Here is a 72089-nt window from a genome sequence, read left to right as displayed (position 1 = left end):
GTGTTGCTCGAGGGGGGATTTGCTGCTGTAAGGTTTCATTCAGAGGGTGTTGGGCTGACGAGCAGAATTGATTGAGGTGGTTTCGGTTTAAAAGAGCAGCAAAGTGAGACATAAAAGCTGACGAACAATAGCCGAGGAAAGGAGCTGGCGTTTTATGAAAAAGACAAATTGGTAGAAATATATCTCCAGTATTTATGCTGAGGCATTTAAGGCAACAGTCTATTGGTCAGTTCTGATCCGATGTCACATTTATCATCGCGCTAACAGTATGCCTTTTTGACAAGTTATGAGCTTCAGTCCCATCTAAATATCTATTTATATGTTGCCTGTCTGGAGGAATAACTGTGTATTTGCAGTCTCCTCTGAAGCCGTGCAGTGCCATTCTTTTTTTCTGGACCAAGCTTTTAGTGGGGAGAGCAGAAGACAGGGAGTACAACCGTGCGAATTCAGTTTGGGATCGATTGCATTAAAAACGCAAAGCAGCAGAGCGGCTTCAAAGAGAAAAAGCAGACCGCCTATATTTAGACGATGGGTGAAAAAGAGTTGCAAGAAGAAGTTAACAGGATTCTGTGGATACAGAGAAAACATACAAGTTATTCTAAGTGGGTCCAAGTGGTTGGATTACTTTGACTTCACATTAGTCATCCAAGTTTCACAAATATTTTCTTTAAGTTTCTTTAAGCTACGTACAGACATGTGTTCACTTTACTCTGCTGCACTTTTACACGACTACTTCTGGAAACTTTTGTGACGGATGCTGGCACGGACTGAAAGCCCAGTTCATGGTCACCTAGCTGATGTTGCTATGGTGACATTGCCTCTGATGGGAGGAGGAAGAATTCAGCAAGTCATTTGTCAACGCTTTCCAAAATGAGCCACAGTGTTTCAAAAATGGCTCATTAGCATTTTCTGATCTGCTACCCCAATTATACTGGAGGGATCTGTTGAAAAATTAGGCAGCTAAAACTTTTTCAGCAGACAGTGTTGAAAATGTAAAATCTTGACATTACGAAACCAGAAACAAGGCTTCAGATCTTCTTTTGCATGAAATGGTGATATTATCAGCAGTAATCCTGTAGCATAATCTTTGTAATGCCTTTGCACTGCTGCAGAAACAGTCCTTTCATTTTCCCACACCTGAAAGTCTAAAACGGTGGCCACTACTTTGAAATGAAAATGAGTTGCACTTTGCACAAGCTTAAAGAGTTTTTGAACTTCAGCTTTTGATTGTTGTTTAGCCCACTGAGCATGCATTAGTGTTTCTAATGTGCGTTTTTAGGTATGCTCACACATTTGGCTCAGCCCAAAGATTCTAATCTATTTCTGGCAAACATCTTTCGTCTCTTCCTGCCCAGGGAACCTATGGATGCGAGTAGCATCAGACAGCGGCACTCTTTGAAGTATTTTGTTTTCATTTTTCTTCCAAAGATCAAGCTTGGCAGGTGAGAATTGCACAGGTTCTACCTTAGCTCCTAAACATCATTGTCGAAAGTGGAGTTACAAAGGAAGTAAAAAGAAACTCTACACTTCTTTGGACAACTTGTATTTGAATGAATTTTTGAAATGATAGCTAGTTTACGTCGCATTGTGGAATTTGACCAGAGTACTCAGTAGTGGTTTACACATTTCCTTGGTGAGCTGGTTCATTTACACTCCTTAGACATAAATCTGCTGGGAGAGGGGAAGGATATCCGGCATAACACCCCCCCCCAAATCAAACATATGGTGCGACCTGCTGGAGTGACTCCTGGTGACAAGCGACGAGTAATAGTAAAATGCTAATGCTAGCAGCAGGAAGTAGCCTCACCGTTCATAAGGGGTTACTGTCATGGTCCTGGCCCAGCGTTTTTAGTTCCTTGTGATGTTTGTAATATTGTACTTGTGTGAGTTATTTTATGGTTTCTAGTCTCAATCCCTTTCTCTGTGTCCCCTCTGTTCTGTGTAAGTCTGTGTCTGCATGTTTGATTTCCCCTCTGTGTCTTTCGGTTTTTAGAGTCCTCTGCCTTATGGTTTATGTCTCTGTGTTTCTTAGTTGCTGTCTCCACTGTGTCAAGTTCGCGTCTCTGTGTGATCCTTCCTGTTTTACTTTGAAGTTCCGTGTCTTATGTGAATGTGTCCTGCTTTGCTTGTCTCGTCAGTCCTGATTTCTCCCAGCTGTGCCCTCCTTCTGTGTCTCATTCCCTCGTTATCCCTCTGTGTATTTAAGCCCTGTATTTCTCTTTGTCAGTGTCGTAGTCTCCCTCATGCTGTGTGTGATTCTCCCCGTGGTTCCTGGTATACTTTATGTTTAGCTTTCCCAGTTTAGTTTAGTACTGTTTTTGTGTTTCACCTTTTGCCAGCATTAAAGCTGTGTTTTTGAGTTTACGTTTTGTCTCCGTGAGTTTGCGTTTGGGTCCTCTCCTGCCTGCCACACAGCCGAAACATGACAGTTACTTGTTGCAGGACTGCAAATGACTACTGGGAAAACTGGCAGCACAGCTGAGAGGTATTATTATATTCAGCTTCCTTTATAGAGAGTTCTCTTATGAAGTCAGACACACATTGCTTATCAGTTGTCCGTAATATTGGGAATGATAAAAACACTCATCATTAGTGAAATTTGTATATTGCCAGACTGGATGGGGGGTGGTTGCTAATAGATAGCCATCGTCAGCTGTAGTCTACATGGATGATAGTAGTTGCTACTACTTTGCTATTACTTGCTAACTGCTAGTTAAGTAATAGTAAAACTGAACGAAGAATATTCGTCTTTAAAGTAAAAGTTGTGCGTCAGCAGTGAAACCAACATGTTCCAAAAGGAAAAACTTTTACTTTGAAAGTGAACAGTCTCCATTTGTAGTTTGAGTTTTTACAATTTCACTACTGCTCCGAGCGTAGTTGATGAGTGTTTGTAGATGAGGTGTTAGGTTCCATGCAAACTATGGGTGGCCAGTCGTGAGTCCAAGGGATTTTTTTTGGAACCAGTTGAAATAAACATTTAACCCCTTACAATATGGTGGTTGCTAGATGGCCATTGACTGGTCTCTAGGCCTATGTGACTGTCTTGTTATACTCACTGCCATAATCACTTGACCTTAAACTGTCACCATGAATATCCCATGTCCAAGATGGTGGACAAGTTTACATCCTGTGGTTAGTGCTTAATGACACACTGATTAGCACTTGTATGCGCAGTCATTAAGATTCTCAGGGGGCTTCTACTTACAGTTTAACCCTTTAAGACCTACCATAGAACCAAGTTCGCCAGAGCTTATATTATATTTTTACATGCTGTGGAGCCATTTTTGGGAGCATTTCAAGTTGCTATACATCAATACAACCATTATAGCCCAAACTTTAATAATATGTCTGCATTAGGTGCATAGTAATTACATAAATTGCAAAAAAGTGCAATAAACTACAAAAAAATTGAAAATCGTTTTTGTTTTTTTAACATATATTTCTAGTTAGAGAAATTTAAGAGGCTTATCCCTCAAAACTGTAAATACAAAAAAGTTACACAAACTAGTTTCCCACCACAGGAAATTTATTTTGAGTGTCTTCATAGTTTTATTTTTGAAATACACCAATTTTTATATACTGCAGGAAAAACGAAAATAAATATTATAGTGCAAATTTGCAAAATAACAGCATATGCATCAAAATAAACTATTTCCAGCAGTGCAATATGAGTCTTAAGCATCCCAGAAACGACACAGAAAGTCATAAAGTCAAACATAACTTTTTAAAACACATAACAAGTAAAACACAAGCTCATAAGGCCCCGATCGTAAAAAACTACATTTCCGCGAAAATGACGTCACTTCCGGTTTCGGGCAGGTCATGCGGTCATGTGATAGTTCGCGCTGATGGACGTAGGAAGTGTTACAAACAGCTGATGGATCGGCGAAGCGTGTTTCTGGAATATCATGTTTTTGTTGCTGCAAGTGATTTTTATGCAGTTTTTGCAAAGCTATATGTGGAAGGAAACTGTGACCTAGGACAAGCTGATGGCATAAGATGTAAGTACAACTCCTCCAGTTTCATATGCAAAAAAAATTATTGTGCTAGCTTACTTGGTTGCAGAGCTACCGGGATTTAAAAATAGTTACGCAAAACAGAGCGTGCCCGCTCCGATCGGCTGTAAAGGGTTAAAAGGCGGGAAAAAGGTCATCACTCTTAATTCTGTGCTTATGTTGCAACTACCTCAGCCTACTGGAAGAAATCCAACTTGGCTGTCGCTGACATTTTTGCACTAAATAATCTTTATGCTCACTTTGTTCCTGCTGTAATAAGATGCACAGTATGATGGCTAGAGTATGTGCCCCGAAATCAGTCTACATTGAGTTGATGCAGATTGGTAAGACGTTTCAGTCACTTGCATTACTGAAGATGATTTTTCCTCCTTAATAAGTAAATAAAAGCAGCAAGACGTGAAGTAAAATTACAGTTTAAAAATAGGCATAATGGTGAAACTGAATCAAAAAATAGAAAGTAAGTAAATGTTCTTATCCACATTGAAAATGCTGCTCTCAGTGGACCCTGACTAATACTTTACTGTTGGTTGGGAACAAAAATTGCTTTCAAATGACATGACAATCCTGGAAGTCATTTACCTGCACAAATAGAAGGTGGAGGGATACATTTGCAAATGAACTGCATACATTTTGTATATGACACATCCAGCCTGTCATGAAAATGGTGAAGTAGTTTCCACTGTCCAAAAAAGAAAGCAGCTTTTCTGTCAGCTTATAAATTACAAAAATCGTCAAGAAGTTATATCTGCAGTGATGTGACATGTCATTGCTTATATGAAAATATGAAAACTGATGTAATGGGTGGCCAAACAATGACGCCTCTTCAAATTCCACTAAGATACTTTAAGGAGCTACAGCAGAAACAACAAATCCTCTTTTTGGCTAAAGTAACTGTGTTGGCTCGCCATCAAGTGTTGTAGCAAGTAAGAGCTTAGCAATGAAATACACAGACACACAGACACACACGCATACACACACACACCACAGGCACCTAATACAGCTAAAAATGCTGCACCTTGGTCTCCAGTCTCTTCTAACACTAGCTGCAATCTTCTCTAAGACTTTCAGCAAGATGGCCTCAGACCGCGTATTACTAGTAGCGATCCACGTTGGGCGCTATGTTCCATGGCTCAACTGTTGTCTCATTTCTGATTATTTCTTACAAATTGTATTTCCATCGGTCAAGAACAAAGCAGCAACCGTGCCTTTAAAGATATATTTCAGATTCATATCAGTGTGTGTCTTACCAAGCTGGTGGGCTCCAGTGATGATGTGTGGCAAGTTGTAAAAGTCTAAACTTTCTTAGGATGTCGTGTATAGCTGAGCAGACTTTTACAAAGGCTTTTCAGACTTCGACATTCTCCCAGAACTTTGACATAAAGGAGCCTGGGCTGAGTCGTGTCGTCTCTGAGAACTGCATCTCAAAGCAGTTTTGTGGAGGCCACTACCCCGCATATACCAAACCAAATCAAGCCTGTCAAATTGGAGCTGCTGGATTCCCAGTCAGCGCAAAGGCTCAGTGTGTCGGCTTCACCTCCCTGCCTTTACGCAGCGCAGCCAGCTTCCCATGTGCTCTAAGCGGTGTCATTACAACAGGGTCAATATAGCGAAAACCCTGTATGCTGCTATGTGGAGCCACCTGGGGCATACTGATCAGTAACCGTGCTGAAAAGCACAGCTGTAAATTAAAGTGGGTTTATACGGTAGACAGAGGGGGCTGGGTGTTTACTAGGTTGAAATAGCCTACAATGGATACTTTTGTCTTGCAGATATTATTGAGTCGCTGTTAGGAAAGGCAAGCCCTTGTGAATGTTCATTTCACGACTCGTGTGTACAGCCTGTCAATGATAATGATCGTTCCTCCCCGGACAGCGTGTGAAACTGTAATTGTCGGCTAAACTTATGTCAAGGTCACAAAGAATCACTGTCAGGAGAAACACTGACGGCACTGATTGAAATTATTGATTCAAGACAGATGAAAAAAGGAGCGAATGCAGTGCACAGGCGGCTCTGTACTCTGTTTAATCTGTTCCACATTGTTCAAGGGACACACCAGCGATGCAGACGCTTTACCGATCTTGTGCAAAATACAGGAACATCTCTCACTAACGTGCAATCCATACAAACGCCAAAGCAGTATTAATAACAACATTTAAATCAGAATGATCACCTTTCTGATGTTATAAAAAGCTAAAAATGTGTAGGCTTTGTAAAAGTAGAATATATGTCCCAGCTGGTGTGATATTAAAGGTGTGATATTAATGATATCAGCGGGGGTTCTTGTTGATTTAAATACAGAGCCCTAATTAATTTAATCACTAGCAGCATTTAACTACAACTTGTTGTCAAAATATGTGTTATGAATATTGCATAAAATCACACTGGGGTTCTTAATGAAGTTCTTGCTATTTACCTTAGTTAAAAATGTAGTAGCAAAATAATAATAATGGATTGGATTTATATAGCACTTTTTCAAGGCACCCAAAGCGCTTTACAATGCCACTATTCATTCACTCTCACATTCACACACTGGTGGAGGCAGCTACGGTTGTAGCCACAGCTGCCCTGGGGCAGACTGACAGAAGCGAGGCTGCCATATCGTGCCATCGGCCCCTCTGGCCAACACCAGTAGGCGGTAGGGTAAAGTGTCTTGCCCAAGGACACAACGACCAGGACAGAGAGCCCAGGGATCGAGCCGGCGACCTTCCGGTTACAGATACGCTTCCCAACCCCCTGAGCCACGGTCGCCCCCGTAATAATCTAATAGCAAAGAAAAGTAGGCTAATTAAACAGAAAAAAGGATTTTCTTTTGACCTAAAACTGTACTACATTTTAAGGTTTTTTAAATATTTATGGGGCAGCACGGTGGTTAGCACTGTTGCCGCACAGCAAGAAGGTCCTGAGTTCAATTCCAACATCAGGCCAGGGTCTTTCTGTGTGGAGTTTGCGTGGGTTCTCTCCGGGTACTCCGGCTTCCTCCCACCATCCAAAGACATGCAGCTTGTGGGGATAGGTTAATTGGATAATCCAAATTGCCACTAGGTGTGAATGTGCGAATGAATGTGAGTGTGAATGGTTGTCTGTCCCTATGTGTTAGCCCTGCGACAGACTGGCGACCTGTCCAGGGTGTCCCCCGCCTTTCGCCCTATGACAGCTGGGATAGGCTCCAGCGCCCCCGAAAAGGATAAGCGAACGGATGGATGGATAAATATTTATCTCTTGAACTTTGATATGCAAAATCAACTTCATTAAATATGTAGATATTAATTTATATTAACAGCCATTAAATTTGATCTTTGATATTTGCAGTTTTACAGCCTTTCTCAATTTTATGCCTTCAAGTTCACTCATCTCTTTTTCTGCTCAACAAGCTACACCACGCTTGTCCCTCCAGGGCCAAACTCAGCACTTTCTGGTGCTTTTTTAGTCCAAATTGCACTGCATATAAATAATGAAAGCTTCTGTTTGCAGGCTGTTACTTTTGGGTCAAGTGTATGACATTTTTTCTTACTAGATTTGTGGGGTTGGCTACAACTAAAACTCAACTGGTTGCTGACCATTAGTTGAGGGATTGGTCTCTAGTGTACTCAGGAGCGAAGTGTGGAGACTTCAAAAGAAAATACAAAAACAAAAGATACAGGATGAAAAAGACCTGGAAGAACAGAAAACACAGAGGATCCTTGCACCTGCCCAAACCCCAAAAGACTGTACAGCATAAATCTTTAATGATTAAAAAAAAAAACAAGAATTGGGTCCACACTGAATGTATTTGAGATTTTCTCAAATCCAAACAGGGTCAAATTTATACATAAAGGCTCAAAAATACACCCTGTTAGATATTTTAGTATTATGGGAGCATGTACTGGGTACTTTTTTTGATGATATTAGACAAGAATCAACAAGGCTCTTTATGTTAACCATTTTCTCTTGCATTGTCAACTGAAAGTAGATACTAAGGTTGGAAGGAAAACATCAACAAATCACTCTTTTACTTATCACTCCCTTGCAGAAGATGTTTATGTGAAGACCATCTGGGTGGTGTCAGAACTCATGGATGTAGGAGACCTCTGTATAAGATTTATAGGCCTTGTGAATGCATCTTTATTGCCCTTGCTGAACAAAGGATTCCAACTGTCGAAGGACACCACCCCACCCAGTGGGCAGGGTCTGAACTGAAACTTGTTGTCTGCCTATAAAAACTGCTGCACAAAGAATAAACTTTGAGTTAGTTTGGGATGACAATTTAGAACAGTCTCCGCGTCTTTTTGTTCTTCCAAACTGCTCCCGGTACTCCGGCCGGTGCCGTAATTAACCGTTGATCATACTTGAGAATATTTTAATTGTTATAGGTTAAAGGATGAACTCTGATGATGAAAGCCCACGCCTCAGAGAAACCCGGAATGGAGTTTCTTACACACCCCCACTAATTTTTGGTTGTATTTGTATATGCAGACCTTGTCCCTGATTAGGATTTTAGGTGTTTTCCAATTAGAAAACATGGACTACAACTCTACTGAAGACTCAATTTTATAGCCCCACAGTTAGAAAGAAGCAATGTTACTATTACTACTACTACTAATAATAATGATAAAAAAGCAATTGCAATAAATAAATAGAAAGATTTATGGACAACCATTCATACTGATCTTGAATAAAAATTTTAAGATCAGTTAACTTCTGGTTAACTGAAATTAAGTTAATTTCTGGTGACAATGTGTACCAAATCTGTGGGCCTTGCAAAAGAAGACTGAGCAAATGTTAGTTTGTTTTTTTATATTTTGGTAACCTACAATCACTACTGTTAAACATCCCTCAGCAAGTTGCACCTCAACCAGATGTTAGCCATCAACAAGCTTCTGTCTTCTTGACAGAATTGGTAGAGATCTTTAAAACCTGTTGGTGTCCTAGCACAGGCCCAGCTTCTAAGTGTATTCCACAAATTTTCAATAGTCTGTTTTCATGTGTGTTTGGGATCACTGTCTTGTCGGAACTAGTGATGGGTCGGTCGGGAACGAAATGGTTCTTAGAGCCGGATCTTTGACGTGAACGACGCGAGCCGGCTCCTTATCGCGAGCTGTTTTTTTTTTTTTTTTTTCTTTCTTTCACCCTCTCTCTCGCACTTTTTTTCTGCTTCACTCAGCATGCGAGCCTTGTGCTTTACGCTGGGAAGAGGGGGGAGGGGTGGTAGTTACACTCAGTAGCACAGGAACAGAGCAGTTTTCGTTTTGTCGCCAGCTCCGGCGCTCGACCCTGGAAAGACGGGTGACGTTTGTGGAAAAAGTGCTGGGACGCTCGGCTGTCACACGGCATGACCCTCTCCTTTCCGAGTCTGGAGCCCCGGCTTCGTCTGAGCCCGAAGACGAGGATTTTCCGGTCGATGTCCCCGCAATTAGCTGGGCTGACCACATGGAATATGTTGACGGGTTAGCCGATGACGAGCCGGAACCATGCAGGAGCGCTGACGGCCTGGACATCCTTGGTTTGTCGGAGGATGAGCAGGAGAGCTCATTGTCGGCCCAATGAACAGTTCAGAGTTCTTTAGACTGTCCCGTTGTTCTGAGTATTGGTCAATCTAGTGATTGCTTTCAAACAAATCCTTTTCAAGTCTGGCAAATAGAAACTGCTAGTTGCAGTAAATCATGATGACCATTGAGAAAAATTAACTGACCAAGACCATGTCAAGTTAAATGACATTGTATCACCTACTTAATGTGCTTCATTTTTTTCTTTCAAAAGTCATTAAAGGAGTATGCAGTACAATTGTACACGTCTTGACTTTTGTACCTCAGCTGTTGTGGCATGGCTGAGTTGAAGACGCAAACATGTGATCATATTGACTTTTACCACCATTTCAATTATACAACCATACAGAGGTCAGAGATCTACAGATTATAGAAGAAATTCAGTAACAGTTTGGTTACGGAGACAGAAAACTTAAAAAAAGAGAAACCTCAGCAAGTTTTAGTTTCAACTTTTAAGTCGTTCTCCTCCCATACCAACACTGATTCTCTTAGTGGCAGCACCTATCATTCAGGACAGCCTGAATGATAGGCATCAGAATAAAGAGTGGCAGGGTTGCGATGACGTGCACAGCACAACCAAAGCAGTGAGAAGCTCAGCTCAGTCCTCAGCTCAGTCAGATGGAGGAAAGCTCCTCATCCTCTGCATCAAAAGGAACTGGCTACGGTTGTTTGGGGATCTGACTAGGATGCCTGAACAATTTAAGACGAGAGAGTTAATAAAGTAATAGTTAAAGTGTTGCTCCTCTTATATTGTATATAGTCATAATTTGCCACATTTACTGAAATGATTTATATGTAAGAGCATGATGACAGAATTAGGTGGAGCTAAAACTGGGTCCATTGAGTCCTTTCACTTCATGGTAGCTGTGTGCATTTGAAATCTTGTGCACAGAAATTTGACCTCATGGGACATCATCAACTACATATAAATAACATGAAATCATCAGAATGTTTGCATCGTTTAAGCCAATGAAGAGCAGAGACCTTTATGGACTTTAATCAATTGGAACACAAATGAACAAATGGCTAGATTCTGTAATATATCAAATACCTTTGAATGATTAAACACTTGCTTGGCTGAGCTAAATAGGTTTTAAAAAGGGAGAGATGATACATGCATCTTTATACAAGCCAATGAAAAAAAATTCTCATTCATTCTACTTTTTTTAACCGCTAGCTGGCTATGGGAGGGCAATGTTTTCTTCACAGCTAATACGCTCCTGTAGGTGCCACTGAATGTTGGACTCTATCCATGTTCTTCTGTGCTTTACGGCATCATGTATGGGCTGAACTTTGTTGTTTGCTCAGATTGAATCTAAATTGCTCAACTTGAATAAAAGCTTCTAAAACTGAATTTGAACTTGCCTAATTTGAAATCCAATGTATTGATTTGAAAATTATCATCACTAAATTGAAACAGAATTTTATATTTTGAAAATGAATTAATTTAATTTCAAATTGTATTCCAGCCTTCTTTAAATTCAGCTCTTGAATGCTTTCAGTTTTACTGCTTACCATTCAATTTCAGTTCTACAATTCAATTTCAGTAAATTCAGTTTTATGGGTCATACATCCGGGTCTTTCGTGAAAGCCGCAGAGTCATTGAGTGCCAGGTAAATAGAGCTACGTTGTACCTGCGGACCCACTGCTACTGAGCGGACCGACAGCATCTTAAGCTGCAATGGGGCACAGATCAAGTATTCAGAAGTCATTCGTCATGCCAAATGACCAGTGGATAAACTCTCAGGTTGCTAATAAATGTATTACCTGTATAAGGAAAAAGCATCATGTAAAAAATCAATAGCTTAGCAGTAACTGTTATGCTTATTGTAGCTATTAGCTAAAAACGCTAATTTTGCTTAGTTTTCTCTGGGTTGAGATTTGACAAACAAATATGATCGACTGGTTCCAGTAGAATTCCACAGTTGTTATCGTGTACCCTCTCAGAGCCCTGTATGCTTGCAGAGACCCCTAAGGTAGGGAAATGTGCAAAAGAATATCCAAACCGTTTTATTTTAGGTTTATTTATGTCTTGCACAGCATCATCTTTAGCTAACTTTCAGATTTCAGATTCAATTTGAGCAATTCAAATTCGAATTGAACTCATTCAAATTCAGTTTCTTGCACAAAGTTCTGCCAATAAACTTATGCCAATAAACCATAAACAATGAAGGAATCTCAGTTCCAAACGAACAACAGAATAAACTCAAAGTGCTGGATCACAGACCCAGCCCCTGACATATTGGTAACTCATTGAAGTGCTATTGGGTATTCATAACCAGCCACTTTGCGCATACAGTGAGTGAAAGCAGTGGGTGAACTGCATCAGGCTAAATTAAATAGATAGAACTGAGTGGACTCGTACTGATCAGAGAGTTACAACAACTAAAAGAAACATAGATTAATCTGAAAGGAACTAATATAGGTTAACTGTTAGCTGATACAAATCAGGATCTAAAACCAAACCTGTGAAGGGAGGGAATCATATTATTATCTTTTGTTTGTTTTTCTGTTTGACTTCTTCTTTTATTTAATTCCTTCTGGGATTTGGATCCAACAACTTAAGTATGTATATTATGCACGCACAGAACACACATGCAGCCATTACCCATTTCTTGTTTCTTCTACTTGAGATGAATTATCGTTGAATGAAAGCATTGATCAGACACATGTAAAATGTGGCCAGTTGTGTTTTATTGAGCTTTATTTTGAGCACCATGCATTTTTCCTCCATGTCTTCAAGCTTGAAGTCCATTTCTTGCTGTTTTATGCCCTGTTGCTTCTTCTCTTGAAGCAACTGTTGATTTTTGTGCAGTATTTTATTGTGCTTTACCTGCAGCGCTCTGTATTTTTCCTCCATGCCTTGGAGTTTCCACGGCATGTCTCTCTGCTCTATGTCCTGCTGTTCTTTTTCTTGAAGGATTTTACTTTTTTTTCCAGAGCTTCAGTTTTCCTTGGACCTCCCGATTCTTTTTGTCTTGGAGAGCCCATTGTTTCTCCTTTCCTTCTTTTTCTTGAAGCTGGTAGGACAGTTTTTTAAATTCCGCACTCTTTCTCTTATTTTCTTGCGTCAGGAACAAAATCTTCTCTCTGTTCATGAGATTTTCATTCTGTAATTCTTCCAAGCGCTTCTCCTCTAGTGCTATTTGTTCACCCCAAGGAAGAGAGCTGAGGTAAGGGTCTAGGGGTTCATCCCAGGGAAGAGAGCTGGGGTCAGCTTCTCGTTTTTCTTGATCGTTTCTCTGAGACACGTTGGAGTCTGTATACAGTGACTACGAAAAGTATCCAAATGTTTTAAAATGTTTTTCTAGCAAACACTTGAATGCTGCGACATAAGTGCTGCTAACACAGATGCTGCGAATAACAGACTAAAAGTTGTTTGCTTCTCACTTCCCTTTATGCAAAAACTTCAAACGGATCAAAGCCTTGTTGGTAATAGTGTGACATCAACATTCCACAAGCCAATGAGGTAGTTAGATGATTTTGCTTTGACAAATTATCAGTAGTTTCAATCCCTGTTTTGTAAAAAAATGTGTTATTATTGTGTGCGTGTGTGTGTGTGCGTGTGTGTGTGTGTGTGTGTGTGTGTGTGTGTGTGTGCGTGTGTGCGTGTGTGTGTGCGTGTGTGTGTGTGCGTGTGTGTGTGCGTGTGTGTGTGTGTGTGTGCGTGTGTGTGTGCGTGTGTGTGTGTGCGTGTGTGTGTGCGTGTGTGTGTGTGTGTGTGATTAATAGAACACTGTTACCCAGGGAAGTAACAAAGTACATATACTTCATTTCTGTGCTAAAGTAGAATTTTCAGGTATCTGTACTTTACTTAAGTAGTCATTTTTCTGACAACTTTGTACTTTTACTCCTTACATTTTCAAAATTGGCTTGTTACTTTTTTAAGGCATTTGACGGAAGTTATTATTTCATCACTGTGGGCCATTAAACATCAAACCAATTTGAGCCTAAACAGCAACACAGGAAAGGATGTCCTGTTCACCTATTAATCACCACAAAAATAGATGAAAGAGCCAAAACAGTATGGCATAGTCAGGGGTTAAAGTGGTCCAGTGTTTTTCTTTCTTTGTTTTGCACAACATTGGAATGACTGCAGGTCGTGGATGCAGTACTTCAGCATCTAGCTAGCCCTACACAAGATGAGCAAGCATAAAGTGAGTAATATTTTTTAAGTGGTAAGTAATTTTAAATGCAACATTGTGTGGTCAGTTCTTAAGAGTAGTATTAGTTTTGTATTCTTGTTTTTGTTTAGTTGAAAGGATTTTTGGTTGAAGTCTTCTAGTTTTTCTCATAGTGGTTTTGATGGTTTGTTTTCTGTGTATTCTCTGTGTGTCTCCCCAGTCATGTCTCTGTTTCTCCCTTTGCGTTCGTCATGTCTATATGTCTCAGTCTCAATGTTAGTTTCCTGTTTTATTTTGATAGTCTCTTGTCCTGCTTGTGTTATGTTTGGCTTTTCTTCCCCTATCATTTGTCTGACACAGGCTGTGTCTCAATTCAGGGGCTGCATCCTTCGTAGGACTCGGCCTTCGCGGTCTACGTGGGTCGGGTCCTCCGAAGACCTAGAAGGCTGGAAGTGCGAGGCTGTGAACTGGGACGGTCTAGCCTTCACATTTGCATCACCTTCTGTCTCAGTGGAGTTTAATAAAGTCAGCCGGCAGCTCTTTGCTATCTAAAATATAACAGGACATTGGAGTAAATTCTCTACGATTTCACACTTCTGTTTAATCAGTTTTCTGTTTGATGTTCATTCAGCTGTGTGAAAACTATAACTTTAATCTCAGCCAAACCATAAAACACTCAGGAACACCTAAAACATATTGCTGTGTTACATCACACACTGCATGGACACTGTCACCACGGAAAAGCGGGTCCGGGTCTACCCCAATCGTAAACTCAAGATGACAAGTAAGGTTCAGGCACTGTTAAAGGCATGTAACTCTGCAGGAGTATCTACAGCAGAGCAAGTGCAGACCTTAAAAAAGGCATCAGAGCAGCAAAACTGGACTATTCAAATAAGCTTTCAGATCACCTCTCTGATAACAACTCCAGAAAGGTATGGGAGGGCCTGAAACACATTACCAATTACAAAGGCAACGGGACAAATACAGATAATATGGACATCTCATTAGCAGAAGAACTTAACCACTTCTTTGCCCGCTTCGAGAGAATTGCAAACACCCCCACCATCCACACCGCCCTGCCCAAAATCCCTGGTAGCCCTTCGGGCAGGCACTCTTCAGTTTTTGTTAGCCCAAAATAAATTTAAGTAGCCCAAATAAAAAAGAGAACAATTTTTTGATTGATGTTTCGTTTCCTTTACAATATTATACATTAAAGTATAATATTGTAAAGGAAACAAAACATCAATCAAAAAATTGTTAAAACACAAATTACAATCATCAACTCAAATACTTGGTTCTATCCATCCATCCATCCATCCATTCGCTTCCGCTTATCCTTTTCAGGGTCGCGGGGGGCGCTGGAGCCTAGCCCAGCTGTCATAGGGCGAGAGGCGGGGTACACCCTGGACAGGTCGCCAGTCTGTCGCAGGGCCAACACACAGGGACAGACAACCATTCACACTCACATTCACACCTAATGGCAATTTGGATTTTCCAATTAACCTATCCCCACAAGCTGCATGTCTTTGGACGGTGGGAGGAAGCCGGAGTACCCGGAGGGAACCCACGCAAACACGGGGAGAACATGCAAACTCCACACAGAAAGACCCCGGCCTGATGTTGGAATTGAACTCAGGACCTTCTTGCTGTGCGGCAACAGTGCTAACCACCGTGCCACCGTGCTGCCACTTGGTTCTAATTGAAGAGAAATTTCTATGAAGTTGTAAGAACTGTGTAGGACATGAATCAGTCTGTGTCAGATCCTCAATCTGAAATTTCCACTGAAGTCACAGGTAAGAGGTAAGTAGAACCAAGATCTAGGCCATTTGCTTTTTGAAGTTTGCAAAGACTGCTAAATTTTGCCAATGGTAGTTCACTCTTTGCAACATAGTACGCTGTTCTAAACAGATTTTTCAGGACTTCTTGTTGTGCTTGGTTTATTTTTAGTATGCTTTTTGCAGTTGATGTTTGTTCTGGGAAAGATACTGCAGATTGAGCAATAATGCATTTCTTGCATTTCTCATATGTTCTGATGGGGTCTTTCTTAAAATTACTGGTCCCAGTAACAAAGGCACTTGTCGACTCAGAAATCAAGGGAAACTCACGACACACCCGGCAGAACATTATGTTATTTAGCTCGTCATATTCCAGCCACAGAAATTCTTTTGTCCATGAAACCAAAAAAGCTGCACTTTTTTGCCTTATAGTTTGATTTGTCATAACTTTTCCGTTTTGTGGTAGGCTTTTCTTTGCCTGTCCCTTCTTGATTGATTGATTGATTGATTGATTGATTGATTGATTGATAATACTTTATTCATCCCGAGGGAAATTGGGTTAAGGCTGCCAGCCGTGCCAGCGCCATCTTACCCTTCGGACCATACATACATTACACAAACATCACGGGGGAGACAGGTCAGTGAGGTATAACAATGGGAAATGCACAACATTAGGAAAGACGAGGAGAAAAAAGAACTCTCCCCAGACTGAGCTCCAACAGGGAGATCAGTTTGAGAACAGAAAAACCCCCCCACCTCAGCACATAGCTCATGAATCATCACATTGCACAATGTAGAAGACCACAGCTTCCAGTTTTTACAATAGGTCTAATGTCCGTCACTGGTCACCAGGTCTCTCAATTCCCGTTGTTCTTCTCCAAGATCTTATCCATATTGCGTTCAAAAAAACATAGTCTGACAGGGCTCTAGAGTGCGACCAAATTTTTCAGTGGTGCGACTAAAAAAAAATATTTGGTTGCACCTGTGCGACCAACTGTTCGGGTAGCAAAAAAAAAAAAAAAAAAATCTGCAACCTTCCCTGTGGTCAACAACAGACACACATTATGCCCCTATCGTGGACTAAACCAATCAGAGATAGTAAGGGGCAGGACCTCTCTGATTGGCCGTGGTCCACTTGAAAGTGCAGGTGGAAGTGGGAGGTGAGTAGCTTGAATAAAGCGATATCAATTCATTAAATCCTGAATCGACTTTTAAATATAACTGTGTTTTGCCAGAAACGCCAGATTCTCAGATTAAAGCTCACAAAACCATTTCAACAACAACCAAACAGCAAATGAGAGCAGGTACACGGATTCCACACAAAGACGTAAACACAGAACGGACCGACGCATCAGAATCAACTTTGTCTTTCTCGGCTTTCTCACCCGACGGCCCGTAGACGGACACGCTGTCGGAGCTCAGCGATCCTGATGCGTCCGGTCCGCGCTGTGATTACGTCTTTTTGCGCTGATTCTGAGCTGCAGGTTTTGTCTCTCCAACCAAAATTCACCGAGCCAGCAGCAAAAGAAGCAGCAAACTGTGCTTCACATTTGATCAATGTCACCATGAATTTTGCTGTTTTGCTTCCACGACTATTAAAAACACACTTCATGCACAGCTAGCTCTCTCTCTCTCTCTGTACTTCAAGAACAGTTTCCCGTCTCCAATCTCTGTTTTCTGTGTTATTCATTCGCTTATTACCCACCAGTCTACCGTTGTTTACAGCGCTGTGGCTGCTGTCTTTTTCTTTTCTTTTTCTTTTTTTCACTTTCACTTTTTCACTTTTTTTCACTTTTTTCACTTAAATGACCTCGGACAAGAAAGCCTATTTTTTCTGTTGTTCAATACTGAAGAAATTTAAACTTTATATGCAGAACATTGTAGAATATTTTTAAGGTTATCTGCTATAAAAAGCCAGACCAGGAAAATCTCCTTCATGTTTTTCTGTGTTTTATTCTCAGTTACTTTCACACAAAGGCATCTGCTGTGATGTTCACAATTCTGATGAAGTCAGTACTGATAAATGATCAGAATTATAATATTTCTGACTGTCTGAGGCTAAGTTGAATCGAATTGGGACTTTGAAAAACGGAATCGAATGGATTATAGAAATCAGTGATGATACCCAGCCCTAGTGAGCAGCCTAGGCACGACAGAAGTGGATGTAGCTGTAATAGGAAAAGAACTATTGCTAACTTTTCTGTTAAGTTAAGGCCTGATCCTTCTGAAATTCATAGCCAGTGCTCTGACACGGTGTCATCAATCTTTGAATGCTGAAAAAGCACAGTGTATCCAGAAAAACACATTATATTATATAAATTATTATAAAATTTGTGTTCGCCTAACTTTTGTGCCGGTACGCCTAACTTTTTAAAGTTAGTCTAGAGCCCTGTCTGAGTACTCACAGCCATGCCCATCGTTTATCATGTCAGCCAGCCTTGTGGGATTTTGAACAGCTGTAGCCGCTTCTTGTTCTTCGATAAGCCAGGCCTGAGCCAGCTCCAATCAGCCAGAACTCTGTTACCGTAGTTCCGAATTGGTAGATGTCGTTCAATGTCCTCCATCAAGAGTGTCACCAGACACACGACGCAACCAACCATCGAGTATCCGGCAGGAAACGTCTCCGCAGGACAATCGGGCTCTCCCAAGTCCAGGAGGGTGTCAACTCCATTAAGGGACCAGTTGATCAAATCCATAATTCTTCTTTAGGTTTTTAGAGAACAAGTCTGGGAGACTCTCTTAGGGTTAGAGAATAAGCGAGACTATACAAAAGACATGAGAAGCCAAGCAAGAAAGGGAGAGGGAGAAGGAGAAAGTGTGACCGCCTCTGTCAAGAGCCAAGAGCAGATATGACTTCTTCACCCTGACCTGCCTTATTTGGCTCTTCAGAACTAAAATACCTGCGTAAATCCATCTTTTTTTACACACGCACACACATAAGGGTCAGCGATTCCCTGCGCAATCAACCTCTATCACATGTTTAAGCTTGCTGTGGGAGATTTCTCTTGTCATGTTTGAATAGTAAGCTAATGAGTGATAAGACGAAGTCAGAGGAATTAGTGCGCAATTAATCTGTTGCTCACCAATCAGTGCTGCCGCTCTCTATACACAGTTCGCATATATTTTTCCTTCCTATGATAGCCAGACGGGCAGCGCTGAGTTAGATTTTGGTAGCCTGACTGGAAAAATTGCTAGTACTGGGATGTCGGGCTAGCGATTTTGCGAGCCCTGGCCTATAGGGCAAACAGGTCCACCGAGGATGCAATTTCCACCGCCCTCCACTCTGCTTTCCATCACCAGCTAAGTGATCCGCGTTAACTTGCTAACAGAGATTTGCTGCGTTAATGCGGTTATGGCGTTAACGTCATTTTAACGAGATTAACGCTGACAGCACTAGTAATGTGTCTTAGACAGATTTGAACTCAGTAATCTGCCTGAGACATTTCATTCTAAACACCTCATTATTACTCAGGTCTCCTTTTAGCATGGTCCAGGTCTCAGAGTCGTAGAGGCAGTGAGCAGTCAACCCAGCTAGAACCCTGGTACGAGTTAAGAACAGGGTTCTAGGTGCCCAGGAACCACCCAGAACCCGGCACCCACGAAAGGAGCGGGCCAACAACCGCACCAGAACATGCAGACACGCACCCTGGAACAAAGAAGCACCTGTGTCCCAGGGACAGCAGAAGAGTCCAGCGGGAGAGTGGAACCGTGTCCTACAGAGGTCAAGGCTCAGCAAACCCAAGACCCAGGCCGAGCCACACACACACAAACACACATGCACACACTCAAATGTAGCCTTTGCATCAGAAATTTTGTTCTCTCGTTAATTATTTAATTTAATTATTGTTTTAGTTTTCTCAGGTTGTTACTCATGTGTTCTTGTGATGAGGAAGCATCGGCAGATTCTAATGATTTAATTTTTTGTTCTAGTTCTAATACAACTGTTTTCCCCTTCTTTTTTTATATGAACAGTAAGGTAAAATTCTGCCTGCATTGCTACTTTTTCTGCTTCCAATAGATTACATGGCGATATTCCTGGCAGGTCATTATTATCTAAATACATTGCCCACTTCTTTTTGTACTAATTAATGAAATCTTGTTATTTCAATAATGTCGTATTAAATCTCCAGCTCCTAATTGGTAGTGTCACTCTTTTCTGTGTCAGAGAGATCAATACCGGTGCATGATCGCTGACAGTGATAGGATAAATTTGAGTGTCTGTGTTATCCCGCATAATGGAGCCGCTAACAAAAAAGCAGTATAAGTGAGACTGTGAGTGGTGTACTGGTGAAAAGAAGGTGTAATCCCTGAGAGTGGGGTGATGTAAACGGCAAGTATTGCAAAGACCAAAATCACTCATGTATTGTTTAAGAATATCTGTAGGCTGCCAGTTCCTTTGACTCACTGCTGTATTGAGCCTGTCAGGTTCAGGATTAAAGACTAGGTTGAAGTCTCCTCCTATTATAAGCGTGGTATCAGAGTAATCCGAAAGGGAAGAAAAGGAGGAATGAAAAAAGGAGGAGTCATCAACATTTGAACCGTATATACTAGCAATACACAGATCCATATTTTGAATACATAAATTAAGTATTATAAATCTGCCTTCTGGATCTGAAAATAGTGTTGTCAACAGTGAAGTTTATAAAATATATAATATTTGGACAGACACAACTTTTTTTCTAATTTTGGTTTTGTACATCACCACATTGAATTTTAAATGAAACAACTCAGATGCAGTTGAAGTGCAGACTTTCACCTTTAATTCAAATGAAAAAAAAAAAGAATAAAAATGTGAGAAAATAAAGCTTTTCTTTTTACACAATCTCTTCATTTCAGGGGCTACAAAGCAAGTGGATGAATGTAATAACTGAAAATAAAATGTTTATTTCTAATACATAGTTGAAATCCCTCGCTGGCAATGACAGCCTGAAGTCTTGAACTTTACTGCAGCGGCTTTCAGATACTGTTTGTTTCTGGGCCTTTCTGTCCAAAGTTTAGTCTTCAATAAGTATAACCCATCTTAACCCACCTGAAGCATGCTCAAATGGGTTAAGATCAGGTGACCGACTTGGCCATTCAACAATATTCCACTTCTTTGCTTTAATAAACTTCCGGGTGTCTTTGGCTGTGTGTTTTGGGTCATTGTCTGTCTGTAATATGAAACTCCACCCAATCAATTTGACTGCATTTGAGCAGGCAGTATGTATGGGAAAAAAACACTTCTCCAGGTCAAAATACATATTCTAAATACATATATAAATAAAAAAAGAAATTAATAAAATAAAAATAAAAAATGATAAAATATATAAAATAACAAGGAACTTCTTTGTTTTGAGGCATTTCTTTCAAAACACATAGTTGGTTGTGAAAGCAAAACTCCATCCAAACTAAGGGATGCCTCTGAAGGATTTAGAGGACAATGTTTAGTATGATAATGAAGATACTGAACAACTGGTAATGAAGCAGATAAGTGAGACATAAGCAAAAGTGCTCAACATTTACATACTAATTTATGTATGTATATACAAGAATATGCATGTGTTGCTTAAAACCCAAACCTGCTAAATATTCATCACACATCTTGAGCTTATTTCCATTTTTCCTGCATTATTAAACAAACAAACACAAGCCAAGTGCCAGTTTCAGGTCCTGGCTGCCGATGAGTAAACAGCATAGTATAAGAGTATCAAACCCACGAAGGGTTTGAGAGTGCACAGGGGGACGAGGACACATTGGAAAGAAATGGGATCATCTTTCATTCAGACCTATTTTCCTTGTGATCCTAAACCTTGTTTTTAGTATCACACTGTCAGCTCTGCTCCAGTTTTCGCTTTCCGTGTATTCTATCCATCTTGATCCACACCACTGTGGTAGGTCGAATTGCAACTTTGGGTGCAGCCTTGCCACCTGGAAACACACATATCAAAGTGGGTTATTGCTACTTTAACGTATCGGGTAAAATGCTCTTTTATTGTTTAGTTGTTTTTTTTTTTTAAAAACCCATTTCTTTAAATTAAGGACATACCTGTCAGCTACTGATTATTTTAGCGCTATGCCCTGAAACAGGGGAAGACAAAAATGCATGCAGATGCTGGGCCAATAACAAACCAGGACAACTTTGACATTCCAAGCACATCTGCAGTCCATCAGACCAAACATCAGATTCTGAAGAGCAGGTGTGCTTGAGTAATCTGTTTTCTCAGTGCAAAGAATAGATAAAACTGGAGCCCTGCAGAGCATGAGCTGTTGACTTTTGCTTGTTTCATTTTGTTTTTTTAGCTCGTGTTTCCAGTTGAAACAAAATCTGCCATTCAGCTTCTCTAAAGCTTGTTAACTGAGATTATATACACTTACATATAGCAAGTACAAAACCGAAAGTATAGAAACCACAAGTTGTGGATTTGCAGTATCCCCTCTGGCAAACTGTAGATTATTCCTGTGCGATACTACAAATACAAATACTACAAATACTGATACCGATACTTTTAAACTATAAAGGCTCATATAGGGGAGAGCAGTATATCATGATTTATGAGATGAATCACTACACTAAATCACTGAGTTTTAGTTGACCCAAAGTCTTTAAAGGACTTTGGGTCAACTTCTCTTGTTTTAAGGTGCTGTGCACGCAACAGTCAACACAAAAAGATTCAGATATTTCATATAATGCATGTGTGAGGTATATTTTCCATTTCCAAAAAGAAAACAAAATGAAAAAACCCCCAATTTCTTTAACTCAGTGCGCTACTTAACAAACTTGGATATTAGCACCGGTATCGATCTGATATCAATACCAGCATTGCTACTGAATCAATACTATCTATATTTGGATGGATTCACCCTCTTCTACATATACATTTACAAAGATTAAGCAGATGAGTGTGTTAATCAGTGTGCTTTGGAGGTGCTGGTTGGCAAGAATACGAGTTACAGCACCAATTAAAAAATTAAATACAAAGAAAACTGAAAAGGGGTTCCATCTTTGCAAAAGAAAATAGTGGTAACGGAAAATTACAGATAAAGAGCAGGTTTAGGTTTGAGACTGGGCGTGATAGCAGCTTTGGAGTGCATATAAAGACTTGTTTTACAAAGCAAACGTAAGATTGATGTTACCATTGATAATGCATACGACACACAATGGAATGATCAGTTTTTGCCTTTGTATTCGTCTAAGGGTACAATTCACAGTGTGCTACTGCTATAGATAGGGAATAAGGTTTCAACAGGAGGCAGGCATAACAATTTAAAAAGAAGGAGAGGATGAAATGTTAACCGAATCTAACAGTGTAGTGGATCTAGTTTTTAAGGGAATGGAGCTCTTTAAGTGCAACAGATAAAACACAGAGGGGTGTTGTAAGGTAAGAAGAAAACAACAGGGTCATGCAGACCTTGGTCTTGGTTGAGGTGAACCTCAAAGAAACTAAATAACAGCCCCAGAAAGTGGAAATTGATTGTAGAGAGGAAAAAAAATCCATCACCGAGAGAAAGTGGCAAAGAGCAAATGGTGCCAAAGCAGACCAGGATCAGAGTTTAGAAAGTATCGAAGTCCAGAAGTTGGTGTGAAAACACAGTTGAAGAGTGGAGGCTGATAACCTGTGTTTATATGGAGCCAAGTGTTATTAGCTTGCATCAACACAATTCCTAGTCACTCAGCCTGCGTGCAGCCGTTGCTCCGCTGAGTATCAAGCCAGTTTTCCTCCCATATGCCGCCAGATTGCTCGGTCCTTTAAAGAGGTAGTAAAACTCTCGGGCCCGCATTAAATCTATGTGTTGTTCCTCGTGTTTTTCCTCGTGTTAAGGCCGCTTCTCCCTGCGCGTCAGACTTGCCAGCCTGCTCTACTCTACAGCCATCTGCTTGCCAACCAAACCGACCTTCTGTCACGCTCACCGCCACCCTGTTTTGCAGCTCCACTGACCATGTTCAGCTTCAAACTCCTGCCTGCTTGCTCATTATGCACTGCCTTTCCACTCAGCCCTTCTGCCAGCTCAGCCATTGGATCCCCACCAAAACAATCTAGATGAATACGTAGCACTACAGGCCAGAGGTAGAATATTTATATCTACTTTTTGCACTGAACTGTCCCTTTAAAGACAGCGAAAGCAGTAACTGATGGTGGCCAGTAAAAGTGAAGTGTCATGAATATGTAGCCCACTCCTGATGAGTTTACTCAGTCGAGGATTCTTGCTCAGGGATTATGGGCTCAACCAGCGCTGCTTCAAAATATGCAAATCTATGGCATGCCTTACATGGGAGCCGTGTGACCTGCATGTGTGCAGATTATGGTAACTCTTCAGTGTTTCTCTTTTAGTTAACTCCTTTTCTGCCCACTGAAATCTGAGTCGGTACAGTTTGGCTTCCAAAATCCTCCGCAGGCCATTTGGAGCTTGCAGGACTGGAGGAAATTTGGGTGAATGTCAAATCTGCTGAAAAAACATCTCATTTCTTTCAGGTCATTCGGTGTTAACTTGCTCATTTTCTCTCTGTACATCTCTGCACTCTGTTCCCTTCTGACGATGAAACTTTGTTCAGGCTGTCCCACAAGAACAATTTCTTTTAATTTTACAGTACGTTTAAGTCTTAAACGATTCACCGGGTTTGTTGCTGCGGAAGCATATGAGATGGATTAGAGGTCGCCTGTGAAGGTCTCCCTCCCATAGCAAAAGGAGATGACTGGACACTATATAGATTATGTAGACAGGATATAATAAATGCAAATGCAGGATTAACCAACACTGTCAGTCTGTGTTTACTGAGGGGTTATAGGGGAGGAAAAGTATTGGTGTTTCTTTTTTTAGAGCCACACTTCATGAGGAATGCGAGTTTTCTTGCTATGATTGACAGAAGCCTTCATTTTTCTCTACATCCAGTCACTACAATTTAGGCTGAAGCCAGCAGGCATCGTGGACTCATGCAGTGTGGCTGCAGCAGAGGCAGGGTGAAATGTAGAAGTTATGTGTATCGCAGAGCCTGGTTGCAAGTTGAGAGCTATGTCTGCATTCTAAAGCAATTCCTTTTGATATAAAGCAGTTTGTCTCTGGTGTGTGGGTTAAAAAAAACCCTCGAAACAAGAGGCTGTACATGAAGAAGACCGCACACAGTCATTTCAGTTTGCCTGTTATGAAAGCACTGACATTTTTTTTAAATTTAACAGTCAAACACTCAAAGCACTGTACAAATATTTACCTGTGTGGTGCAGATGTTTAAAAGGAGGAGTTGGCAGGTGAGTTGTTTGGTGATTGCGATTCTCAGTATAAACAAACAAAAAAAGCCGGCCATTTCAGTTTCAGTCTGCTTGCAGCCCATCTGTCGCACCCTGGAATGGCTTCAGCCCCAACTGACCAGTATCACAATAAGGTGACACACAGGTGTTACCTGCTCTTGCTGACAGACCGTGACAGTGGCCATTATCAGCTCCCCTAGCACTGTCTGAATAGCTGGTCCAGGTTATTATCTGGTGGAGTAGTTGGCTTTTGGCTGGAAGGAAAAAAGGAATTTCAGACAACAGAGAAGCTGGGGGGAAAGACACTCGGTTTTACACTTTCAATAGATCTGTAGCCAAGGGAGAAATTGTTGCAGCTGAAGCTACATGAGGCATGCAGTTAGTCTCATTTCCTTTAAAGTACTTACAGATTTACCTTCTGTGCTAGGAAATTGCTTAAAAATGGGCCACTTACAACACTCTCAAAAGCCCATTCAAAGTTTTCAGGTGATAGATGGCGAGTACTGCAGCCATGGAGAAAATGTAGGATATACACATTTATGTGTCATTCAGCTCATTTTATATGGCATTATAAAAATAAGAAAAGTATGATTTGAGCCGTAAATGTACTTTAGTTATGGACAGCATAGCCTAGGTTTGCATCCACCAATGTAGAGCTTTGTGTGATCTCTACTTTAGTGGGTTTTCTCTGGGACATAGGGTTAGTTAAACTGGTGACTTTAAATTCTCTGTAGGTATGAGTGTGAATGTGGTCTGTCTTTGTTAGCCCTGCGACAGACTGGTGACTTGTCCCTACCTCTTGCCCCTGTGACAGCTGGGATAGGCTTCACCTGAACTGGATAAGTGGAAAAAGATGGGTGGACTCATCAGATATTAATCTTTTTAAGTTACATAGCTTCACACAGAAGAAGAGGGGCAGCATGCCACCTGGGCAAGGCAGGCAACTGCTTGGGGCTCCTGGCCTGTGCCGGGTCCCCAAGGGCTGACAAACTTTAAACTTCAACAAAGGCAAAATTTGCAGTGACATTCAGAGACACCTCCCTAACGTGACAGCTAGGGAAAATGAAAACGAAGAGGAATTATTTTCCTGCGATTGAAAATAGAAAGACAAAGAAAAGGAAACATGAGAAAAAAAGTAAGACAGTGATAAGTTACACATATAATAATGATTAAATAAACTGCTAAATAATTGGAGTAAATGTAACTCCGAGCAGGATGACATTATTTTTTTTTGTATGCTGACGTTTAATATCAGTTAACTGAGTAGGGTGTGTTTATATCATTTTTCCAGATGCATGTTTTAGATTATCAAAACAAATTTATAACACGAGTAAATTAAAAAAAATGCAGTTTTTAAATAATGGTTTCATTTGTAAAGGGGCAAAAAGCTATCCAAACCTACCTGTCCTCACTAATTGTCTCTTAAACGTAATAAATGTTTCCACCACCCTTGGCAGCAAGAACTGCAATCAAGCATATTTAGCAAGGAGTCTTTTATTTCATTGGAGATCAATTTGGCCTCACTATTCTTTGCAGAAATATTTATTTTCAGCCACATTTGAGGGTTTTCCAGCATGAATTACCTGCTTAACATCATCCCGTAGCAACTCAACCTGTTTAACAGAGGTGAAATCTTCTACCTTCGACAACAGTTTTCTGTAGTAAACTGATGAAAGCTGTGTCTGACAGCCATAGCTATCAAGCTGTGAATGCTACGTTATGAAATGTAGATGCAAGAAAGTTTGGGCGTGTTCTCTAAGGTGTAAATTAACACCATGTGGTGTGTGTAATTTGCTGTATTTCCCATATGTGACAGTGCAGGCGCCAGCACATCAATTGTCAGTATTGGAAATATTACAGAGCTTCTATCAAATGAATAGAAACAAAATAAAAAGCTGCACCCAAGAGCAACCTTCAGAGTTGAATTTCAGGAATTCTAATTCTCTAATGTTAAAGATTTTGTATTTAACGTTTTTTCAGAATCATAAAATGAAATCACACTCAGGGTTAAATTTATATTATATTCTAGTTGATTCTATTCTATTCTACTCTGTTTTATTATATTATATTTATAATATAATAGCAATGACCTCTTCGCCCATGGCTCCATTAGACTTATCATAATCACCTCTGCATAGAAGCTGTACTTTCTGTTTGTAAATATTTCTTTGCCATATCGCATCACTATCATCCAGTCACCGTTAAGGACAAGCCAGTAAACACGTTAGCTATTGTGTTGCACATTTTTGCTTGCACAAAGTTAGTTTTATCTGTTTTTTTTTTGTCAGCTGGCTCAAAAGGTGTAGACCTTGATCAAAGACAAGGCCGCTTAATCAACTGCTTTCATCTGTCTAAAGGACTTTTGACAGGAACTCCAAGAGAAATCCAAGTACTAGGCTCAGACTCTTTTTGCTTTTCATCCATAAAGAAAAGCAGCTGCACTTTCACTGTTTGTTTTGTAAATGTCGACATTGCTTCTGCTTTTAAGATGCTTCAGTCATTTGTCAGGTTCTGTCAGTGCTCCTGAGCTACAATTTTAACAGCACTATTATCATGGCCTGCATCACAATGAAGCTGTATCTCAGCCTGTGTAAATGCGTCGTATGTGTGCTTTAGCCAAACCTTTTTATAAACTCACATTCAAAATATAGTAAAATAAATAAGTGCATGTAATGTGATTACTGAAATCCCTCCATTTAGACTCATAATACTTGGAATACTAATCCGAACCCTAATCATCCATTCATATGCATATCTGTCATTTTTCTGTAGACAAAGAAGTGCATTTTGAATGTTTAATTGTCTTGGACAAAAGAATGACACGTGTTTAATTATCACAGCTTTCAAAAAGAATGTCACTTAATTTAGTCAGTAAAAACAGAGATCGTACAATAGTATTATTCATCACTTTTCCATATTTGCTTGTGTCTACAGCAAAAACAAAATGTTCAATTTCCCCTGATTGCTGATGGCATCAATTCAAAACCAAAGCAGTGTGACAGGAAATGAGTTTGGGGGCTTTATATTACAGGTGCTTCAATTGCTTCTGCCTGAGGCTATATATCCTGGTAATGAGCAGAAATAAACTGAAAAATGTAAATAGACCAGGACCACGAGTGGAGAGGTTAACGGTGGCTGGCACATCCATGCTAAAAACAGGGATGGAGTAATAAACTTTGCACTCCTTGACCCTGACGTGGAGTACTGAATGCTTCCTGGATTATGAGATGAATGAGCACTCTTACATTGATCTTCCCACTGCATCCCCCTGTTTTCAAGTAGAGTTTCACTTCTTGTTTTGTGAAGTTCTTCTTTGAAATGATTTTCCATATTGCAGATTTTTTAAAAAGTGCTTATGCATGACTTGAACATGTGCAGTAGCTTATTTCCTATTTAGTTTCCTTTTTAATACACCCAACAGACGACAGTAAACAATAATGCTAACGTTAATGAAAATAAGTAACGCTCCATTATTTGCTCCCAGAGTGGAAAGGGCCTCTACTTCATTTGCGGCTGCTGTAATATCCAACAAGTTTGGCCAAATTGGATGCACTCCCATGAACTACTTACCTCTCTACATTTATTGTCAGTGAACTGAGTCAATTTTCACCACCCATCTGCGGAGATTTGTCTGGCCTTAATCTGACTCTGCATTTATAGTCTTGTAAAAGAGGGGATTAATTTTGGCAGGCCCTTCGCATAAATACTGCATAATTGTTGTCATTCAAATACTTCATGTCTTAGTTCTAAAGGAATACACTGGCTCAACCAGACTGTCTGCTCTCTCAGACACTCAGGGAAACATTTTAATGAGACAAAACTGACTAGTATGAGTCATAGCACTAATAATAATATTGCTATGACTAGAAATAGTAGTATTTGTGTTTTATTAAGTTGGATAACACCGTGTTTTTCACGGGAAGAGCTTCAGTGTGCTATAACACTCCTATAGGGCTTAAATCTTCGACTCTCCAGCATTTGACTCTAGAACTGAAGAAGCTTCTTGGATGAGAGGTGAAACGTCTTCAAGCAACTTAAGGAAGTCCAGACGCTTTTCTTTCCAAGCTTGTTAGACCACGATGACCTGGATGACTGAGAACCTTCACAGACGTAAATACCAGTGGCACGCATAGCAGAAAGGCAAGCCAAAATGCACATATGCATTTTAACAGAGACTTAAGCGCAATTATGCATCAGGGGCGTAATTTCCAGGGGGGTTGGGGGGTTATGACATTGTTAATTATCTTACATAAATAGGCTGTTGATTTTCTTTACTTATTTTAGGTATTACCAGCAAAATAGTTGCATGTTTAATCATCTGGGAATTTACCCAAATGTTCAGCACAAAGTTACGCCGATGGGTGTGGTGGTCCTACACTTCTCTAATCAAACACAAGCAGTATTAAGCCTGCTTCCAGAGACAGTAGCCAACTACACCCACAAGATGGCATTAATGTAAACAATGGATGCAAACAGGTGAGACACTTTATGACAGAATGCTATCTGAGACTAAAGGAGAGACGTTACTTGATTTCAACGGACAAGCAGTACTGGCCTTGCTTGCCACTCTTACGCACACTGTTATGAAGATAAATAAATAATCTTAAACTGGCCTGATGTAAAAACAGTTAAAATACATTTTGTTTCAACAGCATATCTACAGGAGCTAGAGATCAAATTTGAAAAAAAAAAAAACCCCAAACAAAAACAAAACAATCTACAAGCTTAGTTAAATCCTTAAAAAATAGTACTTAGGACCAGGCTTTATTATTTAAAACTGCAACCTGATTTTGGTTTCTTGGCTGGCAGCCTGATGAAGGTAGATTATAATTTACTCTGATTGTGGGCAAATAACTGTGGAGGCAACTGTGGCACCAAGCGGATTAATTCCAAGAAGTGAATGAATCTGAGCTTGTTGAACTACCCTTGAGAAGGTTAAGATGTAGTGAAGAGGTTGTGGGGATAAATGAGGATATTGAAATTGCAGCTAATGGCAAGAAAAACCTTTTTACTTGGAAAAGAAATGCCAGATATAGACACAAAATCCATCTGGTGTTTAATTGTGTGAAATAAACTGTCATTCTTTTACATACACCTGTATGTAATGCTGTTAGCAACACTTTGAGAATCAGCAGATGGTAAAGGGCTAAAAGCCACTGTGAAGGTTTGTGATTTAGATAGGCATAATGCACTCTTGGCAAAAGGAGCTCTTCGGAGCAGAGGTGAGCACATTATAGATGATGCATAGCAGGAGGGGCTCAAGTTTCTGACTCAAAACTTTCAGTCAATTTATCACACCTCTCTCTTGCTATGAATCATGAAGATATTCGTCTTAATATATCATTGCCAAAGTAATTGAAGAGGTCTATAACACAAGATGTCTTAATATTTTATAAAACAACTGCTAAACGTTATGTGAAATAGAGAAACATATAGATTTTATTGGGTGGAAATCTCATGCTGTGACAGTAAGTCAAGTGTATGAGTGAAAAGCAAACAGTTTCTCCAAACTAGTTCCAGCTTTCTGCTCTGTAGAGAGAAACGAGACCTCGAAATAAATCTAATAAGTGCTCTCCTCGACTGGCTGTGCAATAAGCATGCCTCTTTACACTCTGTCTCTGTCTAAGAGTCAAGGTGATGCCAGAGTTTGGGGGGGGGGGGGGGGTTGTACTGACTCTTCTTCACCAAATCACTCATTAAAAATAATGTAAAAGCCGGGGAGTCCAGCAAGACACAGAGCCCCTGCCTGCTCCGTGGGCTGGGAGGATCCTTCCCTTGAGGGCAGTTGATCCAACAAAAACTACAAAGTGTCAGCTAGTAGAGCAGTGCCCTGAGGGTACTTGAATTGAGTAGACACTCAGATGCCTCTATTTCTTTCATGATAAAGATTTGATAAAGCTTTATTTTCAAGAAAATGAGACCAAAATTAGGTTCTTTTTGGTGCTGGAGGGATCACGGAATTGGGAAATGGTTTCTTTTCTAAATGCAGGGCAGAATAACCTGTGCTCCTTCTCAGCATCCTTTTTGAGCATTTTAGGCTCAGAAATGTAGGGCAGACAGACCTCATTTACAATCCCACCCACCCTCCCCCCCTTGCTGCATCTTTTGGACTAAAAGGAGGTGTTGAAATACGACGGGCTTTTCCTCTGTATCTCCTCCTCTCCTAGCAAAGCAGGACTAAATGCCTATGCAAAACTCAAACACACACACACACACACACACACACACACACACACACACACACACACACACACACACACACACACACACACACACACACACACACAAAGCTGAAACAATGGCATCTTTCTCTCGCAAAGGAGGGCTTAAGCAGAAATTGTATTAGTGAATAATTCTTCTAAATCTCTTGTCACTCGTAGCACATAGATTAAAAAACACCTACTCAAGGCAAGTTTCTTCACACAGAAAATCTCTCAGTGCAACTGCTCCTTCTCTGTGGCTCCATGTGAATCTGTCAGTTTTCTCCCACCTAGCCAGCACCAAAAGTCTCTAGCGCAAGACAATGGAGATTGCAATGGGTGGTCGAAATCGCTGCATTGGCCTGGCACCCGTCTTGTTTTCAATTTATTTAAATATGCACCAGAGCTGTACAGTAGCCAAAATACACACTGTTTATGTTTATGGATGCCTCAGAGTGCTCGTGCCTTTGGGTGGCGTCCCTCTGCCTCATGCAGGACTGCCAGAACTGAGTGACCCAAATACATTGTTTGGAGTAGCAGTAGCACATTTCTCACTGAAAAAGTGAGTCATGCATCAAGAGCCAAATTAGATGTTTTACTTGTGAAGCTAATTTAGGACATCATTCATGTTTACTGTATTCCTATTATGAGGTCTTTAAAGAGTAATTTTCATACCGCACAGCTCACAGATGAACATGATATATATCTGATGGGCCTCTGAACTTTTTCTATGATTGCCATTTCATTGGTAACCACCTGCTGAGACTTGATTAATATTGCTTAGGTTTTTAAATATCACTCCCCAGTCTGTACTTCATTTTGGAACAAATCCTCTCTCCTGTATTCCCTCTCTCCCTTGCTGGATTTATGCAACAGAAATTTCTGCTTTTTTCAAAAAGTCCCTTATTACTACTGTTTTGGAACTGAATCTCCCAGCCCATTGGAATTTCAAAGCGCTCTCAATCTCTCCGAGCTGCAACCCCACCCCCTAAAAAACACATCAACCATCTTGCATCTTCTTCAGCTTAACGATGGAGGATAGTAGTGCTGCGCGAGCCAGCGGGCTTCTTTCTCCAGCCAAAAAAGCACATGAAAGAGAAAATATCTCAACAGTATTATGACCTCACATTTCTCTTGTACGTCAAATTAGAAATTCATTGTTATTTTACACATCACTAACCGGAACCCAGTTGATATTGATGGTGATAACCATCGCAGATTACAGATGAAGACAAGGGGATAGTCTCCAAACTAAATGAACCCTCTTCTGTAATGTCCTAGCACGAGGTGAAGATATTACTGAGTCAGTTTATTTTAGAAAAACAGGAAATTAAGACAGTCAGTTTTAATTTGCAACACTATTGATTATGTCAACTCATAGCTTCGTAGGCACGGAAGGTCTGGGAAGGTTCATATTTCTCAGCATGTTAACGTGTTATGTATGAGGCTATCTTGCAAAAAATTGTCATATTTTGGAGAAATACCTATACTTGTTGGAGAAACTGTGTAAGGAATGAACAGTATGTTTAAGTTAAATAACTAATATCTCAATTTCCTGACCAAGGGGTAAATAATTCCAACATATAAGTGTTGTGAATGCAAGTATAGCATTGTATTTACTACCACTGTTGTGCAAGTTCACACTTAGAAAGAGTGAGCTCTTTTTTAATTAAGCTGCTTTGAACTGGTCTATTTTCAGCCGATCCTCCTCCACCTATCTTTGCAGCCCCGCAGTCATCGACAGTAAGCAGATTTAATGAACTGCATACATAATGGTCAGAGACAGACAACTTTTAAAAGCCAGGGAAATGCGAGTATGTTTTACTACTTAAACAACGTGTCTCATAATGCAGGACAACTCATGGGAGATTACTGTACTAATGTAATACAGATCTAAAGAAACACTGTTGGTGTTTGCTCATGGCCTTAGCCTTTGTTAATGGTTTGGTGGCAAACACTATTTATTCAGTTCACAGTTCACTGAAAACTCTTTTTAAAGCGTTCATGCACAGCACTGTTTACCACTCACATTAGTTAGTCCTTGCAGTGGCAGAGGTGGAAAATCAGGACTCTGGAGTGCCGGGAAGGAAGCCACAAGGCTGTAAATCAGAGCAGTCAGACACCAGCCAGGTAATAACAGATTGGGCTGACAGAGCCAGCAGGGGGTCAACCAGGAGGGAAGACTTTGAATTTGGCAGGAGGTCAACCAGCGAGCAGTCGATTCTGGGGCAACAGAGCTATAGGCCAAGAAGAAAAAAATGAGTCAGCCAACTCTCATACAGAGGCGTCGGTCGACTCAGACACAGTTTCAAGAACAGGGGCAAAATGAGATGATTTGAACTCAGGAACAGATTTTGAGTTGATTGAATCAGAGATTGAAAACATTTTGGGCAATCCATGAGGAGACAGGAGCTGGAGGGACATTTGCCATGGACAAGATCAAAAGCAAAAGCAGCATCAGTCTACCTGGAAGAAAGTGAGAAGTCAACCTGAACAGGATCAAGAGAGTAGAAAAATCCATAGATGCTGGCTTGAAAATGAGAAACCTTCTTTAGTCTAAACTCTGTGACACATTGTCTCAATGATTTAAATTCCTGGGTGGTAAATCTGCACCTCTTATCAGTATAAACATGCCTTGACAGGTGTAGTATCAGTATGGGAGGCCAGGGTTGGCAAACAATCAATTGTGCTTCTTGCTAAAGACTGGTGGGTTGGAATTACAATCACTTATCTTCTGCATACCGGTATGCAATTCATCAAACTCATTATTCACATAGAGAATAGCTGCAAAATAAACAGCTGAATCTCCTCCAGTGTTCTCATAGTTGTCCTCAGTGAAGAATTTCACGATTTCTCGATAGCCTCGATGGTCGAGATTTCTGTACGTCCAGTCAGTCAGAGTTGATTTACGACCCTGTTAATGTTCCTCATCTACCTCAGCTCATTACTGCTATGCATAGGGTTTGGAATACTTGTACAATGGTAAAAGCTGTAATGATAATAAAACAAAACCATCCTCTGCACACTGAATGATTAATGGGTGCTGTCACTCATGGTGCAATATTAGTGCAGCCATTTACCAAGAGCTTGTTTCTCTCTAAGAGCTCTTGAGACAAGATGGCACATGGTGCTAACGTTATTTGGCTCTCACACACTGTAAGGTACTGTCAGGCACTTAAATATCACAAGTATCTTGTTTCCCAGTTGTTTAAATTGCTGTTGTACATGCACTAGCGCGAAGACTACCTGCCAAATAATAGCTGATAATACTTTTATAATAATAGCAGCATGCAAGAGAAAGTTTTCCCCAGTGGACTCTGCAAACTTTATCACATCAAGTTGAACCACTCTATTCTCAGCAAACACAGAAATAAACACACACACACACACACACACACACACACACACACACACACACACACACACACACACACACACACACACACACACACACACACACACACACACACACAATCTGACCTCATTGAGCTAACTAAGGAGCAGTCCTCACGAAGAAAGGTGAGTCAGGGCTGTACGGTTTCTGCCATTTATAAACAACTTCCCCAAATTAGCCAGGTCCCCTGTGAGGAGAATGAGGAAGTATGGCACTGGATACTTACTGTATGTGTGGATGGAGAATCTACCAAGCTCACTGTCTTTGAAAAGGAAGAAACGGACAACTGTACTGTCTTGGTTACCTGCAGTCGCCCTCAGCCCTCAGAACAGTAATAATGGTCCCAGATAGGGTGTCTTCTTCGCTTGCGTGAGGCTTTTGCTTTAGTTTCGATACTCACGTCAGAAAGTTATTTGTAATCATCTCAGAGCTCATGTATAAAAAACAATAATTTCCAAACATAACTACACAGAAGCATGAACACAGAACAATTCCTAAGTAAGAGGGCTGCGTACAAAGCGACCTTCACAGGGGAACAATGCATGCGAAACCTTGTCTTTGAGTTAAGACTGTGAGCACTTTAATTAATGGCTTTTGTTTCTGTAAACAGAAGTAACCTCAAGGGGGTATAGAAATATTTTATATGGGTAATATCTGTGCTCGATTACTCAGACCGAGGAAACCACAGAGAGGCAAGAGCGAACAAAGAAAGCCATCAATAATTTCAAGTCTAATAAGAGTGAAGACAAATTGCTGTCCTAGTCAGAGTCTTTTACACTGGCTAACGATATGATCTTTAGTTTCATACTCATCATAATACAATGTTCCTTTCTCAGCTCTATGCTCCATTAAAAAATAGATTTTTTTTCAGTGAGGGAACCTCTAACCTCATTCGTTTTACTGAAAGAATCACAGTCATCAACGTTGACTTAGAACCTCCTGCAGTTTTATTTTCTACTTCTTGCAATCTGTTTTGTTTTAGTGGCTCAATATTACCCCGTGTGTGAGTCCATCAAAATTTATTCTGGAGTAGACAGGTTAACAAAAAGCCTTTTAGGGAAATGTGTGGTCTAATTAGCTCATCAAAACATAGCATCCGAGAGTGGCACAAACTTTACTGCCACTATCATCTGAGCATTGGCTGTAAATAAGGAAAATTGCTCATAGGGGAAACACAAACAATATTCATAATGTTACATATTTTGTTGAAGGTTGCATCGACATTAAAAACACAATAAAATCCTGAGCCGTATATGGTAACTTAAACAGACGTCCAACTGACCTCTCTGTAAGGTTGTAGAACATGTGGATTTCTTCCAGCCAATAAGTTTATTGAATTTGGCCAATCAGCAGTAGCCAGGAGCATTTCAAACTTGTTTTCAACTTCAAAATGTCATTTTGCACCCCTACCTACTCACGTCACCACAACTACATACACTTCCGGTCGAGTGAACGCTGGTGCGCTTGGCTGCCGCTGCTCACCGGTTATTACTATTACTATTTTTATTATAATTTTTTTTCAGTTGCTGACGGCAATATGAACCAAGTATCTAAGGCGCAACCCTGTTTTGACTTGTTTTCGCAATATCTGCGGGCTTCTATTGCTTGCGCTGCAGCTGTCAGCTGGTTGTTCGGTCCCTCCGTTTGTGTTCAGTGCTCGGCCCTGATTAAGATGCGGATCCACAGGGTGTTAGTGTGGCTCGTGCTCACCTGGGTTTTTTTTTATCCATCATCAGTGACACTAACTCAATATTTTCCATCTGGTCCAAAACTCGTCGTCCTCCCTGCAAGACTGACCGGGGTGTTGACCACAGTGTGCTGGCCCACCTAGCTAGATCAACTAGGCCTACTGTCCAGCATGGCAACTCCAGCATCAACTTTGGTCTATTAAACATCCGCTCTCTCACTGGTAAGGGACATCTCGTCCATGATCTCCTCTGTGATCGTAAGTTGGACTGTCTTTGCTTGACTGAAACATGGCAACAACTTTGTTTCTCTCAACGACTCCACTCCATCTGAGTTTGTTTACACCTGTCAACCTCGCATTTCGGGAAGGGCGGAGGTCTCGCGATAATTCACCGGAAGCACTGGAAAGTACTCCGTCTCTGCCCCTCCCTCCCATTCATTTGAATACATTGCACTACAGCTCCTTGGATCTACCCCCACCATCATATGTACTGTTTATCGGCCACCTAAGCCACACAAGGAGTTTTTAAATGAATTTGGTCTGTTGTTCTGGCATTACCCCCACCCATTGTAAAGCCACATTGTTTCCCCAGTCTGATCATATGTTTATGTCTTTTGATGCGAACATAACCACTTCCAAAACCCGTATCTCTTGTAATATCACTTTTAGGAAAATTAGTAATATCAACCCAGCTGTTTTTTCATCTGCCGTCCATGACCTTCCATCTCTCCACAGCTCCTCAACCCCTCATGAACTCGTTTGTCATTATAATGTCAACCTTCATAACCTTCTTAACATATTTGCTCCCCTTAAACATCGAACTGTCTCATTTTCCCGTTCAGCTCCATGGTTTACCTCCGACCTGCGTCACCTTAAAGCTAAAGGACGCCAACTCGAATGTGTATTCAAGAAAACCGGACTTACTGTACATAAAGAAATGCACAATGATCATGTTTTGTTCTATAAGGACTGCATTACCTCAGCCAAATCTGCTTACTACTCTGGTTTAATTAGTTCTAACTCCAGGTCCCTCTATTCATTGTTCAGTAAAATTACAAAATCTCCAGACACATTCCCCTCCCACATGTATTCTGCTGATTTTTGCAATTCTCTTGTCTCTTTTTTCACTTGTAAAATCTCAGACATTCACTGTCAACTTAACTCTTTAGGAGCTCCTGACTCTGAAGTAGACTTCCTGGTCCCCCCACTGTCTTCCAGTCAGTTATTTTCAAGCTTTACTCTTCCCTCCATAACTGATGTATCTAATCTCATTAAAAAATCTAAGTCATCCACCTGTCAACTTGACCCTCTTCCTACTGTGTTAGTTAAAGCCTGTCTTCCCTCGTTAGCACCTCTCATAACCAATATCATTCATTCCTCCCTGAACACTGGAACTGTTCCTGAAGCACTGAAAAAGGCTTCTGCTATCCCAATTCTCAAAAAGCCTGGTGCAGACCCCAATAACTTTGATAATCTTCGCCCTATATCAAATCTCCCCTTTATTTCAAAAATTCTTGAAAAAGTTGTCGCCACCCAGCTTCATTTACTTCTCAATGACCATAATCTCTATGAACAATTTCAATCTGGTTTCCGCCCCAATCATAGCACAGAAGGATTACCATTGACCTTCTGATGGCAGCTGATTCTGGTCTCCTATCCATCCTCATCCTTCTTGATCTTAGTGTGGCGTTTGATACCATTTCTCACAATATTCTCCTGAACTGGTTAGCTTCCATTGGTATTAGTCACACCCCACTTACCTGGTTTACCTCCTATCTCTCAGAGCGCACTCAGTTTATCCAATTTAAATCCCATTCTTCAACTCTCTATCCTGTTTCTGCTGGTGTGCCCCAGGGTTCAGTATTAGGGCCTCTTATATCCATTACTTACATGCTCCCTCTTGGTCATATATTCCGAAAATATAATATAAACTTTCACTGTAATGCCTATGACACCCAGCTCTACCTTTCTTCTAAACCCAATTCATCCCTCCCACCTACTTCCCTCTCAAACTGTCTTACTGAGATTAGATCCTGGTTCTCCTCCAATTTTCTCAAACTTAACAGTAATAAAACTGAAGTTTTACTTGTTGGTACACCATCTATCTTAACCAAATCCCACAGTTTTTCCATTAACATTGAAAATTCTCCCACCCTTCCCTCCCCTCAGGTTAAGAGTTTGGGTATCATACTTGATAATACTCTTTCATTCCAGTCTCACATTAATTACATAACCCGGTCTGCTTACTTCCACTTACGTAATATTAACCGACTCCGTCCCTTCCTTACTCCCCATGCTGCTGCCATCCTTGTCCATAGTCTTATTACGTCCCGTATTGATTACTGTAATTCCCTCCTATTTGGTCTCCCTAAAAGGTCCCTTCATAAACTCCAACTTCTTCAAAATTCTGCAGCTCGGGTCATAACTTGCACTCCGTCAAGAGCTCATATTACCCCAGTTCTTCAGCAGCTTCACTGGTTGCCTGTAGAAGCCAGGATAAATTTTAAAATCTTACTTCTTACATACAAGTGTATCCATAAATCTGCTCCTTCATATTTGTGTGACCTGCTCCATATCACCACTGTTTCCCGCCTTCTCAGATCATCATCCGCTATTCATCTTACTGTTCCGTCCTCACACCTTATTACTGTGGGGAACAGAGCTTTCAGTCGCTCTGCTCCTCGGCTCTGGAACTCTCTTCCTCCTGCACTAAGAAATATTGACTCCCTCTCCGTATTTAAGACACAGCTCAAAACACATCTGTTTAAACTGGCTTATTCGCTTTAATGCTGATTTTATCTGTTGTCACGCTCTGTTTTGTAATTTTAACTTATTTTATGTATTTTATGACTATTGTTCCTTTTATTCATTTTGTTTTTTGTAAGGTGACATTGGGTTTCTGAAAGGCGCCCTCAAATAAAATGCATTATTATTATTATTATTATTATTATTATTATTACAGTCATGACATTGCGATTAACGGTGCTGATTAAACACATATATGGTAGAATAGTGGTTGCATCATTCATCATAATGTAGTTATAAAGTACACTAGATGTTCATTACACAATGATGCAATAATAAATACATTCATTTATAGAGACCTTAAACTGTGAAATGTGCGATTTGTTTTCCTTAATTGTATGACCTCAGCAGTTGTTATTATATTTATATGACACAGAGTGCTTAACAAATTTATTAGGCCACCTGTCTTAAAAACAAGAAAATACAGATTTTGTAGAGATCTCTCAAAACTTTGTTATAAACTAAAAAAAGATACAATTATATTGTTATTTGTTAGTCAAATAACAAGTTGACTTCATATTTTCATACCCAAATTTATACACTGGAATTTTCTGAGAAGCAACCACTGCAGCTCAGGAGGTGTGGAGTGGATCGTCTACCAGTCAGAAGGTCGGGAGCAAGATCCCTGCCTCCTCCGGTCTGCATGTTGAAGTATCCTCGGGCAAGATGTTGAATTGCGTTGAGTTGCTCCCAATGCATCCAACAGATGCATATGTGTGTGTATGAAGATTAGTCAAGGTGCTAAAAAAGCACTTGTATGAATATGTGTGTTACTGGGCAAGTGAGGCTTGTTGTGAAAATTGCTTTTAGTGCTCAGTTAGAGTAGAAGAGCACTATATTAGTATCTGTTAATTTAACATTTAAAACTAATTTTTGTGTTCAGGAATGTCAGTGCAGCATTGAAAATATCATTTTGTTTTAAAGGCTTGCACATAGTGAATTATTCATTACAGAACATAAACAAATATTTGTTTTATTGTTATATTTATTTATTTTGCCTTAAATATCTAAGGTTGAAATTCTGATTTTCCGAATATTTCAGTGAATGCACCAAATAAAAGGATATTTACTAAAAATTGTTCCAAATGTCAGTAATTGTTTGCTGGTTGTGTCCAAGTTTTTTATGTGTGTTTTTTTTTCACCCCTTCACCCACCTTCAACATTTCGGTCTCCAGATGTTGTACACAGTATTATTAATCCATTATTATTTTCAGCTGCAGCACATTAGCTACCCACTTACAATGATGTCAGACCTTGACACTGATAGCGTGCTTACTTATCTTTACTGTAATAATATGAGGATGTGACGGATGATTGTGTCACATGCTGCCCACCATGAGCTTTGTCATTATTAGTGAAGGGTGAAAATTTGTGCTGCTGTTCCAAGTGTCAGCAGATTTTAAAACACCTACACTTGTCATACAGGGATAAAACTCTCAAGAACACATCTATAATTTTACTTTTTAATAAAAAGGGATGTCTGATGAAAGCTGATTCAAACTGCGAAAAAAAAAAAACTTGACATTTATCCTCTAAGATCTAATTCATTATTAATGTCAAGTGAATCCTTCTTTCTTTTCTTTGTCTAGGGAGTTTGTGCTGGACGGGTCGCAGCGGGAAATATTATTTGCATGTGTTTCATCTCACATGTCCCAAGCTGTGCTTCACACTAAAGGCATTATGAGCCATGAATGATGATGCATTGTTCTGCCATGCACACACACACACCCACACACACCTGTTCTCACACGGTGGGAGGCTCACATAAAAACAAATCTATGCTCATGAAAGGGTATGATAGGCCCTGTCACTTGTGTTTTCTGTGTCAGGCATCGTTTAGAGAGATATAAACAACCACCTTGTTACACTGCATAATATCCCTTAGAGCCTGGATTTGACTCTCTTCCGTGGATGCGTTAAGAAAATTGCAAATAATTTGCGGTGTTTGTTGTTGCTCCTTGGAGGAGAGGTGAGGTGGACAGGTTTGTAAGTCAAGGCTTTTGAACACGCTGATTAAAATGTCTTTCTGTGGATTTCCTGATTGTGGTAACAATGTGGCAATCGCTCTCTTCCTCTTGGTTGTAAAGCCCACCCACATGGGATTGCGAGCGAGATCAATCAAATGCAAATACTGTTAGATCCAGGTCTGCTTTGTTGTAATGAATTCTCTGTCTACTCTGCTTTGTCTCAGATTTGACCTGATGTCATGTCAAATAACGCAAAGATGCCAGCAAACGCTGCTGCATTTCCTCTGCCAGCCATTATATCATAGCTAGAGGTGCTGAAGTGACCTGTATCTGCTCTGGTATGGTTGTCTAGTGGACAGCGAGGGGGCAGGGGCCATTTGCTCTATCTCCCCCCTTCTGATTTAATCGCCCCACAGGGACCTGCTTAGGCTATCCACTTCATGATTCCCATTTGGTGGTTAGAACCCTGATGGGGGTGTTTAAGGCTTAACGTCCCCATTTGTTTTCCTGTAGGTAATCGATGGCAGACTCAGGGTTACAGCTAATGTGATTTATGTGTCCTATTTCCACTGTTATGCTTCATGTACAAATTGTCTTCGGTGAAGTAAATTCCCCAATCTTCTCCCAGCTTGCTGACACTGAATACCGGCTGCCAAACCCAAACGATTAATCCATGTTTGTGTCCAGGTCCTTTTGATTTTTTCCTCTTAAACAATCTGCAAATCATGACATACTGTAACAGTGAAACTTGAGTCGCCCCTTATCACTCATCTTTATGTACAATGAGCTAAAATTTCAAAGATTTCACCCACACGTCTTGTAGAAACATCGTTTTAAGCCTCACGTTAATGGGAAGGTGTTTCTATTTGGATTCGGTGCAGAGCAGCACAGTGAAATTAATCATACCCCACTCTTGACTCTTAAGTAAATCATCTGCAGTCGAAACACAAAGCAAATCTAATCAGCCTATTCATTCAGTGATGCATACCCTTGTGATTATGCCACTACCTGCAGCACTTAGGTGCACATTAATACCCTCTTTCAGTGTTGCTCTGGGGGAACATTGATGCAATTAATATGAATTGTGTGAGAAAACGGCATACTGTGTTTAAATGTCGGACAATAAAACCTTAATCAAGTGGACGTATGTGCTGTATCTTTGTAATAACTTTGAGTAAAAACCTTGTAGATATTTTCTTCTTGCAAAAATATCCTAATATCGCCCATCGACTGTCGACTGTCGGGGAATTAGGTGAGAGAGGGGTCCACAAACAGTGGCCACAAATGGGAAAGTAAAGAAAGTAAAGCTGCTTCTTGAGCTACGAATTGCAATCAGCCATAAGGAGAGTCTCCTCTTGAAAGCACATTTTCTTATAGCTCCATTGTTTAGAAAACACACTTTATGTGTTATTTAAGCTGAGTTCAAGGTACAATGTGCAGCGGTGAATTCCTCCCATGATATCTCTTTTGACAAGATGAGAAAACACGTTTCTTAAGCTGCTGCACTCGGTTGTCAAGGGAACATTTCTGAAAAATGGAGTGTTATGCTCTGAGAAAGCATGCTCAAATATTTGCATAAAGCCAAATACCATGTTTAGAGACAAACAGATTGAACTGCAGGTCCAAAAGATGAGATGACGAGGCCCCTGCTGTAGCCATTCCATTGCTTTTCTCTTTTTGTGCCTTCTGATAGTTGATTGTCAATGCTGATGCTAGACAATATTATGGAGAATGTGACTGGGGGTTTATTGTCTGCTATCTGTTGTGTTAGCTGCCTGGAGCTGAACTGTGATGATGCAGTGTCCCTGTCCAAGAGCCAAGGACAGTCCTCTGCAAGAGGCTGAGCAGACTCTGATGGACGAAGGAGAGAGGGCACAAGAGGACAGAAGACTTCTGAAGCACTCTTGGCATCAAATATAACATCCTGCTTGTATAACAGTATAATTACATTAATCAAGACTGAGATCTTTGACAGCAGCTGACAGTAAAAAAAACAACAACCCCCCAGCATAAACACGTGTGTAAATCAGCTTTCTATAAAAGCGACAGTGATGTGATATCCTCACAGATTTAATGATGACAATACATAAATGCTGAGCATTTATAAGATAAGATAAGATAAGATAAGATAAGATAAGATAAGATAACCTTTATTAGTCCCACACGTGGGAAATTTGTTTTGTCACAGCAGGAAGTGGACAGTGCAAAAGTTATGACGCAAAAATAACTGAAGATAGAGAGCAGATGTGACTCAGTCTGAGCCCAGGTTAACTGCCTTGTTTAATGGAGAAGTTATATAGTCTTGGACTCCATTAGATATATAACAAAAGGCATGTAAATGAAGATATAAATTATATATTAGTGGACGAGATGTGGGAGGAATAAGAAAGAGGAGAACACGCGGTGTATCAATCTCCATACTGATTCTAGGGGGAGTGAACCTATTAAGATCACAGGGCTGTTCCCGAGCGGTATAGGCAAACCATCTACTGATTTACATTACAATTCAGGCGTTCAGCCGACACTGATACCCATGTGGCTTTGAGTGAAATAGTGTAGCAGGTGTAGCACCTACCGTAAGTGCCCTGCTCATGGACACATTTCTGTTAGTGTGTGTCTGCTGCCTGTTGTGGGGATCAAACTTGTGACCTTTTCCTCAAACAACCACCCAGCCGCCATCTTTAATAATCAGTTAAATATGTTGCAGTAGCATTTTGTACCAGCTGGTATTAAACTGATGACTGCAATGTGTTGTGATTGTCAAAATGCATTAAAATGTTGTGGATGGAACATCAACTTTACAGTTTGCAAAGAAGGGTATAATTCATCATCATGGCCCAATTATGGTCGATAAATCCAGAGGAAATAGTCAATAAGAAATCTGTTGAAAGGCAAATGGCTGCTTCACTTGACTTCTTTTTCAGACCTCCATATGCTTCCATGATAAAGGCATGATAGAAGTTATAAACAGCCGTGGTTGCAGGTGTCAGCTGATGCGCAGCTGGTAATTCTGTAACCATATCCATTTGAGTGCAAAAAAGAAAAAAACAACAAATAAAAAAAATCAGCATGATTGATTGCAATTATGTTTTGTTGTCATTCCAGAGTCGGATGAAAAGTGCAGCCACGGTTGCATAGAAGACCAATAGTTTTTGACTCTTCAATAACCGCAATTCATGAAGTGAGCAGTAAATGGCTTCATACTGTACTAATGAAAGCAGTTTGGTTCCTCTGAGGGAGGATTATCCCTAATTGGCCCAGCTGGATAAACAGAGCTGGTGGTGTTAGCATACTGCATGGCAAAGCAAACACACCAACCTATTCCTACCTTTCTAAAAAAATTAACTTTCTTTTTTTTTTAGAAAGGTATTATCTCCAAGCCCAGGCATTATTACATCTCAGGGGATAAAAATGTTTCCTTTGACATTTGGGCCCACCCAGCACATCTCCCGGTGTTCCTTTTTCCTCTCCTCAGTTCGTGTCATCCTTCCTCCTCGTCACTTTTCCCTCCCTTTCTTTTTCTCTACGTCTGTACCTCCCCATCTCTTCTCACCCCTCATCTCTTTGGGTTACTGGCCCTGTCTTAGTCTCCTGATTCAGTGCTCCATTGGTAGATCAATAGAAAGGCTCTCTGTCAAGAGAGGCGTTGAAACCCCCCCCCCCCCCCCCCCAATACCCCCCATCTTCCTCTCTTCAATCCCCCTCCTACCCCCACCCCAACCTCCCCATGTCTCCCCAGATGACTGCAGACACACATCCTCCTGGGAAGCTGGCTTTCTACATCCCATACTGGAGAGCATCTCCCCCCCTCTCCTCTCCGGATCACTTTTCATCTCCATTCACCTCGAACTTGGGAGAGGTAGAACTGCACGGCGCCATAATGGGCTTTTTAAAGAAGACGGAGACCGGAGGCTTTTTCTGGGAGCCAAAACAGAAAACAGCCCGAGAAAATAGGATATCAGTGCAAGACACAATGTGAAAAGCAGAAAGGGAAGTGAGAGAGGTAAAGAAAAAGAAAGGCAAGGGAAAACAGGATGAGAAAAAGAGAGAGAAGTTGTGCATTCAGCTAAGCTGCAGAACGCTGGCTCCCTCCCCAACCTCTTTCCCACCCTGCTTTTCTCCACCCCCTGGAAAAGTGTTCTGTCTCTCTCTCTCTCGCTCTCTCTACCTCTTTTCTCTCTCCTCTCTGCAGCTGTGGTCTGCTGAGTGTCACCTCCACACAGCAAGTGCCTTTACTTGGGCAGAACAGGGAGAAGGAGCGTAGCTGTGAGAGAGACACACGGAGAGAAAGGGGGAAAAAATCTCAGGAGTGTGTCTCAACGCACCAGAGGAGCATCTCTCTGACTTCGGAGAGGGCTGAAGAGCGCACAGAGACTGACGGGCAGAGACAAGCAGCGGCGTTGGAGTATAACAGTGCTGGTGGTGTTGGCAGAGCACGCCGAGTGGACACAGGGGAATCCACCGGCGCTGTTGATCCTGGTGTCCCTGGCAAGAAAGAAACAACAACAAAAAAACTGCTTGAGCGGGAGACAGAAAGCGGTGCAGCAGCCAGGATCTCGCCAGGGGGGCAGCATTTTACAGCGACAACGAAGCGTGGAGACAGCTGAAACCTGCGCGCAGACACATTCTCTCTCCCTCACACGCGCGCATGCACACACACACATGCAAACAGTGAGTGTGAGCGAAAAGGGACGCTCGCAGTGCTTTCAAAAGAGCCACAAAAATCCTTCTTCTTGTGAAACGCACATACTTGCACAGGAAAACAACACAAAACATTTCATCTTCTTCGGCCAGGGATGGTGGATGATGAAGGAGAAAACTTCTGGAGAGGAAATTGTCTTTGAAGCAGGACTTACTGCTGAGGTTTTGTATTTTTAATCAACTTTGTCACCACCACCCTGTTTTTTTCTTTTTGAAGTTGGGGCATTTTAAAGCCTCCGTCTAAGCACAACAACTAAACAACCTCTATTCTTAGAGGCAGAAATTGAGAGCTGTCTTTGTGACCATCAAGATGTCTATTCCTGATTCGGTCTGATTGGTAAGTGGATTATGACGGCAAGATTTGGGGATTTTTCTTTCACCTGAAGAAAGAAAGAAGGAAAGAGCGACAGAAACCTATCCATGATTGGTGGATTTATGGCTGTCAGAGAAGGAGAGGATCCCTTGCCTTTTCTCCTCTCTTCTCCTGTGGATTACAGATGGGCTTTGTGATCTCCCAGTGCAGTCTCATGGATGATCGCTCGCTGCCAGTCATTAGGATAAAGTACAAAGAGGGACACAAGTGAGTATTCAGCTGGATTTTTATCTCTCCAGCTTAAGCTTGCATGAAAACAAGGGTGTCGAGAGTGAATCTGTAACGAGAGCACATCGCAGCAGCTTTTCTCTTTTAATAAGAGAAACTGCAACTCGCTGATTAAACTGTGGTGTTCCCTGAATAATTATCAGAGCGTAAAAAGGTAGGCACATCCTGAGATATTAATTCACAGACAAGTGAAGCTGTATGTTTACAGACCGTTTACCAATTAACACAATTTACTAAATGAGGGGTGCTGTCTACCCGGCAGGTGGCTTGGGCACAGGCGGAGATTGATTGAAGTGATCTGTGTGAATCCTATTAATGCATCCTGGATTGTGGCCAAGAAAGAAGCAATGGAGGGGAACACCGCTGTCTAGCAGCGCTATCTGATCTGCCTCTCACTGGACAACTGAGGACCCTCTGCACTCCCTCTTCAACGACAAACCTCCTCTTCTTCTTCTCAGACAGGCAAGGATGGTACCCCCGCCTCCCACCAACAAACCCCACGTGTGCTTGTCCACCATTCTGATCATGAGCAGCATGGCGCTGATTGATGCCTACCTGGTAGAGCAGAATCACGGCCCCCGCAAGATCGGCATCTGCATCATGGTGATGGTGGGAGACATCTGCTTCTTAATTGTCTTGCGTTACGTGGCAGTGTGGGTGGGCGCCGAGGTGCGCACAGCGAAGCGAGGCTACGCCATGATTCTCTGGTTTCTTTACATCTTCGTGCTGGAGATCAAGGTTTACTTTGTGTATCAAAACTACAAAGCAGACAGGAAGAGCTTGGACGCTCTCGCGAGGAAAGCCTTGACCTTGCTGCTGTCTATTTGCATCCCAGTGCTGTTTGTGGTGCTGGTGGCTATCGACCACATGGAGTATGTTCGAGCCTTCAAGAAGCGCGAGGAGATCCGTAACCGCCTCTTCTGGGTGGTGGTGGACTTGCTGGACATACTGGACATCCAAGCCAACCTGTGGGAGCCACAAAAGAAAGGGCTTCCTCTGTGGGCCGAGGGCCTGATGTTCTTCTACTGCTACATCCTCCTGCTCGTGCTGCCCTGCGTGTCCTTGAGCGAGATCAGCATGCAGGGCATCAACATTGTCCCCCACAAGATGCTCCTGTACCCCATCCTCAGTCTTGTGACCATTAACATCATCACTCTGTTCATCCGCGGGGGGAACATGCTTTTGTACAGGGACGCCAGGGTATCTGGGATCCTAATAGGAAAGAACATCTTGGCCATCATCCTAAAGACCTGCAGCTTTGTGCAGTACAGGAGACAGTTGCAGAACGCTCCTCCCGCCTTCGGGGTCGAGCTGCAGAAAAACTCAGTGGCCCACGCTCGCCCTGCCCCCACCCCTCCTCAAGTGGTAATGCAGGACCAGACACCCCTCCCCGAGGTGACTACTTGCGAACACACATGACAAAACAGCGGGGCGAACCCTGGAAATGTCAATACAAGTGTATATGACCCTCAGGACGCTGGCGGGGCACAGTTTTCCACACCTTTTAGGGCATGCGAACACTCATGTGAACACACGGGAGATCAACATCTCCTCTGATGCTTCATGGCACAGAGAACACTGCAGACACTTAGTGATGATAGAGCGTCGGATCCAAAGCTGTCATTGGTGCAAAATACAGTATTATTTGTGACTTTGTTAAAGCGTTTCCTCCAGTAAATCCAGTTACCTGTGTATTTTTTCTAATTGTACAACTGAAAGAAAAAAGAAAAACAACCTATTGCAACTATTGCAAGATTAGAGGAATATATTTTTGAATTGTGTGTGTTGCATTCTAATCTTAAATTTAAGGGTCTGTGTGGTGTGGTGTGCATTTTCTGTTCCTCGATTGTTCCTTGTAGTCGAGGGCTTCAACGTGTCAGATTTAGAGGGAGCAACCAATGAGAGAATCAAACAGTTAAAAGCTTTCTCTGGAAAGAAGTGTTTTTATATGTGATTCTTTGATAAAGTATTGTGTACAAGAAAAAGGCTCTCCTGCGCTCTCACTGGCTGTAAAAGGGGTTTTTCATAAAGGCATTTGAAAGTTACTGGACCAATCGACTATATTTCACCTTTTAATTAAAATTCAGCAAATGTTCTTTAATTAACCTGGGATACAAAGAAAGACAGACAATGATTTTTTCCCCCCTTTTCTCACTCTGGTTCAATCTACAATTAGAGGCTGCTTAACTGGCAAAGTGGTGCCTTTGCAGTGTCATTCATCTTGAGAGTGATCATACATTCCAGGGTGGCAATTTTGGGGGACATTTGAAATGAATTATCTGCACAGTTATGAACCGTTTTATCACAGCAAAAGGCTCACTGAGATGCAGTTAGCCACAGGATAAAGTACACAGCCGAGGGCCGGCACTGCAGACGGATAAATGATTCCCAAATAAGGAAGCCCGTTTAATATCCTCCTCAGGCAAACAGTAACTATCTGTGCTTGCGCTTCGTGGCGGCAGCAGTTCTAAGCACTGTCATTTTGTTCCTCACACAAAAGACAAAATGGATACCTCGGTCCAGTGATGTGAATCCACGCAACAAGCCAAGAAAACATCATGTCTTCTAATATGATAAATCTCTTTCAGCCCTCAGCTCTCCGCCACCAGTTGAGTCAGAGCTGGAGCTTGTTTGCAATTTCAGCGATGGACACGCTTAAATTTTTTGCTAAATCTCAATATGAATGTCAAAGACAGAAAAAAATGCTGGGAATGACATATTTGCTGCAAAGAATATTTTTTACTGGGCCTTCGCTATCTATCCGAAACATAAAACTGAAGGTCAGGTGCTTTAATTTGATGCAGTGCACAAATGACACTGGCAGAGGTGCCACAAAAATGTGAACAATGTTTTTGCAAAAGGTTCCTGCTCTTGTTCTTTTTATTTTATTTTATTTTTTTGCATAATCTTTCTCACTGCATGCATAATGTAAAAAGCACAATGATTATCGAAACCAGTGTTTTTTATCTATGCAAGGCTCAGTTACAGGAATGTAGCAGCGTTTGGTGGCACAAAACAGGCTGTTGCATTAAGACTGCTGCAGCTAGCATTATTTTGTCAGTGTTGTTGGCTTGTAAAATTACAGCATCAGCAATTTGGACTATAATACACAATTGAATTGTATTGTTTTTGCAGAACTGATGCAATGAAAAGAAAGCATTCATCCTTTAAAATAGTATTTGTGATTTAAAACAATGATCAAGTGTTTTTTTCTGAAACTGGCAGCCTTACATCTCTCGCTGTATGGAGGACCACATAACAGCTTTCTATTGGGTTCTACAAACAAAAGGAAAACTGCCATTTTTGCAAAAAACAAACAAACAAAAAACAAACCCAAAACAAATAGTTTGTTGTATAAATCAAAGCATGAAAATCCCTATATAAAGGGGGGCCATTCTGTTCCTTTCCAGCATATTTTCATCTTTTGACTCCAGTAGAGTAGCTTTGCATAAGTCACAGGTCAAAAATAATTCTTATTTCTTACACAGCCCCTCACTTCATCCATTCTCTGAAACCCCCCCATTCCCTTTCCTTTAGGACTACTTTCTTATGACTCTCTGCCCTTTTCAAACAGATGTTTGGAGCAGCGGGTGGATGAGGAGATCCGCTCATTAACATCACACGCAGCCGAGAGAAGGAAAAACTGCATTTTTACATACACTAATCTCCTTATTTGAAACTTATGATGTATTTATTTAAAATATAAACATTCATCACTGCATGACATAAACTCACCAGCCAGTTTGTTAGGTACACCTGTTCAAGCTCTCTATCCATCCATCCATCCATTTTCTTCCACTTATCCAATTCAGGGTCACAGTTGGGCTGGAACCTATCCCAGCTGTTTTAGAATTGGGGGGGCACATATCGCAAATTTATCACAGGGCTATTACAGTCCTCATTAATGCAAATCTCTAATCAGGCAGTCACATGACAGCAACTCAGAAGATTCAGGCATGTAGACATGAAGGTAAGGGAAAGTTCAAATTGAGCATCAGAATGGGAAAGAAAGGTGATTTAAGCAACTCTGAATATGGGATTGTTGTTGATACCAAACAAATGGACTGAATAAATGATAAATGGACTTATATAGTGCCGTTCTAATCCATTTGAGTGCTAAAAGTTCTTTATACGACATTTTCCATTCACCCAAGCACTTTTTTCTACATAAGCGCTTTCTATCTAACAATCACACTCTGAGAGATGCATCAGAGAGCAACTTGGGGTTAGTGTATTGCCCAAGGATATTTGGAATGCAGACTGGGAGCAGTCAGGGATTGAACCATCAGCCTTCTGATTAGTAGATAACCTCCTGAGCTGCAGCCACCCCTTAGTAGTTCAGGATTTTAGTATTTCAGAATCTGCTCATTCAATCGATATCTAGGTTTTATAGAGAATGGCATGAAAAACAAAAAATATCCACTGAGGATAAATCCCTCAATGATGTCAGAGGAGAATGGTCGGACTGCTTTGAGCGGATAGGAAAACAGCAGTATTTCAAATGAACCCTTCTGCATACCTTGTTACAATTAAAGGTATGCAGAAGCAGAAGACCACAGCAGGGGTCATTTGATATCTGCAGTAACTGTGTGATGCTATAATGTCAATATGGTCCAAAATCTCTGAAATGCCACCGTGAATCTATGCCACGAAGAAATAAGGCAGTTCTGAAGACAAAGGATGGTCCAACCCAGTACCACCAATGTGTATCCAACAAAGTGGCCAGTGAGTGTATATGTTACAGAAAATACAGTACTGTTCAAACATCTTGAGCCACCTCTTATTTCTTTATATTTTGCTTGCAAGGAGCCAGACAAAGTGCATTTGAGCAATAAGCTTCTATAAGCTTTCTGAAGGTTATTCAAACATTTTCTTTGGACATTGGCTACTTTTTGTAAACCTATTGTCTCTCACCATTTTAGAGGTCTGTTAAGCTACTTAACACAGACCTATGACTCATTCAAGGATAAAAAGAAGACATCTAACTCGAGGAATGAACCAGTGTTGTGTCTACACGTAACAGAGAACTTAGCAGAGAGCCAAATTTAAATTCTATCTTTAGGCACTTTGTTACTTGCAGCCTGTCACAAAAACAGATGATTTGTTTTGATTTCTTTAGTTGAATGTAATCTGAAAAATGCCAAAGATAACACAGTTTGACAGGCACAAAATACGCTGCCATGTTCTACAGTATGTTGACTCCTCTATGACAAGAACTTGGTGCCAGTGGGAAGGAAAAACTCCCTTTTAACAGGAAAAACCTCAGGCAGAACCAGGTTCAGGGAGGGGCAGCCATTCACTGCGACCAGTTGGGAGTGGTAGATGGCGAACTGTAGATGGATCCACTTACTGTGGACCCATCAGAAATGGTCTCAGTGAAAGGGTGGCTGTCAAGAAGCCATTCTTAAGAAAGAAAAACAGGGAGAAAAGACTGAGGTATGCCAAATTACACAAGAACTAGACTTGTCAGTGACAACAGGCCTTATGGAGTAATAAGTAATGACAGAACAAAAGGCAGCCAACATCCAAAGAAGAAGCTGAATGTCCTTGAATGTCAAGAAGCCTGGAGAACTATTTCTGAAGACTTCTTAAAGAAATGACACGAAAACTTGCCTAAGAGAGTTCAGGCTGTGTTGAAGAATAAAGGTTTGTCAAACCAAATACTGACTTTAGAATTGTACCACAAACAAAAAGCTTACCACTTATCTTGTCCAATTTTGAAAACACAGACTACAAACACTATGTAATTAATTAATTTCATTCTTCTTTTATGTAAAAACAAAAGAAAAATGTAAACGGAGAGAACGCATTCTGCAACTTCCATTCATCCTGCAGTACCAAGATTATTTCAGGACTCCTGCTTCCTAATGACAGAGTACAGGCACAGATTTCAAGGGTGAAAGACGAGTGCAATGCATAAAGAGCAGAGAAACTGGAGAGTTTAGGGCTACATACCTGCACATGCGCGCACTCATTTGCATTATCCAGGTTCCAGTTCATGTGACCTGCATGCCATTTGACTGTGTGAAGAAACAACTGAACACACTGTGCTGAGGAACGTTATGCAAATTAATGCTAAGATTCAAACTCAGGTCCTTCTTGCTGTGATGTGACAAGGCAAGGCAAGGCAAGGCAAGGCAAGTTTATTTGTATAGCACAATTCAACAACAAGGTGATTCAAAGTGCTTTACAGAGACATTAGAAACAAGAACAAATAAAAAGCATGATTTAAAATTGAATAAAACAAGCAAATAAACTAACTAACTAACTAATTAACAAACAAACAAACAAACAAACAACAGTATATAACTGAACATTTCTGACACCCAACAAAGCACACTCTCCTTCCTTCCAAGTAAACTTCATGCACAGTCCAACTGCGGCATGTTTAACACGGTTATGCTTTGTTTCACAATAACAAGTGATTTTTTTAAAATTTATTTAAAATTATGCATATGGTGGGTTGCCATCAGTGCGACCAGATGATGTAGTACAGTCACACAGCAAAACCAGATGGCTGGAGAAGTGATAATGAGCTCATTCTGGCTTGCTCCAAAAGTCTTCACTTGCTTACAGCATGTAGAGTGTTAAATCAAACATAAATAGAATATCAGTATATCTATTCCTCTGCTATCACTATATAATTGCACATCTGGCAAATTACAAAAAGCTTTTATTCTTTTTTTTAAAACTTCTAATCATCTGCAAAGCACTTACTACTGTTTATGCCAGCCTAGGTTTATTATCTTAAAATGGTTTTAAAAGCATGAAGATTATCTACACCTTGAAAGCCCGGCTGTCCCTTTGGGCATTCACCCAACCCAATCAACCCCCACACACCACTGCGCATCACCCGTCCTGCACTGCCAGCTCCTGAATGAACGTTACAGTCATCCAGATGACTGTGGGGGGTTTTTTTCTTGATTTGCTTTGCACTCTCAAATGTTAATAAACTGGAAAGGCTGCACCTCCACACTTACTACATTAACACTGACAAAGCAGCCCATGCCAAGCGAGCGAGCGGGGAAGACAAACAGCTGCAGTAAATTCACAGCCTGACCTTCGTCAGTCTTGGATGGCGGGTAACAAATGTATTTTTCCATGGGATGCATGTTAGAGCACGAGGAGGACAAAGCGGCGCAGAAAAAGAATGGTCACCGAGTATTGATTATGCTGCGTAGAGGATAACTGATATTAGATTTAAAAAGGGCCACTTTCCCAAAACAAATAACGGGGATGTTATTTGGATACAGGAGATTTATTGCGATGCTGCAATACCGTGTGTATTTAAAGCTTCTCTGTGATGCTGCAACCAAACAGTGGTGCAGTCAGTTCACGTGATTATGGATGCTTTAATCTAAAATTTAGATGCTGTGCACATGAGCAAAGCAAAGAAAGGTCACAAAGTCTGCAGTCTGAACTCATCCCAGTCCTGCTAAACACATGTGCGCGCTCTGATTTTCCGAGCACGTGAACATTAGCTGTGAGCAACATCCTCAAACAGTTTTGCTGAGGAGTCGTAATTACCCGCTTTTCACTCGAAACACTCGTGCAACTTATCTTTTTCAGCACATTCAATCACCAGATTACAACCAGCGTAATTACAAAACAGATTCCTCACACATCCCCTCAGCCACGCATGCATGAATTTTACGAGGAAAGAGCCGAGGGCACGGTTGCTATTCGCAATGCCCGTGCAACAGGGAAGGTTTCGCTATCTTGTTCGTGCACAGTTCAGCGAGGATTAACAACAGCTATGAAGTGTGAACCCAGCAGAGGATCAAGCCTGTGACTCGCAGCTACAGTATGATCTTTCTAATAATCAGGTCACTCTGCTGGACTGCCAGCAACTTTCAGTCGACCCAACAGGGAAGCCAGGTGTCGGAAATGAGAGCCAGTCGCTCCGAGCGCTGTGAAGTGCTGAATGTAAATGTGAATTATGAAGAGCTGTTTCAGTATTTTTCGACTTCTTGGCAGTTTTCGAATTTCAACCCAAGCAATTAGCCAAGTTTTTGCTAAGACGCTGTTGACATATGAAAGCTGTAGATGGTTTACAGCTCTCTGTGTTGTTAACAGAATATTTTTGATTTCTTTTCTAGGAATTAGTGATGATATATATCCATCCATATTGTTTTGCTGTGAGATATATTTGCCCTAGAAATGCCTGTTTACAAGCCAAGTGGTACTTGGCAAGTGTTTTGGGGTTTGCAAGTGTTTTGGAGTTTGCAAGTGTTTTGGAGTTTGTACGTGCTTTGTCTCTAGGGGCCACCGTACATTACAACTACCTGCTCTAATTAAATGGGTTGCCAATTGCCAGTAGAACAGAAGAAGACGAAGAAGAAATTACATAATACTCATGCTGTGAGACAATGCATAATAGCAATACATAAATATTTGAAAAGAAAAAGTGGTCAATCTGACCTGAGTCCTGGAGAAAATGCCGATCCAGATGAAGGCCCTGCCATGAGTGGTGGTCAGAAGAAAGCAAAAAAGTAATACTGGGGACAAACAAAGCCAATTCCGCTGTACCTGGTGAAATGATCAATATGCTTTTTGTGATAGTTTTTTTTGGTGACTTTTTTTAAATGTGAAATATGTGCCATGGCTCCAAAAGGTTGGGACACACTGCTGTAAACTACTGGAACACATTTATTGTTGACCTGAGCTTCAAAGGGAACATACTGTCTAAAAACACTGAAGTGGCTTTTTACTCCTTGTCCACGTTGGTTCTGGCAGGAAGCATATTGTCAGTTCCACCCCCTGCAGTTGGTAAAGCTTGCTCTGTCAATCATTTTGATGAGCTGTCTACCTTGAAACAGCATCCAGGCCAAGGCTGAGGAAAATGGCATCAAAAAGTCACCTCAGGTTTTAATGAAACAGATGGTGAGTGAGATGGCGAGTGCAGGTTTCAAGAGTAACAACAATGATTTACCTCAGTCGACCACTGATGTGACCACTCTGTGCTACATGGCCACAAAGCAGCCCACGGCAAATGGCTTTCAGCCCAAAGCGGACAGGGGTTTTTGTTCAGAGGGCTGTTTCTGGCACGAAGGTCAGCTGAGCTAGTTAGCATGTGATACATGTTGCCCAGCTGCATTTTAATTAAAGGAGTTTTCTCATATTTGCTATTATGTTCATCCTAATAAGGCCAATCAGCCACTGCATTTTTTTCACAGCATGCAGCTGGAATGATAGCTGCAGTGAGGCAGTTATGACGGCACTTTCATTTTTGGTTGGGGGCAGTTCTCAGCTGGCTCCCGAAAGATTAAATGGAGCCTCACAGAGAAGGTGGGATCTTACTTATAATGAAAGAACTGACGATTCGAAGTATGAACTAAAAATGTTAATGTGCTCAGTTAAGGTGAAGCTATTAGTAATAAAGGATGAGGTCTAAAGAACTGCAGTAAAAAGGGTTAAATCTTTTAGTCACATCGGATGTCGGTTTCGTGCATCCAATGCATGAAACCGACATCTGATGATTGAATAATGATAATGATAGATTGCATTTATATAGCGCTTTTCGAGACCCTCAAAGTGCTTTACAATTCCACTATTCATTCACACACTGGTGGAGGCAGCTACAGTTGTAGCCACAGGTGCCCTGGGGCAGACTGACAGAAGCGAGACTGCCATATCGCGCCATCAGCCACTCTGGCCAACACAAGTAGGCAGTAGGTGAAGTGTCTTGCCCAAGGACACAACGACCGAGACTGTCCGAGCCGGGGCTCGAACCGGCAACCTTCCGATTACAAGATGAACTCCCAACTCTTGAGCCACGATCGCCCTCATTGAATCATTAATACATTGTTCTTTTGGGCATATGGAGACATTTTTTAAAAAGTGCTACTGTTGTTCATTCATGTCATTATAACACACTGTTTACTGATTTGTAAAGGCGCATAATGACAACTCATTAATGTAATAACAACAGCACTGTAGTTGATACCCACAGCACCTTTCAAAACAATGTTACATCGTGCTTCACAAAAGACTGTATCATCATCTACTGAGACATACTGGTGAGAAAGCACCTAGTGTAAAACTTCAGAAATATTCCTTCAAGATGGAAGGAAAACTTAATTACACGCATAAACACACTGGATGAATCTAATAACTGTGCATTCATTTAAAAAACATCAACAAATCGTTTGCTGACAGATATATTCATTCATCCAGGATGTAGAGCAGCACCATGTCACAAAAAGGAGCATGTTTTTCACTGGAATCATACTCGTTTAAACGTTTTTGAAAAGTTATCTTATGCAAAAATGCATGAGATGATTTGCCATTTCACAGTAGGAAATATAACTTCAGTCCCCCCCAAAAAGTTGTCATGCTGTGTAATGTTGAATAAAAACCGAATGCAATCATTTGCAAATCATGTTTTATTACCAATAGGACACAGATATTGTGTCAAATGAAAATTTATATCTCATTTAGAATTGGATTATGGCAAAAAAAGGTCCCTCAAAAAAATGTGTTTAGCATCTTTTCCATCCGGTTTATAAACATCTGTAAAGTGAGGAGACCAGATGCCGGGCTTCTGAGCCATTCTTGTCTGATAAAGGATTTTAGTTGCTCGAAAATCCTGGATCTTTTTTCTCATATTTTTTGTGTCATGATGTGCCAAATGTTTCCAGCTTGTGAAAGGTCTGGACTGCTGGCAGGCCAGTTCAGCACCCACACTCTTCTGCTGTGAAGCCTTGCTGTTGTAACAGACACAGTATGGGATTTAGCATTGTCTTGCTGAAACATGCAAGGCCTTCCCTGAAAAAGACCAGATGGATGGGGCATATGCTGCTCTAAAACCTGATTATATCTGTCAGTATTGATGGAGCCTTTTCAGATGTGCAGGCTGAAAATTCCATAGGCACTAATGCACCTCCTTACCATCAGACATGCAGGATTTCGAACTGAGCACTGGTAACAAGCCAAATGACACCCTTTCAGTCCAGAGGACGCGGTGTCATGTCTCCAAAAAGATTTTGATTTGTCTGATCATAAAACAGTCTTCCACTTTGACTTAATCCATTTTAACTTTGCTTTTAGACCTCAATAGTGAACTAACCAACCTCATTTATGATTAACAGCATTTCCAAGATTATGATGCCAACATTGTGGACAGAGACATGGTCATTTTAAGAATCTAGTGTTTTAAATTCTCCATAGCACACGTAAAATAGAAGTAAGATATACAAAAACCGTAAAGAGCTTAAAAATGTCTACTTAAAATAAAAAAAGCAAACAAACAGGTGCTGCTCAAACTAATCTGTGTATGTGGATGACACGTTCTGTATACATTGTTCACAACCGTGTGATTACAGTATTAGGGGTTATAATCTTAAAAAAACAACAACAAACAAAGACAATTGCATTTAATTCCTTCTTTGCTATAATCTGATCTATATATCAACATATATTTCCAACATATATTTCATGTGGAAACAATGTCAAGATCCAGTCATCTATAATTAGGGAAATGATCTCAGGTTTTAATAATGTGCTTAGTGGGCTTAACATCTGTGATTTTTTTTTTTTTTGCCTGTCCCATTTGGTTCTTTAGCCATCAGAATTGTTGTCTGAAGACCAACAAGGATACCCAATGGATTTACTTTGCCAAATGGATCATCGTGGCATTGCCGTATTGGTCCATTTGGTCGATCTTTGTTTTTATTATTTATTATATTTTATTTTCAGATGTTACAGACGGGACAGACATGAGTGAGAGATAGGAAAGGGAGAAAGAAAGAGGAAGGAAAGGAAAAACAGAAGGGGAGAGGGACAGTGAGAAAGGGGGGGAGAAAAAAAATAAAAATCTCCTGGATCACCTGTTGAGAGAAGAATAGAAAACAAGCAAAAAAAGACAAAAAAACCAAAAAACAAAGCAACATACTAAACACAACACCATCGCATTAATCTAGCTAAGTGTAAACAGCAGTAAATACTAAATATTCAATGTTGTTGTGCAGCACGCAGGACAGATGTGCTTCGAGGTAGCAGCCAAGAAAGGTGTAATTTGGGTCTACGAGCAGTGAATACCCGTGTGCATACCTGTGTGGATCAGCGCGCTTGTATTCCAAAGGTTTCTCCATGTAACGATCTGCTAGGGAGTGTGAGGGGGGCCACAGCCCCGTCCTCCAGGGTGTGAAGCAGGTATGGAGGAGATCAAAACTCCAGACATCCAGAGGCCCCCAGAACACAAGAAACCATGGAAGACCAACAGAGGGGCAGCCGCGCCACTGTTCCAGTAAGAGCTGAGGAGAGTCCCAGATGAGGGTTCACTCAGCAGCCGCGGAGCAGAAGCCAGGGGGAGTTGCAGTGACGCGCCCGTGAGCTCCGCCGTGTGATTTTTAATATTTTTAAGCAGAACATTACGGAAGAGAATTAGGGCCACTGGAAAAAAAAGTGGGTACGTTTCTCTCTCTCTTTTTTTCCCAGAATTCTGAGATTAAAGTCAGAATTCTGACTTTTTTCTCCGAATTCTGACTTCTGACTTCTCAGAATTCTGACTTCTGAGATAAAAGTCAGAATTCTGACAGAATTCTGAGATTAAAGTCAGAATTCTGACTTTTTTAGTTTAGAGCCTTGTTTTTTTCCCAGTGGCCCTAATCCTCTTCCATAGAACATTCACATTAATAATTAATAATTAATAATGTTATTATTAATATAATCTTGTCATTATGTTTTAGCCAACTCATAGAGCCAACATAATATTAATTAGCTAAATAGCTACAGCTGATTAAATGGGATATTTAAAGTGGTAAAAATACCCAGCATTAAGAAATCCTGTCTTTTAAATTGCAACAAACTGTGGAATTAGTGGTAATTCTGTCCTTGTCACTGTTATTGTGTGTGTGTGTGTGTGTGTGTGTGTGTGTGTGTGTGTGTGTGTGTGTGTGTGTGTACACGTCTCAAAGAGAGTGTAAAAAAATCAATATAGTCACTTGGATGCCACTCATTAGTTTTTGAAGTATACATTTGAAAATTTCGGACTCTGGCATATTTCTATAAGGGTTGCATGGTAGGTTATCAGCGAATGCTAGGAAGCTTAGTTAGCAAGCTGCATCTATTAGCAATACACAGCAATGCACAGACACGGACATCAGGTGATATGTTCTAAGTAACTAATAAAACTCCAGAATTTTACTTTAAAAACTGAAGCACTTCTTGGTTGGTCTGTACTGCCTTCATGCTATTTGTCATATAATTACAATAAAAACGCTCCAATGCACCAAGCGTGCACACAGAACCTGGCAGTGACGTGATTAGCAGTGAAGCAAAACAGATGTTCAAAAAGACAGGAATACAAATTCAGCTCACATGAAATAAAATGCAGGAATTTTGATGAAATAAAAATAGCTAACAGATCAGAAACACAAAGTTAGTTAACATGAACAAAACAGGTGATTAAAGTTTGTGTTATTTGCTGTTAGCTGAAGTCAAAGAAGCGGCATCCCTATAAATCAGGGGTGGGGGAGCTCCAGACCTCAAGGGCCGATGTCCTGCAGGTTTTAGATGTGTCCTTGATCTAACACACCTGATTTATATCACTAAATTACATCGCCAACATGTCTTGAAGTTCTCCAATCATTTGATTCAGGTGTGTTGACCCAGGGTGATATCTAGAACCTGCAGGACACTGGCCCTTGAGGCTTGGAGTTCGCCACCCCTGCTATACATGTATGGCTTTGCACTAATTGCAGCTTGCAGTCACCAACTCATGCGTTTCCTTGTCTTTTCCAAATTTTTTTTTTTAATTATATAACTTATTTAGACACTTACCTTTGACATTTAAAAAGATAAGTCTCTGGATGTCTATATATTTGTATATATCTCATGCTGATTGGTCAGATCAGAATTTAAAAGTGTTTTAATGGCCAAACAGGTTCAAACATTTTCTAGCCCATAACTGTGTCTATATAACCAATACAATGACAATATGTAGTTTGTTAAAGACTTTGGACCAATATTATATAGTCATTTCTTGAGTAAAATATATTTCACACTATTAATACACAAGTTACTTTATAGGGTGTGGATAATTGATAGCTACACCCTTTTCACGTGTCTTTATTTTGCTTGTACTTACTATGATACTAGCAAAACCTGATATAATCACATAAACATAATAACACAGTAAAACATATTGCTAGATTTAGCACAGTCAATCCTTTTCAACAAACCATGTCTGATGTTTCTGCAACAACCCATGCAAAAATAATGTTGAAAAGTATATGAATACAATCATCACAGATTCATATTTGAAATGTCTGCCTAGTTTGCTAATTTGATTGTAGTGTTTCTACTAAATTAATCAAAACAGTGAACTTCTGTTTATTCAAAGAGGTACTATTCTGTAGAGGTGCTATTCATTGTGATATCCAATTTGAAACGAATGAGAGCCTCCATTATGTTTTCCATTATTCCATTGTTGTGCTTCGTTCTACCTTTGGTAAGAGATATTAAATTATTTTGGGAGCCTTTCCACTGCACTAGCTCAGCTCCAGCTGTCTATGTCAGGTTACCTGTCAATCAAAAGCTATGCCTCGAAGTCCAGTATCCAAATGGAGGAGTTATAAAAAGAATTCGCTCCCCTAGAGTTGTTATGAATGTGAAATATATTCATAAAGGCCAAACATATGTTTTGTAGCAGGCTGTTAACGTGCTTTTCAATACTATGAAATTGGGCATTTTAACACAGGTCTAATTAGCTTCAAGTAGCCTCTACACAAACTGAACCAAGAACTGATTCATTTTTCAGCTCCAGAGGTTGCCACTTGGTGTGTCACAGCCAGCAAACTTGAACGTGAAAAGAAAAATCAGTTAAACTGTGCATGCCTCTTGCTTTGAGTGGTTCTCAACCGTGTGTTTTGTGACTCGTTTTTTGTATCTGGATGAGCTTAGTTGTTTTTTTCCTGCCTTTTAAAAATACTCACAAACTACACGTCATATCTCGACAGAAGGATCAGATTTATGTGCAAGATTTCATATATTACAACTAGACAGTCTACTGGTATGGGCCTAGTAGCTTTGCTCTACTCCCAGATTTATTTTTGTTCAACATTATTAAAATGAGAAAGGTTGTAGTGGGTGAAAGTTTGGTTTTCAAATATGGAAAGTAATAACCAGGAACTTGCTTAATCTTTTCACGAAATATTAAATTAAATACTACACTGACTTACTTTTGCTCATAGAACAGACACTTCAGCTCTTTTCTCTTCACTGTTTCCAAATGTTAAAAAAATGAGACTGGATGCTTGTATCCGCTGTAAAGTGCTCTCACAAGCTCCACACTGTATTATGTGAGATGCAGGCCTTACAAACACACAAATCTACAGCTTTGATGTAGCGTCAAAAATGTTGAGTGATCAGTGAGTGAACTGTGGAGCATCCATTCTATAGGGACTAAAGTGATCTCTGAAAGTCCTGCATCTTTCCTTATCTGCTACCAAAGTGTCTGCAGTGAAAAGCCATTTAATATTGGAGCTCTGTGGAGTTTTAATGTTTTCTTTTTTTCATTGTATTTTGATTTATTTGTTGACTTTTTGAACTCTACAAGCTAATTCTTCAGACCTGAGAAGCCGAGACCGCTTGTGTGGAACAGCAGAATAGCTGAAGCGAAGTCCACCATCTACAGACCTTGATATTTTTCTCTGGTGAAGACCAAAACAGAACTAAAAGGTCAGTGAATATTGGACTGCACCTAAACCTCCGTGCCCTTAATTTTCACTTCACTACATGAACTATGAAGAGACCATTTCTCATTTTTATAGTCGGCAGAACTACTTTACTTTTTTAACAAAGGTTTGGCAGAGCACACGAATCCCTAATTACAGGCTGAAAATATGTCATGAATAAATCATGGAGTAGCAATTCAAAATGTTTAAGCCTGGTTCTTCTATTCAACCAATAATTGTTAAAAAAAAAAAAGGATTCCAGCTCTCACTGGTCTGATCCTCCTCTACAATTAATCCACAATGATGTGGTGATGCCTCTTCCACCCTGGAGCAGAGTTATGAAATAACAGAGCAAATGAAAATGGGTGATTTGTTGAATTTTATTATTGAATTAATTTTAACATTATATAATGGCTGGAGGCTAATGACACAATCACTGTAAACATCGGTTGTTGTTTCTGGACTGTGTTTAATACCTTTTCCTGGCGACTGAGTTTACAGTGATATTGTCTAACAGTGTTTTTTATTTCTGTGTAGATTGTGAAAGGTTAAGTAACACGCCATAAAAGTTTGTTACAGTATTTTTCTGCAATAGTACACATACTTGCTTTGTGAATTCCATACCATGGGCCACACATGCACACACACACACACAGGAGCCATTGGTTCATTGGTTAGTGGTCTACTGCCCATGTAAATGGAGGGCTTAAAAGTAATTTGTCTTCTTCTTGCCTGCCCTCGTCTTCCTTGTCGTGCTAAAAGGAACACCAGCAGGAGGAATGTATAGGATTAACACCAGTCTGCAGGCTGCGCGATCAAGATGCAGCTGCAGATGTCAATGTCAGTCTGTTTAAAATCAGGCAGTCTTTATTCCACAAGAGCTCTGTTAACTAAACTTGTTAGTTCTTTCTTTTAAACCATGGTACACTACCCTGTTAAAATGTTCCTTTGTTAGCACAGCGAAAAAAGTGCATTTGACAGACTATTTCTGATATATATTTAAAAGCAGTAACACACTGACATTTATTACTGGAAAACAGGAAGGAAAATAGCAGTTTGACTTTGGTTGGATTCGAATTATCCACAAACTTAACAAGGCAACTAAGCCCTATCCTGTCATTAGCCACATAATTTAATGGGAAATATTAGCACTTGCAAAGTTTCAGGATAAAAAAAGTTTATCAAGGTTACTGCAAGTTTGATTCCTTCCAGCTGGCCTTTCAAATAGCTTGCAGAACTTGGTGCAGTTATAGTATGGCTGTCTGGAGTTATCTTTAAGCAATTTCATAGTGACTCCACACAATTAGCTTGGTGAGTGAGGGGCTGGGCGATACAGGAAGCTGAAAGCAAGTTTTGATGACGCTTTGGGCATAAACATTTCTCAGGCATGTCATCCAGGGTTTTAAGAAGGTATATAATCAGCTATTCCTGTCATGCATTGAAGTAGAAAAAACAAATTTCGTTAACTAAAAACATTTTGAACTTTTGTTACTTTAATGAGAAACTCTTCCCCTTTTGAGGACTTTGGTTCAAGTTCACTTAAATTATATGCGAGAAAGAAGAAGAAAGAAAGGAGCACATGGATTACAGGACTTACTGTTGGTATATGACAGTAGCGAGGCTATATAAGAAAATCGTGTTTAAAAAAAAAAGCATGAAGGCGACAAGGTGTGGGCAGAGAAGTGAAGGTGGAGGAAGAACTGCCTGTTGTTGCTGTAGCAGCAGATGAGTCAGAACTGGATAATCGGCTATCGCAGTCTCAGCTGCAGGAAGGCTGGTGAGAAAAGAGCTGGTGAGTTAGCTAGCTCGGTGGGTCTCAGATGTTTTTGATCAAGTGAACACAATCTATGAAATACGTATCTCCAAAGTGCACCTTTACATAGGATTATAACTGTGTGAATCAATAGAAAAAACATCCATTCCCCAGTGGGCACAGCACACAGGCTGAGAACCGCTGTGGCACTCACTGTGATGCTAATGTGGAATAAGGCTTAAGTGGCTTTGTCCTTAAACTGCCCTTTGTAGAATTTCATTTGCAGGTCCTCAAGTGATAATTTGGTTTCACTGAAGCACATATGTGAATCATTGGTATCTTTTCAAATGATCCAGCAATTGAATGTTTTCCAAAGGATAAAAACTTGAACACAATTGTACAATAAGAGAGGATGAGCTTATGAAGACAGATATAATAGATATTACCCTGCTGTAGGTGAATTAATTAGCAAAAAAAGGAAAAAATGCTTTTATATAATCTGTTACTGGCCAGTGTCTTCAAATAACTTCTAGAAACAAACAAAACAAAACAATCAATAAGTAAGATTTGTCATCTAGTTTAGCTTTTTTTGCGTGTTTGTTTGTTTGATTGACCAGGACTATAGAAAGGAGATGGGAACAGAAGGTGATGAGGGAGTTTGTTGAGAAAATTGTTAAATTATTGGGTGAAAATTTAAAGATTTCTGGGCTGGGCTAAGCCCGTGATGTTTCAGGATACTAATAAAGCATCTGGACTCTTCCAGGATGTTGCCTTGAGTACTCCACAGGGGATTGCACCACCTGCTACAATGCTCCTTGCTAAAGATACTTCTTTAAATAAGACTACTGCCAGGCTGCAGGCTGGCTCCTTCCTTTTTCTTCAGCTAAAACACTCGTTGGCTTTCACTGAGAAAAGGTGGCGAGGCTAAGCTGTGTTGAGGTTCACCGCAATATCCAGAGGTCTCAAACATACAGGGTGTGAGGTGCATACTCAGCAGCTCCCCAATTACCTTAATCAGTGTCAGGGATGAAAACACCAAAGCTCAGGGAGCTGAAAATCAGTGTGGAGATGCTAGCTGGTGACACGTTACTGTACACAGCTTTTTTAGTACCTTTCTACTTATGAAACTATAACTAAACTAAGGACACAAAGAGGAGGCATGTTGATCAGAAGAGCAAAATACCACAAACCAACAAATATATTTAGTGGGACTCCCAATTGTTGCCCAACGATTGAAAACTCCTTAAAAGGTACAGTGTGTACAATCTCACCAGCAGCAGATTGCAAACTGCAGGATACTGAATTCTGTTTTCTTAATCCTCACAACTGAAGTGCGTAAACCTATCTACAGTACGGAGGCTGCTGTGGGACAACAACTCTTGCCACGGTTCACCTGTAGTGAGTGAAGGCTGTCAGTCCGCTGTTTACCTCAGTTGGGCGTCCGTGTCTGTTTACTGTAAAACTTTGTGAAAAGAGTCCAATATGTGTCGATGAGTCAGTGAAGCTCACTTCTGCCTAATGACAGCAACAGCTGTTTATCAGAGGGAAAGTGAGATTTTTAGGGCACTCAGCCCTAACATTGGCTAATATAATGTTGGCTTTTGGTTTGAAAAAGCTATTTCTAATCCTAAAACTAAAGGTAACCTAGAAGGCATAGTACATATGTGGCTGGTTATTAAGTAGAACAGCAACATCCAAGTCTGCCATCCTGTTATAGATGGTGGCGCAACATGGCAGCTTCCACGAATCAGCACTCGCTCCTACATATTTTATAATGCATTAACTTTAAGTTTATGATAATTGCATCAATATGTTGGAAAACATTATTACACACTAGCTAACGTATATTTTTGAGCATGGTGGTTTTTTCTATTAAATAACGTCAGAAATTACTTTTTTTAACTTTAGTCCACTGGATATGTAAGAAAAGGGTAATAATCTAATAAAATTGTACGGTATAAATATTTTAGAAAACCATTATAAGCCATCCCTTGAATTATGTTTCCATACAACTTTGTTTTTTTGTCATCAAGTAACAAACTCCTACATATATGTAACTATAAACAGATTATGGAAGGTTTGGTCCTTTAAGACCATTTTTGACCCCTGTATAAGAGATGAGGCAGGAGGCTGCTGATCACCAGAGCCTTATTAATGTGAGGTGAAACAGTCAAAGGTGTATCAGCCAGTTGTAAATGGCTATAATATATACCGTCAGACTGCCAGGGTGGTATAGATAAAGTGTCCTCAGGAGAGAGCTGGGACAGCTTAGAGAGAGATAAAGGAAGATGGGCAGCTTGCAGCTCAGTGCAGGAATTGAGAGAAAAGGGAATGATGGCTGCTGGTGTTCACAGAAGGCAGACCAAAGAACTTGTATACACGGAGACAGCAAGCAGAGCTTTCTCAGGCCAGCGGGATGAAGGGAACAGACGGAGGATGAGTCAGGAGCTACCAAAACAAGAATGACCCCACTTGCCGAGATGTCTCCTGGGAAAAAGTTTAGCCAAGACGGGGAAAGGGCAGGAGCCATTTGCCTGCCACCGCTGAATCTGCCTCGGTATCGATGGCTATGTACTGACATTCTGTAACCTTCTTTGTGTCTGTGGACACAAGGGGGATTATTTATAAGCTTATTAAACCATAAATTCTGAAACAGTGTTGGACAATGAGTAGGAGGCATATATTAAGCTGCCAAGTTGCCAAGCTGATAAAATAGTGTAGATAAAAGGAGGCAATCATGCACCTCATGCTTTGATGAGCAATATATATTCCAGATCACAGCAGGCTATGTAGAAGTCCTAGCAGGCACTCAACTGCTTTTTCTCCAGAAGTCATTCACTTCCATCTTTGACACCAACATGACCTTGTAAGATTGAATCGCTCTATTTGACAACTTCCCCATGAACCCATGATTGCGTAACCTGATTAGTGAAAGTAAAGTAGGAAATCAAGATGAATCAGAGGGTAAGGGTTGACAACATAATGTGATAGAGACAAGGGCCCTGTGCTTCGTACGTCGCTTACTACATCCAAGATCAAATGAAACATCCAAGACCAAACCATCGCGCTAACCGTGAGCGCGCTAATCCGGTTCCCCGAACACACCTGCTGTTGACGATTAGTACAGCTGGATGAAGTAATGTGCGATCACTGGGTGCCGTAAAAGGGGATACGCATCGATAGCAGAAACAGTGATCGGCAACCCTCTGATTGGTCGGCGAAAATGTCGAAGGAGTGCGCTCGGCTCGGTATTTTTCGGCAGCAGAGCAAGAACTCCTGAGTGAGGGATTTCAGGAGTTTCAGAGTTTAATCAGAACGCAAGGGAACACTGCAAAGGCTGCAAAAGCAAGGAGAGAGGGCTGGCAGAAAGTTGCTGACAAATTAAACTCGTAAGTAATTTAATAATAATAATAATAATATATTGGATTTATATAGCGCTTTTCAAGGCACCCAAAGCGCTTTACAATGCCACTATTCATTCACTCTCACATTCACACACTGGTGGAGGCAGCTACGGTTGTAGCCACAGCTGCCCTGGGGCAGACTGACAGAAGCGAGGCTGCCATATCGCGCCATCGGCCCCTCTGGCCAACACCAGTAGGCGGTAGGGTAGATTTATTATATTACACTATATTATCCAATATTATATTACATTATATTATATTGTTATATTATATCCTCTTTCACATTAGAGCCACAACAGGACCCACTAGAACATGGGAACAAGTAAAAGTGAAATATAAGAATATTCTACAGAATGGTAATATTTATCACTTATATTGCTTGTCGTCTCTTGGAAAGAGACCCTGAAATAATCTGTTTGTTTGTTCATAACAGCAACCAAGAAAAGGGCAGAGCAAAAAAAGACAGGTGGTGGTCCTGCACCCCCTCGTCAACAAGTTGGTTAAGTGAATAATACCCTCACGGGGAAATCGATATCTCTCAATGAGCACACTGTCGCGCTGAGCTAAAGGATCCTGTCTATCCCGCAATATACGCTGGATTCTGAGGACTCTCCTTATCAATCTTGCACCTTCCGCAATGGGTGGCTCGCATATACGGACAGGACATGGCTGCGACAGGCTTCCCAAATCCACCTTGGCTTTTATAGCCGTGGTCTCTCATCTTGATTACACGAAGTAATTTACAATTACTACTCTGAAATATGACTTACATCTGTAATAATCACATACATGTAATAGAATGTTAATAGTACATTTCCCTTTTTTAGGAAATGACCTGTATGTATCTGTGTGACATCAATAAAAGGATCAGGTGCTGCATTATCTTTAGTTACATTGATGTTATTTATTTATGGTGAAACAGTGGTGGAATATCGCTGTTGCTTTCGTATAAATGAAGCGGACATACCTGCGTGGCCGCGATCTAATCCTGTTTACATAAAGTGAACCTGCTCCCGAGCAGGTTTACGCTTACGGCTCTGTTGCTATGACAGCAAGTCCCGGATGAGCTTCGGGGAACCGAACGATCCAGGATCACGCGAAATCGTCAACAATCTAATCCAGCTAACTTACTTAGCGAGGTACGAAGAACAGGCCCAAGGTCAGAGACCAAAACCTCAGAACTCATATGCAAATTGAAACCAGAAGGAAATTTTATGTAGATGATTTTAGAAATGCTGTTGATGATATTTCTATCTCTGTTCGAGCCAGTCGAGCAACGGGATGCCATACAGACCTCATGTGAGACTGAGAATTACTACAACATCTTTTGAAGTTTGCTTATTTGCATTCTGCTGCAGAGTAACATGCAAATCTGTCCAGCAAAAATACGATTTTAGCTAACAACATGCTAGCTTAGCTTTGCATAAAGTGCAATCTCGCCTATTTCAATCCAGAGTTAGGAGCCTAGCAGCTCTTCAGAGGCTCACCAATTAACACATTATAGTCTGATACATTAAAAGTGTGAAACTAGTTATGTGCCTGACTACTTCTTGGCTTTTAGCAGTTGCTAGGTAACACATATAGACCAATAAATGAGCTTATAAGTCACAGTGAAGAAATAGTTGAACATCTTCCCCCCCCCAAACAGAAATGTGTTATTTTTACTCTATGGTAACACATTTTCGCAGTTAATTAATATTCCCCTATATTTAGTTTTCTAGATATGCTAGCATAACCCCCATTTCTAGTTTTCAGACCACTACACACGAATGTGTCGTTCCATCTTCCAAATCTCTGTGTGATGGCAAATTACCCTGGTTTTCCAAAATGTCAAGCTATTTCTTCAAACAAATAATTAAAAGCAACCAATTATGCTTAATTATTTCCTGTACTGTTAAAATGGTAAATGCTAATATTGGCCAAAGTCAAAAATAGCCATCAGATGTGCAAGCTATCTACAAAAGTCATCCTTAATATTGTAAGTTGGCTTGAAAATGACTGTGGCATTTTCATGCAAGGCTTCTCCAGAGGAGCCAAATAATAAATGTATAGAGTTGGAAATGAGCATGAATAGACCCCCTTTAAAAGTGTGGAACATCAACATCAATAAGGAAAATAACATTTAAAGAACTTTCCCCCCGCAGTAACTGCAGTGAGTTTTGACACATGCAATAAATATCTTGTGTGTACTAACACAGGTAGCTGTCATTCTGAGTAAAGTCTATTAAGCACTGTCACTCAGGGCTGACATGGAATTATTTAGGAAACATAGAGTAGCCTCAAGAAAAGAGGCCTATTGCACTAATGAGATTAAGCTCAGACAAGTCTGCAGCAGCAGCCTCAGTACAGCTGCCAGCAGTTTCTTCATGCCAACCATGCAGCACATAAGGTAATAAGCCACCATGATACTAAGCCTGTATTAAAAATATGGCGGGCTGCAACATTTCAGATATAAGAGATGAGCCTTGATGTGACAGATCATTGTCCAGATTGAGACGCATGTCAAATATGAAATTTCAGCCCATGTCAAAGGCCAGAATACTGCTGATATGGTACTGTTGGCAGAAGAGATGCGAAGCTATGTTTGGATGTAAACGCTGGCTCTTGCACAGAAACTCATTTCCTCCTTGGTTCACTGTGCTTAACAGTGATTATGTGTATAAAGAGAGCTCCGAGTGATCTCAATATGGTATCTGGTAAATAAGGGCATTTTCACGGCTTTGTAATGTAGAAAGGGGCCTTTGTTGTTTCAGTGACAACCTCGGCATCGCTGGCATAAAAACAAGTGTTTTTACTGCTGGGAATTTCAGTGGCAGGTTGAGCTCCTTTTCTGTCTGTACACTGCTACCTTATAGATGACCTATTTCCTCACTCAAGCGCAGCGGTTGATGAGACGTGTTAATCGCCGAGGGAGACGGAAAATAATTTTATTTTTTAAGCTGTTTTTATCACTTATATTTCAACACGTTACATAAAATTAAACCGCGCCGTGAGCGGATCAGACGGGAATACGGCAAACTTTACAGAATTATTTTAGTGACTACTCTGCGACTACACTGTGTATTAAATTTTCATCTCAGTTCAAAGCAGTCAACCTGTGTTAGATGTTTCAGCACAGTGAGAGCACAATGATTAAAGGCCATTACACTGCTATAAATACAGTAGAGCTTCATTTTAAAGCAGTTACAAATTAAACACTGGAAATGATGCAAGCACAACTTGATATTACAGGGATGTCTGTAGTGGTTCATTTTAAGTGCAACAACCTTGCACTTGGCTTTTCATTCCACACTTTTGGAAAAATTCAAAGGGGAAGTTTAGTCACGGCGATTCAGTCTAAAAATCTTTGGCCAGGAGACACAATCTTGCCTCCTGTTTCTGGACGCAAGTGTTGTTGCTTTCCCCGTTTGAATAAAACAAAAACAGTTGAAGAGCTAATCTTGTGCTCTTTGGCGGTGTGCTCAGTGGAATTAATGGGTCGTGCATTCTGTGCCAAATTGCAATTTAACGAGTTGAGTCACCCTGACTGTTTTGTGTGTACAACTCATTATCACTGACATTGATGTGCTTGTTAACTACTCGAGTATTGTCTCGTGCAGTGTCCTGATTCTTTATTGTCTACCAATGTCTCTCGCCAGTCTCCTTTCCATTTTAAATATGAGCAAGTTATTGAAAAATCTTAAATGATTTGAGAATGCACGCACACTGTGACAGAGAATAAAGACTGAATTTGCAACATAATGGAATTTTATAGGAGTGTTGTCTTTATGGTTTTATATGAAAATTTAAAGTTTTGTGGTTTTCTGCACGGAGCGCTCTGCATTGTCCATCCAAACGTTCACAAAAACAAATAGCAGATGCATTTAAACAAAAAATTGCCACATGCAAGAAATGCATCCGTAGTCCTCCTGGAGGACTGCACTCTTTGTGCTTTCAGTCACAGAGATTTATCCGTCCAACCACAATGGCCACCTGACCAGCAGATCCTTCTGAACCGCTCTTTTTATTCCTGTCACCAATTCTCCCTCGCCTTCTAAAGTTTGGTCCAATATCCTCTCAAGCAGTCCTGGCTGGAAATCATTTAGTGGCAGTCGCTGCACAGCATCCGCCGTTGTCAATAGCAGGCTGGAATTGGGACTCTGCACTGGGTTGTGTGTTAAAGCTGCCACAAGGTTCAGCATCCAGAGGAGCTCCTGCACGGAGATAGATCTGTGTCTGAGGCGGGGTGGTGGGCAGCGCCGGCAGCCAGCTGTCTGTGTGATTTAACAGTGTGTGTAAATCAAGAGCGAGTCTCTGCTCGACCAACCAGCCTCATTTCAATCTCTCTACAAATCACACCACGCAGGCAGGGTGAAGGGGGAGAGCTATAAAGGCGCCCCAAAATAATCATCCTCCACAACTCTTTCTTATGCTTTCATTTATTAAGTAGATGAGCTGAAATTTGACATCCATCATAAGAGACACTGAAAATATTGTATGGTTGAGCCAGATAACATTAAAGTGCAGCTTGGCTAGTCATCTGTGGTTTTGTGCATTTGCAGTGTCACACATTGTGGGATGGTCAAATCTAATGCATGAGTGGTGGAGCAATATTTGAATAGCATGCTTGCAGAATCAGAAACTATCTAGAGAATGGCTATAAAGTTTTCACAAACCCAGACTTTTATTTATGATGTGTAAAAAGGGTATTGAATTAGCATATCTCTTCCCGTCAGGCAACCTATGTTGAACTAAATATTAGAGCGAACTGATGCCAGGGAGTGGGCAACGTGGTGATTCACTACCAACGGATTAATTCACTGCTCTGTAGAGAGAGCCACATGAGCACCCAGGGAGGAAACAGACTATGAAGGCCAAACACTTTTGACAGGTCTTATGGAGGTATAAAAGCTGCTTTGAAGAAATTACCTTCTCTAGCGGGGCCACACAAAGGGGCTGGTCAATAGCAGGAAGATGCCACATTTAAAAACATAATACCAGCAGTATGTCAGAATCATATTGTGTGGCGTTTCTTTGTGTCTAGACTGGAAAATTTTTAACAACACTGCAGTTTATTAATGACCAAAAACAAGCACATCATTTCAATAATGCAGAGAGGCACATTTATGAGGAATAAACACATTCTCAGTTGGCTGATAAATTCTAATAAGCCTAAGCCAAAAATAAATAAATATCTGTGGCTTTCTGTGCCCGCTAACAAAGTCTAAACATTAAACCAGGGTTCATCAGTATTCTTAAGGAA

The 72089-nt window shown here is 40.7% G+C and overlaps 1 protein-coding gene and 1 long non-coding RNA gene across 3 annotated transcripts; one reads left to right on the top strand and one right to left on the bottom strand.

The window, feature by feature from the left end:
* Positions 1-20180: 20180 nt before the first annotated feature.
* On the bottom strand, positions 20181-66436 carry LOC146655910 (uncharacterized). Of its 2 annotated transcripts, XR_014914387.1 has the most exons (4): positions 51969-66436; positions 49749-49854; positions 45037-45196; positions 20181-21344 (listed from the first exon to the last, which is right to left on the bottom strand). It is a non-coding gene; the product is annotated as an uncharacterized LOC146655910 (long non-coding RNA). The 2 variants fall into 2 exon arrangements; XR_014914386.1 differs by having other exon boundaries at positions 49749-66436.
* Positions 45193-49279, top strand: LOC146655911 (transmembrane protein 121). The gene is made up of 2 exons (XM_085428645.1): positions 45193-45992; positions 46276-49279. The coding sequence occupies exon 2, from the start codon at positions 46482-46484 to the stop codon at positions 47430-47432; it is 951 nt and encodes a 316-aa protein (XP_085284771.1). The 5' UTR covers positions 45193-45992; positions 46276-46481; the 3' UTR covers positions 47433-49279.
* Positions 66437-72089: the final 5653 nt, after the last annotated feature.

Source organism: Rhamphochromis longiceps, linkage group LG13 (assembly GCF_057381845.1).
Source record: "Rhamphochromis longiceps isolate RC_006_pf linkage group LG13, R_longiceps_female_GT1.1, whole genome shotgun sequence".
NCBI classification, from domain to species: Eukaryota; Metazoa; Chordata; class Actinopteri; order Cichliformes; family Cichlidae; genus Rhamphochromis; species Rhamphochromis longiceps.
The sequence above is the reverse complement of the archived record's forward strand: the minus strand, read 5'-3'. Positions and strand labels throughout refer to the sequence as shown.

Excerpts from the sequence above, each read along its gene's own strand:
- LOC146655911 (XM_085428645.1), top strand. The coding sequence starts at position 46,482 with ATGGTACCCCCGCCTCCCACCAACAAACCCCACGTGTGCTTGTCCACC.